The sequence below is a fragment of the Coptis chinensis genome, chromosome 3 (genome assembly GCF_015680905.1).
Source record: "Coptis chinensis isolate HL-2020 chromosome 3, ASM1568090v1, whole genome shotgun sequence".
NCBI lineage: Eukaryota > Viridiplantae > Streptophyta > Magnoliopsida > Ranunculales > Ranunculaceae > Coptis > Coptis chinensis.
Genome location: NC_141458.1, coordinates 30,940,551 through 31,012,639, shown reverse-complemented (window position 1 = coordinate 31,012,639; position 72,089 = coordinate 30,940,551). Strand labels below are relative to the sequence as shown.

At 39.6% G+C, this 72,089-nt stretch overlaps 1 protein-coding gene, 1 long non-coding RNA gene and 2 pseudogenes across 2 annotated transcripts; all 4 read right to left on the bottom strand.

Moving 5' to 3' along the window:
- Positions 1–23,444: 23,444 nt before the first annotated feature.
- Positions 23,445–32,084, bottom strand: LOC147509143 (heat shock protein 90-2-like; annotated as a pseudogene).
- Positions 26,723–28,527, bottom strand: LOC147509144 (uncharacterized). Its single transcript, XM_086599615.1, has 4 exons — positions 28,416–28,527; positions 28,234–28,326; positions 27,851–28,110; positions 26,723–27,091 (listed from the first exon to the last, which is right to left on the bottom strand). Exons 1-4 carry the CDS (start codon positions 28,525–28,527, stop codon positions 26,735–26,737), a joined length of 822 nt encoding a protein of 273 aa, XP_086455741.1. The 3' UTR covers positions 26,723–26,734.
- Positions 27,228–27,666, bottom strand: LOC147509145 (uncharacterized). The gene is made up of 3 exons (XR_015216511.1): positions 27,560–27,666; positions 27,402–27,494; positions 27,228–27,292 (listed from the first exon to the last, which is right to left on the bottom strand). It is a non-coding gene; the product is annotated as an uncharacterized LOC147509145 (long non-coding RNA).
- A 3,918-nt stretch (positions 32,085–36,002) lies between the features above and the next one.
- LOC147509142 (immune-associated nucleotide-binding protein 9 pseudogene) lies at positions 36,003–55,033 on the bottom strand (annotated as a pseudogene).
- Positions 55,034–72,089: the final 17,056 nt, after the last annotated feature.

The following is a 72,089-nucleotide window of genomic DNA, read 5'->3' as shown; positions in this document are numbered from 1 at the left end:
ATTTATGGAAATTCCTTTGACGATTGCCTATCCAACCTTTCTAAAGTATTAACGCATTGCGAAGAGAAAAATCTGGTACTTAATTGGGAGAAGTGTCATTTCATGGTTACCAAGGGACTTGTTCTAGGTCATATTGTTTCGAAATATGGGATAGAGGTTGATAAAGCTAAAATTGTTAAAATTGCTTTGCTACCTTTCCCACAAATAGTTTGTGATATCCCTGCCTTTTTAGGCCACGCTGGGTTTTACAGGCGATTCATTCAGGATTTTTCTAAAGTTGCTCGACCCTTAACCAATCTCTTGCTTAAGGATGCGGTATTCGACTTCAATTTCAATTGCAAACAAGCTTTTGATACTCTAAAAACCGCCCTGACTACCGCTCCTATCATTCAACCCCCTGATTGGTCTCAACATTCGAGCTGATGTGTGATGCTAGCGACTTTGCTATTGACGCCGTACTAGGCTAACGACGTGATGACAAACCCGATGTCATTTACTATGCTAGTAAAACTCTTAATGACGCTCAACGTAATTACACAATAACTGAGAAAGAGTTCCTAGATGTTGTCTATGCTTTGGATAAGTTTTGCCCTTACCTAGTTGGATCATCCACCATCGTATATACTGACCATGCCGCACTTCGGTACTTACTCATGAAAAAAGACGCGAAACAACGATTGTTCCGCTGGATCCTTCTTTTGCAAGAATTCACCCTGGAAATCAAAGACAAGAAAGGAACCGAAAATATCGTGGCCGACCATTTATCAAGGCTGGTTGGTGACATTGATAGTGATTTTGAAGCCATCCCAGACGAATATTTGTACTCCATTTTCTCCTCTCCATGGTACGCGGATATCGTTAATTACCTAGTTACTGAGGAAGTTCCTTCCTCTTGGTCACGTCCTGATCTTAAAAAGTTCTTATCCATTGTAAAATTTTATTTTTGGGATGACCCCTACCTCTTTAAGTATTGTTCCGACCAACTCATTCGTCGCTACATTCCCAACTGGGAGCACACCGACGTATTATCTTTTTGCCATGAACAATCTTGCGGCGGCCATTTCAGTGGGAAGAAAACTGCAGCCAAGGTGTTACAATATGGTTTTTACTGGCCTACCCTTTTTTGTGATGCACACGAACATTGTATAGCTTGCATTCGTTGTCAGCACTTAGGTCGAATTACCATACGCAATATGATGCCCCTAAATCCTATCTTAATTGTGGAATTTTTTTATATTTGGGGCATTGATTTTATGGGACCCTTCCCTATTTCTCAAGGTTTTCTCTACATTCTAGTCGCTGTAGACTATGTGTCCAAATGGATTGAGGCACTAGCATGTCGCTCAAATGACCATAAGACTGTCGTGAAATTTGTAAAAGAAAACATTTTCTCTCATTTTGATGGGGGTATACATTTTTATAATAATTTTTTTGTGTTTTTAATGAAGAAATATGGAGTTACTCACAAAGTTGCTACTCCATATCACCCACAAACGAGTGGCCAAGTGGAAGTCTCCAACAGAGAGATAAAGTTCATTATGGAGAAAACTGTCAATCCATCAAGAAAAGATTGGTCTCTCCGCTTATCGGATGTCTTGTGGGCATACCGAACAACATTTAAGACACCTATAGGGATATGTCCTTACCGCATTGTTTTTGGAAAACCTTGTCATCTACCAGTTGAACTTGAACATTGTGCCCTTTGGGCCATCAAAAGCCTCAATTACAATATCAACGCGGCAGGCGAGAAGCAAAAACTGCAATTAAATGAGCTTGAGGAGATTCGGAGTGATGCTTATGATCTCTCGAAATCCTACAAAGCTAATATGAAAAGAGTGCACGACAAGCACATTTTGCGTAAAGATTTCAAAATTGGCCAAAATGTTTTACTGTACAACTCCAGATTACACATTTTTCCTGGTAAATTGAAAACACGATGGTCTGGTCCTTTCATTGTGTCAGCTGTGACTCATTATGGGGCAATCTCTTTGCTTAATCCACAAGATAACAGCGAATTTCAAATAAATGGACAATGCCTCAAACATTACCACGAGTTACGCTCCCCAACTGTTGAATATTCTCTTCTCTAAGATCCGGTCTACATAGACTAGATGTTTCGTTTGGCCTACTCAATCTTGTTTCTGTAGAGGGTACGCCATTTTGGTAGTTGGGCCATCTTCTATTTTTATGATCTCAAAAGTTCTTTGAAGTGTGTGGTTGCAAGCACCGGAACCGTAGTCCACAAAAACTCTATTTCAAAACTGAGTATAAATGTCTTCTGCAACACGAGCAAACATTCCTACTGGTAAATGATGGATACCAAAAATTTCACCTCCTTCATTCTCTTCCCTTTTCTACTTTTTGCCTCGCGAACTTCAGCTAATCATTTGGTGTAAGTCTTACTCATCACGAATAGGTAATGGTCGTAGTACTTTTGCTCATAAACAACGTGCACGAAGGATGTGGTGGTGTATGCATTGTCAAACACCTTTTTGTCTAGGTCTTGACTTCCTATCCGATACTAACCAGTATAAGGTATACTTTTGTCTGACACCAGCTGCATATGATAAACTTTGTCGCCGTGCTGTTTCTCCCACGGGTTGGGAATCGTCTTGAGGATCTGACGTTAAAAGACTTGCAAACGTCTTGAGAATTTGATGTTAAAAGACTCGATTCGTCTTGAGGATCTGACGTTAAAAGACTCACCTTGTAGATATGTATATATTGTTGCCTTTTAAAAATTCCCCTTGCATTAAGTTGTGCACATAGAGATTTGTGTTCAACCTCAGATGTTGCATACTTGGAACACATACGGGCAATGGATTCCACCAGACCAACCCCTATAATTGGTTACTTTGAGTTCCTTTTGGGGCGGTTTGAGGATAGCCGTATGTAATAAGGGTAATTTTATTAGACCGTAGCGCACATGGTCCAGGATGGTACCGTCCTGCCCCTAGCCCCATAATACATAGAGGTAAAGCTACAGTCTGACTGGATTAGGTTCGCTCCAGAGCCGACATGACAGTTGCCTATGAATTTAGATGGTGGCTCTTCTAGACATCTAGTATTCTTCACGCATATCTCCCTTGTATATAAATAAAAACTCTGTTTATAAATAAAACACCCCTCCTTTTCAAAAACTGTTGTGACCTTTGAGAATGACTCATATAATTGGATGGAATTTTTTGTGCTGATCATTTCGATAGCTCATTCATCCAATTCAGAGTCCGAACGAGTCGTGGGTGAGCGTTTAGATTTTTTTAGGCCTAAATTGGGCTTTAGGCTTGATTTGGGCTTGAGAAATTTTTTGGGCCCAACCAAATCTCGTTATTCTCGGCCCATTTAAACCTGAGACACCCATCCCATGTGTCACAATTTCATTTTTCTTCTTCCCCAAAAATCCGGATCTTGTTCCCTCTCGATTTAGTCTCGCACGAGACAGGCCCACATTAAAACCAAGTCTTGCGCGCGACTCCTACAGCTCAGAAACCAATTCCCTTCTGTCAGCAACTCCAAATTCTTCCCCTCATCTCAAATCAATATCTATCCTCTTCCTATGATAAAAAATGGCCGGAAACATGCGGATTTCGGTGGAGATTATTTTTGGAGAACTATTTGAAAATGGGATGTTTGCTCCATTCTTCGATTCGGAAATACACTCTAGAGGATGGGAGTATTTGTTGTATGCCAATGGCGGGTTCCATTCAAAGGATTTGGTGATAAAATTTTACGACAATGGGAGCTTTAATGGTGACCATTTTTGGGTCTCTGTCGACGATGTGCGCCGCGAAGGCACACCCGCTTTGATCTCCGGGATCACGGGCATTCCTTTGGTTGACCACGTGCTGACTCAGCAGCAGTCCGTGTATCCACAAACTTACGACCTAATGCTCGACACGCTAATCGAGGGCGAGTACAATATGGATGGGAAATGCGCGTATCAGCGTTCGGTGCGACAGAACTAGCTGGCCGTGACTCAATGGTTGGGACAGAACGTCATTGGCAACTCGAAGACATCAGACATCAACAAGACATTCCTCCACCTACTCTGGATCCTCTAGGAGTGCAAGGGTAACTTTTGCATAGTTACCTTTCTTTTTGATATCATTACGCATGCCACCCTCAGGTCAGCCCCTCTTGCCGTTCTTGTAACGCAAGTTATGATTAATTTGGGTTTCCTGTCTGCCACCCCGTTACTCCCTATGCCACTATATGAGAATATGCTTGTTTTCAAGAAATGCATACTGGCCCCCTGGGAACCCACATCACCAATGGTAGCTGAACATGCTAACGTAGGCCCATCTCACCCATCCTTTTTTGATGAGACTGCTATGAGTAAGATGAGCCATTCTATGGATGCCTTACATGCTATGAACAGTGGCATGAGAGACATGTACACTTACCAGGTATCGATGAAACATACCTTAGGCGAGTTAAGGACGGATATGACCACTCACCACGAGTTGCTGACAGACAGCATGGGCGAATTTCAGTAGGAAATGCGAGCTTCCATGAATGCATTTCAGGAACATATGACTACTCGCCAGAACTAGTTCTAGCGAATGCTCATGGCGAACTTGCATCAATTTCAAGCTCAGGTGATAGATACTCTAGGTGATATCCAGGAGCAGTTAGCCTCCATGGGAGCTCGTACTGCACGCCGTCGCAGGACTCCTGGTTCTTCTTCTGCAGCCCTTGAGGATTCTCAGTAGCAAGTTTCTTTTCCTGGTCTTGTATATTATTTATGTCGGATATTTTATTTACGTGTTTGCATTTTATTTTCCAACCTTGGATGTCTGTTATTTCCTACATTTTCCAAAATTTTCTGCCTTGTCAAATAGTATATTAGTTATCTCCAATATTATATTATATAGGTAGAAACATATATAATAATATATATATAATAGATATATATATATATTTGACATCACACTTAACGACAAATTTTACCGTCAACTAAGGTTTTGCAAAACGGTCAGAAAACGGTCATTAAAACGCACAAAAAACGGTCATGAAATCGCATCCAAAAACGGTCAGAAAACGGCTCAATTTTCTTTCTATAAATAAGTTCAACACATCCTTCACATTCACTCTCATCTTCTTCCCTCTACACTTCTTATTCTAAATATCGTTTTTCAGTTCGCTCCAAATTTCAAGCTTCATGGATGCACTAGAAAAGTTTGAGCAGCTGCAAATTGAATATGCTACTCAAGTTTTCATGCTCGTTTGTTTTATTATAGTAATGTTGTTAATGTGGCATATAGTCCTATATAATATTTAGGTTTGTATTTTATTCCCCGTGTCATTATGATGTGTTTCCACACCTTTGTATGTTCTTACATCTTATTGTGATATTATATTTATATCTTCCTTGTCCTTCTACTTACGCTAGAAAAAAAAAAAAACATAAGGGCACTCCTTGTAGTCGCATGCCCCATTTTTCTCATCCACACTACATCCATTTTTGCGCCATGTTTCAGAAGATACACGTGGTCTAACTATCCTGTGACACCTCGATTCATATTTTCTGCATCTTCGGATTGGTGCCTATTTATAACAAGGATAGACACCTCTAAAATCCAACTTCCTTTTTTCCACTAAATTTTCTTCACCACTCCATCTTTAATGGCCCTCACTCGAATTTTCGTGCCCGAGCAAAATTTTATGGAAAGTTTCCAAAACGGTATTTTTCATCCATTTTTTGACACAGAAATTTTACGTCGAGGATGGTAACCTCTATTACATCATAAGAAGGCATTTTATTCCAGAGAATTGGTCTTGTTGTTCTATAAATATGGTTATTTCCAAAACGGGCAATTCTTTGTCCATGCAAACGGATGCGAGCGTGAATTGACTATGGAAATCATCTCCGAGGTACTTCAAATTCCCATTACGAACCAAGGGGTACACCTTCAAGATTCACCATTCGACAATATCAGGCATCTAATGTTTGCAATTATCTTTTACGACGAATACAACCGGAAAAACCGTATTGTTTATCAGCGATCCTTGCAAAGAAGCCAATTATCTGTGATCCAATGGCTAGCTCATAATGTGCTCGGCACATCTAAGATTTCCGAAATAAAAAAACCCCTCCTCCACCTACTCTGGGTCTTGCAGACTAACTGCAATGATTTTTGCATTATTAAATTTCTCTGGAACGCGATCGCACGTGCCAGGAAAAAGGCAGCTCCTTTGCTAACCATTGTGACACTTATCATGATGCGTTGGGGTTTTCCTATTACTGCTCCTAATACACCTCTCAGAACAGCTAACATTCTCACCATTCACTCAGTTTGTAGGAACGGTTTCTGGAATCCCGACGTTGCAAAGAACCATGTCGATGCAGAAACCGACGAAGCTTGTTCCGCTGACAACATCTTCACTGAAAATACATTATGCAATGTATTTAAACCTATGGAAGGCCTTTGTTTAATTCACCAAGGACTGATGACATTATACAAACGTCAGAACATTATCATCACTAGTATTCTTGAATTTCACGACCTGCGGACAATACAAGAAGAGGAACAAGCACAATTCTTGCACAGCCACAACCAGTTCTTGGCAAATCACACTCTCATAATGGAGAACCACGCCGAGATTTACCAGACACAGAGCAAAATGTTGCAATGGGCTGTTGCACGGATTGACGACATCGAGAATCTTATAAATGGATTTCTCTCACAAAAGGATCCTCGCCGTTACTTGGGCCCATGGCACAATTTAGAATTTGCAATTTTATGTTCTTTGTCATTTTCTTTTTAGTTGTTAATATAGTGCAATTTTCCTATGGTTATAAATGTAATTTGTTTTTACTTAGTCATTTACATCGTATTCTCATTTTTGTTTATCTTTGTCTACAGGTGGTATCTTTCTTCACACGTCTTCTACAATGGCATCTCCAAAGATGATTCCAGAACAATCTTTCCATTCGTTGCTAAATTCTCCTGCATATGGACATCTATTCAGATATTTCATCACGCGAGTTAGTTGGAACTCTCTTATTTTATACCCGGAGCAGACATACTCTCCAGGTTTAGCAACTTATTTTTACGATTATATGTAGGATCTACCTGCTGTACGTGGTTTCGTGTTGAATGGATTTACAATCTGTATTGGTAACACCCGACACCTTTTTTAGGAGCCAGCAGTTGCTATGGCTTTGAACCTTCCTCCCCTTCAGCCAGACATCCCCATTCAATACATGATACAAAACAACTTGCATAACTATTCTTGGGAAGATTTCGCTGCCCGTTATGGCGATGGCCTAGCCGAAGTCATTGAACGTGCAGAAGCTGGTCGATGGCCAGACATCACTATTCCACTAGCCAGTATGACCATGAATGTTGGGACTGCCATGTTATTTATTCTTTTGAACATCATAGGGGATTGGCATTTTTCCACTGCCTCAAAATCAACTTGTAAGACGTTCCATGCCCTGGCCCAGCAACATACCGCCTTTGACATCATATACCTAGTAATTGAGAACCTTAAGAGGTCTCTCTCTTTTAGGCAGCACTATGTCACTTTGATAGTTACAGCATGCAGGATAATGAGGATGCACTTCCCACAGTTTGCAGCCACCTTTCATGACTGGGTAAAGGTATACTCGATGTGTCCAACAAACAAGATAATTCATTCTTTGCAATTTTGGGTATGGCGGTGCCCTGCAAGGTATCTAAAGAAAGTTCGTTGCTTCCCTAATGACGATAAAATGATAGCTCATCTGGACACTTCAAGGAAGAGGAAGTGGAGCTAAGTCTAGAAGGCTATGATAGATTGGCGTGATGCAAAGGAATGACATTTCTACAAAGACGAAGCAAGGATGGACCATCCCCTAATTCGTAATTGGGGCAATGTGAGTTGATGTACATATTTGTTTTACGTTTCGATATGAAAAATAAATAACCTAATAGTGTGCTTTCACTTTTATGATGTATAATATATAGTGTGTTACAATAAATTTCTGTAGAAGATGTCAGCTATATTTTTGCTCAAAGCCTCTCACGTATATTCTTTATTCCTCTTAACACTTTGAGGACATAGCGTCCGACTGTTTGGGGGTGGCGAGAACCTTTCGCAAAAATTAAGCATTCATAGTTGTATATAGTTTTATTTATGTCTAAATAAGTGTATTTAGTGACAAATTCTCGTTTCCTTTCTGTGATGAAAAATATTTAGAAATCTCACCCTAGAATTTGAATTAGGACTTGTTCTTAAAAACTTAAGTTAATATGCATGCAATAGTTTTTATATCTTTTCATGAGCATTCATGCACTGACTATCATTAAATGTACATAGCAGTAAGTTTCTGGGACCCACGGTTATACAACTTAATTTCCATATCCTGTAAGAATCTAACAAAAAAACTTCAAAATGTGTGATATGTGAGTAATGACACAGAGGAGTAGTTTTTCCGAATAGAGAAGTTCACACGTCTACTTACTTGATCACTACCCAAATCCTAGGCGAGAATTTAGGCCTTCTTTGGATCGATATAGCAAAAAATTCACACTTGTAAAAAACTTTTACAGCTAGTCGCCCCATTGAACCTTTCATTAGCCCTTTCTATTTCACCAAAAATTCATTACCCATCTATTAACCACAAATAAATAAGCCTACCTGGATGATGAGTATGAGAAATAGGATGAAGTGCGGAAAAATGAAGAGAAAAACTTGTTACAAATCAAAATCAGTTACCTGCTTCAGAAGAAAAGAAAAAGAAACATAGAAATATGTTTCCAAAAATCAAAAGAAATATCAAAGTTAGAATTTCCCCAAAATCAAATCAAAAGGGCATACAAAAGCTTAAAAAAGCCAAGTATGGAAACCCATGTTAGAACCAGGAAAGAAAATAAGGATTTCTCTAGTATAAATATCTCGAAGACCTTATTCTCTCATACTTATCATTATTTGAATTTTCCATTCCAATTTCTTCTACACTACCACCTAAGCCCCATAAAACCTAATAAAGACATCTAGCTCAATTAGGAGTAGGGTGGTGTGATAATAAGTAGTAGATGTGAATTCTCAACCTCGGCTCCTCTAACTGTCATTGAGTATGTGAGGAAACGTGTGCCCACTGCACACTGGAGTTAGCAAAACTTAAGTGGAAAAATAAGAGAGAAATTGTGTTTTGACACATACCTGTGAGAACCTACTTAAGGACGCTATCCAAAGGATCCAGAAACAGCCCTGCTCATACATTTCATTATAAAGATCACTGCATGCATGCTTATATGTAAGTGTTTCGATTATTGTATATATATTAACTTGAATTTCGGAAGAATTAATTCTTGTTTCCCCCGCTAGTTTTTTTTTTTGTTAAAGGTAATTGATTAATAAAGAATAAGGATTACAAAAGTGTCAGATACATATTAAGAACTGCTTACAGAAGGCTACATCATAGATGTATCATTCCTAAAAACATCGATTGCTCTAGTGGACAAAGCGGAAATAAGTGGTGTAGTGATTCTCTAGATTCTTCATGAAGAGTGGTCTACTATCCCACCATTTCCTTTCACCTTGAACCAAGTTAGCCCCATGTTTAGAATAGCTATCGGCTCCAAGGTTGGTCTCTCTCCAAGTGACTGTGACATTGATCCATTCTGCCTGTTCCTTCATAGATTGCCACCTTTCCCGGACTCTCCAATGTAATTTATTCTCCTGAAAAGCTTGGACTACCGATTTCGAATCACTCTCCACCCATATATACTTCCATCCCATTTCCAGCGCCTTGTGTACAGCTTCCACAATAGCCACTGTTTCTGCCACTGTTTCCCCCGCTAGTGAGATGTATAGATATCTAAGATCAATTAAGGAAATGGGCCTTTGTTACTGAGTCGTTGTAGTATAAATGAAGTTTGTGAGTATCTTCTCTGGAAAACTCTCACGAAGCTATAACTCGTCCACTAGGGAATTCCTAGTGGTTCAAGGCCTTGTTGTATACGGTCAATGCAACCACACTTTGCGAAATAAGATTTAGCTTAGGACAACACATCTTTGGCCACTATCATTTTAATGTCTCTTTTTTGGACAAGCAAAGTGCTGTTTGGGGGTGGTGTGATAAGCACCCAAAACTATAATATTAAACCCCGAGAGACATAGCATTTTGGTCAATTATGTGTTTAATAATCATGAAATAATTATATTTTCATACTTTTGCAGGTTTCCGCAGTTAACATGAATATGATAATAAAACATGCATCGAAGTACGAGAATACTGGAATTCTTGAAGTCTTCCCACTCAGCCCCAGTGAAGCCCAACAAAGCCTGACTAGAGCCGAAGTTTCCAAAGGAACAAAACCAGTGCAGAACGGGTCCACATGTAAAGAAGCAGCAAACTTCCGAAGCTCACATCTTTCAAACCTGGATGCCGACTTCGGATAGTGAACTACCAGAGCAATTAGGGCGACGAACTTTACGCAAAGACAGAAAGTTGTAAAAATGCCAAAATCAGTACCGCCACTGGACACACCATGTGGACCCACTCTGTGGGCACAAAAGGCATGACGAGTCAGCATAGGCAGGTGGCAAGTGATGATCACAATTTGGTGCCACCTTGCAAAAGGAGAAGACACGTACCAATTCAATGTTTTGAATTGAATTGGGCAAAAGGACAAAACAAAACATAAAGTTTGGTTTGATATGGGACAAGAAGACAAAAATCAAATTAAAACAGTTCGAGACAAAACTTTGTATTTCAAAGTTTTGAAGGATTCAATTTAACAAAAGGACGAAATAGATTAAAAGGCTTGACGAGGGAGACCAGCCTATATATATTGAGGGGGGTCTTCAATATTTCTTCTTCAGCTTTTACGCTTTAGCTGTTGCTCATTAGTTAGTTTAGTTTTAGCAGATAGTTTAGCTTTCCATTATGCAATTTCATTCTGTCAATTTCTCCTTCTAGTAGCTTAGCAGCTTCAGTACTGTAAGTCTTCTTTCTTAATAAAAGTCATTTCTTTTCAAGTTTAATTCATGTTATGCATTTACTTATTTATTGTATACAACAAGTTTAATTATTTCTCCAATGACCATGAGCTAATCCCCCCCTCCCCTCCCCCCTTAGGGGGAGGGTTATGCTGCTCGTGTAAGAATCTGGATTGACACTTTAATGTTCTAAAATCACTGCTTAAGAATTAGGTGTAGATTATACATCCGGTCCCAAAATGATTGAGACTGTACAAATTTGGAGTGGTGATGCTCCAAAACAGTCTCGCGAGAGACCCAAAATGTCTCGCGCGCGACTCTCTGGTGTCAGACAGCTCTCCAATTTGTCCAGTTGATGTAGAATCGAACCAGGAGCTGAAATGATATTCCAGAGATGAAATATTAGTTCAACTCCTTATGCTAGTAAGATGCGCTCAAAGATGTGTGTATTGCGCTAGGGATCGATACTCGACATCGCCTCGGGTCTGTCTATGAACTCGAGACGGATTAAAGCTGTAGTGATGTGGTATTATAAACTGTTGAAAATGATTCTTGCATGAGTACGATTAACCCTCTCCCTATTTCTCTATCTTTGTTTATTTACGTCAAAATCACCGTTATTTATTTACATTACTTGCATTACCGTTAATTTACTTAAACCAACTAAATAACCTAAAATCCTACTCACCAAAAGTTGTAAATCCAGTTGTAAACCTTGCCAAGCCCTAAGGTTTGGACGATCCCTTATTTGACCTATCCTACCAAACCCACGTGAGTAAGGTAACTTGACTAAATGAACGACTAACGGACTTTGGACTTTGGACTTTGGTCCTCGGACTTTGGACTGTGGACTTCGGACTTAAGTATAAAACCCAAACTGGAAATTATCTGATTATCAGGGACATATATTGTCATCAATATATTTGCAACACGTGTCAATGCCATTGATCATATCTTGAGACTAACTTAGTGGATCGTTACAATTGGTCATCTCAAGAGTCATGAGTTACCAAATGGTTACAAAATGAACATTAATACGTGCATCAATGCAATACTAAATGTTATTAACCAATGGAGTACCAAAGGGAGGAGAGAATTCTATATAATTCCTTTCCACTCTCAAACAAGGGGAAGGAGATGGGATGCTTCTTCTCCACTCTCCATCTTCTACATTCCCCATCGACCATTTGATCACAGAATCCAAACAACGAACTAAATTTGATTTGATTCTGGCTCCCCCCGAGAGAGCTAGATACGTAGGCAATTCGTTCGGAACGAACTCAGTCAAATCCATATCAAACCTTATTCTTCCCCAATTATCCGATAATTGTAAGGTCTGACCAAATTATACCTTTACATTGGCGCCGTTTGCAGGTCGAAGTTCTTTAGAAAACTACATTTTTCTTTTGTTATTCTCAAGCCCACGAAGCATGGTGATGGTTGTTCTGAATAGATCAATCAGAAAGCTTGCCTTGCCTACGGAATTAATCAATACATGAAAGATAAGTTTTTCCACTATCTAACATGTGTGGTATAATACTATATATTTTCTTAACTGGTCCCTTCAAATGATCAGATGGGTTATTTATGTTCAAGTTCACTATGTATGGTTCACTTATGAATTCACGTAACATATGGCTGGTTCATTCCTTTGGTTTGTGTAAGTATCCTCTGTTCTGCACTACAGTACACGTGTCCATATACCAGGTCGTACCAATCCATCAGCTCGTACCTATCCATCAGAGCGTACCAACGACCCAGACTCAGGTCGTCCCTAGCATCAGTTACAGGCATTTATGGAAGCAAACCATCTAGCGTAATCCTGGAGCTTAGTCAACATACCAATCAATAAGACATTTACTTTGTAACAGTAGGAGTAATGTCAAATCATCAAGATAGAACAAAATATGGATCTATACTTGATAATGGTCTGGAGCAAATAAGGAAGGTCAGCTCAAACATCTATAAATAGAGAGAGATGAACTGCGTAAGGCTTGATTCAGGTTTACCCCAAGAAACTTGATACGTAGGCAACTCTTATCCCAAGAAGAGTGCAGCCATTCCTTATCACACAAATCATCCGGTCGTTGTCCAGTAAACACCAAACCTCTATATTGGCGCCGTCTGCCGGTTCGTTTGCTTAAGAAAAGAACACACACTCTTTCTCAAGCCCACGAAGCTGGTCAGAAAAACCACCATGGACCCTTCACTTCAGATGTTAGCAGAACAGATGAAGGCGCTCCAGGAGGCCTTCATCACATTACAGTAAGAAAACCAAATGATGCGCGAACAAGCCACCTCCAATGCCAACAACGACACTCCAGACGCAGTGTAGAACAACGTCGTCACAGCTCTCACTACCACCACCAATCAAAGGTTAGAAGACTTCACACAAAGGTTGGAAAAGTCGAACGACAAGACAAGCGCGATCTAAATCTCTCAGAAGATACTCCAGACGTATAAGGCGTCACCATTCACAACTGAGATTAGTCACAAGCAACCTCCTTCAGAGTTCATCCAACCAAAGTTACTGCTGTACGACAGTAGCTTGTGTCCAGGCCAGCAGTTAGCTCGTTTCAGCAAGACTTTCACACTCTACAGCGCTCCAGAGTACGACTACCTGAAGTGCAAGCTCTTTCCAGCCAGCCTGAAGGACGAAGCTTTAGAATGGTTCTACACGCTCACTCCTGACTCAATCAGCAACTTTGACAAGCTAGCTGAGACGTTCGCCGCAGAGTTCGTCCACAATAGGAAGAAACAAGCCGACCTGGACTCCTTGTTTCAACTAAAGTAAGCACATGGCGAGACGATCCCCGAGTTCCTAGGACGTTTCAAGAAGGACCTCCTCTCAATGGAGCCAGGCTTAAATGATAGCTTTGCAACTTCTGAATTCACCAACGCTCTCCTGGATGACTCTGACCTAGCAGGATCTCTGATGCGCAACAAGCCAGAACGCTTAGACGACCTGTACCACAGAATTGACAAGTACATCAAGTACGAAAAATGGCTGGCCCAGTGCAAGGGCAAAGAAGTTCTCACAGTAAACAACAAGCGAGAACCCAAAGAAAACAAACATTACGTGGGCAGCAACAACAACATCAACAACAACAAGGGCTCCAACTCCCACAAACCCTCTTACACAAAAAGGGAATTCTCTAACTTCTCCAGGACATCAAGCCAGATCCTGAAGAAGATTTATACAGCACCATACTTCAAACCCAACATCAACAAGGTGATCGCCATACCAGAACGTCCATACTGCCATTTTCACAAGCTCCACCACCATGACACCAATGAATGTTGGAGCCTTAAACAATACCTCCAAGACTTAGTCGAGGAGGGCAAATTGAAAGAGTTCCTGCTAGAAAGCGACCTCAGGTATAAACTGGATGCCAAACACCACGAAAGCGAAGCGCAACCCGCAAAAACCACAAACGACCGCAACAAAGTAGGAGCGAGAAACGGTCAGACGATCTAAATCTCCAGGTTGGTCGAGACACAACAGGAGACAACACTACTCCGACAATGACGAGGAAAAGGTAATTAACATGATTACTGATACCTCCAACGACGAAACCTCAGGTCGGGAAAAGCGCAGAAGGGTAGGAGCGTTTCAGGAGATCTACCATCTCTTCCACAAAGCTGAATTCATCACTCCTACCAGCTCTCAGTCAACGACCTCTATAACATTCACGAAGGACGATCTAGACAAGGTGTGTCTACCCTATAATGATGCCCTGGTAGTGCACGTCAAAATCAACAGGTGGACAATCAAAAGAGTCCTCATCGATCCAGGAAGCTCTTGCGACATATTTTTCTATCAAACATACAAGGATATGCACCTGCCAGACTCGGTGATGATAAAATCAAATGCATCGCTCTATGGGTTTAACAGAGATCACACAGATGCCATTGGAGATGTTATCCTACCAGTCTCCATTGGAGAAAAGGAAGACATGGTCAAAACTTTAATACATTTCAGTGTGATCGATGTCAAGTCGTCCTACACTGCCATTCTAGGACGCCGATGGATTCACAAGATCCAAGCAATTCCATCAACCCTACACCAGGTCTTGCGATTCTCCGGACCCCGAGGCATCATGGAGCTCAGAAGCAACCAACTAGAAGCTCATCGATATAATCAAGTTAGCACAATAACCACACCAAAGCCTCAGGTTGTCGATAGCAAGGACGTCCTAAAGAAGCAAGATCCTCAAGCTTCCAGCCCTCCACCAGCAGCAGCAGACAAGCTCAAAGGGAAAGACGTACAAATAGAACCTGGAGAAAAAGTCAATTTGGGCAAAAATGATGACCCAAAGTTTGTCTATGTCGGGGCTGATTTAGACCCCAAGCTCAAGGAGCAACTTGTCAAATTTTTATCTCTCAATAAAGATGTTTTTGCTTGGTCGTATATTGATATGCCTGGAATCGACCCACAGATCGCTTGCCACAAATTAAATGTCAATCCAAATGTAAAGCCTACCAAACAATGACCTCGCAAACTGGCTCTCAAATTTCAAAAAGCCATCAATGAAGAGATAGAAAATCTCAAAAATGTGGGATTCATCATAGAAGTCGAGTACCCGGCCTGACTAGCTAACATCGTAGCCGTTCACAAGAAGAACGGCCAGGTACGACTCTGCATAGACTTCACCAACGTCAACAAGCACTGCCCCAAGGACAGCTTCCCCCTGCCAAGAATCAACATATTGGTAGATCAAACTTGCGGCCATGAACTCCTTTCGTTCATGGATGCATACAGTGGGTACAATCAAATACCACTTGCAGAGGAAGACCAGGAAAAGACGTCCTTCATAACCGAACAAGGAACGTTCTATTACAACGTCCTACCATTCGGCTTGAAGAACGTAGGCGTGACCTACCAAAGACTAGTCACAAAGATGTTCAAAGACTTGCAGGGTGACACTATGGAAGTCTACATAGATGACATGGTAGTCAAAAGTGAAAAGGCTAAAGATCATATTTCTCACTTACAAGAAGCCTTTGGAAGACTACGCCAAAACAAAATGAAGCTCAACCCAGCAAAATGCGTATTTGGGGTAGCTTTAGGGAAATTCCTAGGATACCTTGTCTCACAAAGGCGCATCGAAGCAAACCCAGAACAGATATGAGCTCTCCTTGAGATGCTAGAACCGACCTCCAAGCAACAAATCTACAAGTTATCTGGCATGGTCTCAGTCCTCAACAGATTCATCTCACGTGCAGACCGTTCCTGCAAATACTGAAGAAGGGAGCAGCATTCACATGGACAGACGAATGCCAAAAAGCTTTCAATGACCTAAAAACTTACCTATCAACTCCTCCTATCCTGTCTAAACCAACAGAAGGAGAGACACTAGGGCTTTACCTTGCGACTACCGACTTTGCTATCAGCTCGTTTCTCTTTCGCAAACACGAAGGAATCGAAAAGCCAGTCTACTTCACCGACAAGACATTGGCCAACTCAGAAAAACATTACTCCCCAATGGAGAAAACAATGTTAGCTTTGCTGTACTCAGCTCGGAAGTTCCGACCTTACTTCCAGGCTCACAGCATCAAGGTCATCACAAATGTACCAATTAAATAGGTCTTGAGTTCAAACAACAAAATAGCCTGCATGGCCAAATGGGCTGAAGAACTCGGAGAACATCACATCGACTTCGTTCCTAGAATGTCTCACAAAGGTCAGGTTATTGCTGATTTCTTGGTGGATTTCCCCGTTGAAGATGTCAATTGGGAACCCGAGCCAATTACTTCATTTCACCAACCATCCACCCCAGACACATGGCACCTCTATGTAGATGGAGCATGCAACAACATCGTTAGTGGACTAGGGACTATGTTAACTTCACCAGATGGAACACAGCTACAAAAGTCAATCAAGATCGACTTTGCAACATCCAATAATGAAGCGGAGTACGAAACATTAATCACAGGCCTTCGCATGGCACAACAGCTACAAGTCTAGAAGATCAAAGCTCACAGTGACTTACAGCTAATCGTCAAGCAACTCACCAAAGAGTATGTAACAAACAGAGCAAACCTGGCCAAATACGCCCAGGTTGTTAATGACATCATTAGCTCGTTCAAAACATTCTCCTTAGAACACATTCCTTGAGAGGACAACAGACATATAGACAGCCTGGCTTTCCTAGCCTTGAAGACCCAAGAGACATGTCCAACCACAGTCTACATTGACATCCTGGAGAGGCCTATATACCAGCAAGAAAGTGTCAACAACCTCACAAACTTTCAGCCCTTATCCGAAGAAGAGATCACTCAATCTTGGATGGGCCCATTTCTGCAATTTATCCTACATAGGGAGCTCCCAACAAAAGCAAAGAACGCTCGTGCCATAAAATTCCGAGCTCCCAGATACACCGTAATCAACGGACAATTGTTCTGCAAATCCGCAGGAGGACCTTACCTAAGGTGCATAACTCCACGTGAAAGCCAACTTATCTTTGACGAGATTCACAAAGGGAAATGTGGCAACCATGTAGGAGCAAGATCTCTGGCTCACAAAGCAATCGCCCAAGGATATTATTGGCTAGGCATGCACATCGAGGCAAAGACATACGTTCTCAAATGCCACCAATGTCAAATATTTGGACACAACCATCTGAGTCTAGCAAGAGAGTTTATCAACATAGCCAGCCCATGGCCCTTTCATATGTGAGGGCTAGACATCATGGGACCATTCATCGTACAAAAGAAAATAGGACTCAAATATGTCCTAGCAGCCACAGATTACTTTATCAAATAGGTTGAAATAGTCCCACTAGTCCAAGTCAAAGAAGTCCACATCATCAACTTCATATGGACCAATATCATCACAAGATTTGGTCTACCCAACACCCTTGTCATAGACAACGGAACTCAATTTGCTGGGTCACAAGTCAAGGCATTTCTATAAAATTGGCACATCATTCAAGCATTTTCTACACCTAGATATGCACAAAGCAATGGTTAAGCAGAGGCTACCAACAAAGCAATCAAGGAAAATCTCCAAAAGAAGTTGGAGAGCAAGAAAAGTCAATGGCCTGAACAACTTGAGAACATTCTATGGGCATATAGAACAACAGCCCAAGCTAGTACCAATGAATCTCTTTTCACACTTTGCTTCAGAACAGAAGTAGTCATACCATCAGAACTCACAATCATAACCACACGTTCTGACATTGTCGAATCAGGAGAAAATGACTCCATCTTAGCAAAAGAAGTCGATCTACTAGAAGAATGAAGAAAAATAGCTACAATATCCCTAGCTTGGTACCACCAAACAATCCAACGATCTTACAACAAGAACGTCGTCCTAAGATTTTTTCAAGTTGGCGACCTAGTTCTCAAAAAGACACTAGCTCCAACTAAGCTTGACCCAACATGGGAAGGCCCCTACATCGTTAACAAAGTCGTTGGAAATGGAGCATACTGGATCAAAACTCAGCTCGGTGATGTGCTTCCCCGACCTTAGAACACAGCTCTCCTCAAGCATTTTTATCAATAAGTTTTCTCCAGACGTATTAGTCAATATGAATAAAATTTCATCAACATTTTACGTACACATGTCATATTTTACATTTCATGAGTACCATGCAACTTGCACTACGCTATCCGACATAGGACATCACAATGTCAGGTCGTATACCAAAGACGGAGTTAAAAACGACTCAACTACAATTACCACGCAGTGGTTACTTATCAATCAATCCAACCCAAGGTCCCCCGAAAGGACCTTAAATCAACTTAACACCAACGCCAGGGTTAAACATAATTCAACTGTAAATTCCACTAAATTATCAGTCAATTTCAAACATATGGGACCTCCAAAAGGACCCAAAACTAACTTAAGACCTTTTCAAAAGGATTAAGCCTGGTTCAACTATAACTACCAATCAAAGGCTAGTTATCAGTCAATAGGAGTTCCCCCAAAAGGAAGGCACAAAAGGCGACCTAGGTGACAGCTACGATCATCTAAAAAAGGCGCCAAACAATTACGACCTTCAGATATTAGACAATCTACCATAGTCCAATGACAAGTCAACAAGACTACCACTATACAGCATAGGTCGTCATACAACAAATCAAACAACAATAAAAACAATCACATCCACAAAAAATTCAAAGACAATATCAAGGCAGAACAAGTAAATAATTTAAATACTTTACTACGTACAAAATTTGATTGGATACTAGAGGCCCCTAGGTTATCTTAAGAAAACGACCTCAGCACCCCCATCATAAAAAGTCAAAGTTATCAATATCAGTTATTAGTATTAACCACAGCAAGTGAGAAAACATAGTTCATCATCATTCAAACATATCAATAACAAAGAGAGAAAAGGCACAGTCAGAGGACACAGAAAAGATTCTGCACATTCAAAGGCTCCAGTGGGCCACCCTTTTCACCAATAGGGCCCCCAGCTAAATCGGCACTCATATTCACAACTTTTGTGGAGACCTCTTCAGTTGGCTGAACGGCTGGAGCAGCACCAAGGTCGGAGGGTAGATCAGGCAGTCTACTAGCATCTACAATAGTACTTTCCATAGCTACTATTGCAGCCCCACTTTCAACCGACCTCTTCAGGGTTTTATACTTACGTTCTAGCTCCAGAAACTCATCCACTAGAACGTAAGTATCACCACTTTCTACCAAGTTGACCAGGTAGTTATATTCCTTTTGAGCCCTTTCAGCAACGACCTGCGCATTCTTGCACTCACCAATCCAGTTCTGTACCTCCACCTTTGAAGCATCAAGAGATGGTTGTAACAAGGCCACCTTCCCAACAAGATCTTCGACCTGCGACCTCAGCCCAGACATTTCAGCTCATTCCACCTCTTGAACAGCGAGCAACTTGTCATAGGCCTCCTTGGCAGCATCCAACTCCTTCTTGTATAGGTTGGAGATAAGGACCATCTCTTTCAGCTTCCTATACATAGCAAGGACCTGACAACAAACAAAGTAAATCACAAAGCAGTAAAAGTGAAAAACAAGACAATGCTCAAGTCGGAGAGGCACTTACAAAGCACAGGGAGCGATCCATGTCTTTAATGTTCACCCCCAAGTCCTTCCCAGTCTCCAGCTGGTGCCTATCTCCATCCAGGGTAACGCTCTCCAGCAACCCTCCAGTAACCAAATAGTTATTGAAACTACAGTCCCCATTCTTCACAAACTTCCTCAACCCACTCATGGGGTCTTCATAAGTAGCAAGCCTATCCAGAACGGCATCAGTACTCTTGTCACTTGGGGCTGTACTCCCCGACCCCTTCAACTTTTGAGCAACTAGCTCATTCTCACTTGCCTTCTTCTTACCCCGGGTATCAGCAACCCCTACATCAACATCAATCTCCTTTAGATCCATCCTTTTCAATGGAGCCCGACCTATAGAAGAGCGACCTCCACCAGTACTAGATCATTCCTCAGACTCAGTTTGGGACTTCTTCGACCCTTCTGTCTCAACCACTTCAGAACGCCTTTTCAAATTAGGCCTTTGGAACCGAGTGGGAGCATCACCACTACCACTAGCAGTCCCACCACCATGACTAGAACGTTCACCATCACCTACTTCAGAGCATTTGGATGCAGAATGTTCAACATCACCCACTTCAGAGCGTTTGGATGTAGAATGTTCAACATCACCCAATTCAGAGTGTTTGGATGCAGAATGTTCAACATCACCCAATTCAGAGCGTTTGGATGTGGAACGGCTTTCTGCAGTCCCTCCAGACGTCCTCACTGAAGCAGAACGGCTATCAACAGCTCCTCTAGCCGGTCTCACTCTAGAAATAGGTCGTACTTTCTGGCTCTCCCTCTCCATCTCACCGTCTAAGCTAGAATCAGAGATGTCAAAAACGAGCTTACGAGCCCTTTTCTTTTGCTCCACCTTTTTCCGATTGATCTTCTCCCCTCCACGCTTTTTAAAGTAGTGGGCAACCTCCCCCAAGATAGCTCGTTTCTCCTCCCAACTCAAACAAGCAAACTTCTCTACAACGTCAAGCTGAGGACGACCTCGAATGGAAACCTCTACACAAAAGGAAACAAAAACATCAGAATGTACAACATATCAAATACAATACTTGCATACGACCTAGAAAATAACTACCTACCATCCCACTTTACAGAGTGGGTACTCAGCTCACACTAGGGGTGGGCAATGGGCCGGGTCGGGCTAGCCCGGCCCTAAACATTTAAAAGCCCTTTAGATATTAAGGCTGGGTCGGCCCGGCCCTAAAGTTAGTATAGGGTCGGGTCGGTCCGGGTCACAAGTCTAAATCTCAATCCCTGACCCTACCCTAAGCCCTCTTTAAAGGCTTTAGGGCTGGGTTTTAGGGTCGGGTTTTAGGGTCGGGCCTATATATTTTCTTCATTTTACAAATGCCATTTTTCAGACAAAAGTTGTTTTTTTGGTTTCTGTGTTACAAATGTCTGCTCTATATTTCGCTTTAATGGTGTGGACGGAAACCTTTAGTTTTAGACTTGGCTTGGATGTGAATAAAAATATAATTTATAAGAAGTAAGTGGAAAAATAAATTGAGAATAATAAGTTCTAGACTTTGATTTGATGATCAAAGGAATAAAGTCTTATTTTTTTATTAGGCTAGTGCTCATTGTTCTTCATGGCTGCTATATAGGTTGACAAGTTTTTGTTATATAAGACAAGTTATTGGAAGTACTCTTGGGTGTAAGTGATAAATTACAAAGGACAATGTTATTTTAATTTAAAATATTTAACAAAGAGTTGGACAATTATGGTACGTGTATTTATAGTGAAAATGTAAAACTATAACTAGGGTTTGGTTAGGGCTGAATTAGGGTCGGGCCTATGTTTTAGAACCTTAGCCCTAGCCCTGCCCTAGAAGGCCTTAGGGTCAGGTCGGCCCTGCCCTAAACTCTGTGAGGGCTTTAGTTGTGAGGGCTTTATAGGGCTTAGGATCGGGTCGGTCAGGGCCGGGTTAGGGTCGTTAGGGCCAAATTCCCACCCCTAGCTCACACCCAGAGGGGGTGTAATTACCCACAACCAACAAAGGCCTACGCCCCCAGTCTTCCTTACTCACCCCCACAATTATAGCCGACTTCCCTCTTACAACCTGCAAACTAAAATTCAGTGCAACCGATCTCTTTACAGAGAAATGCTCCAACACATCTCCTAAGCGGATATTATAACCCAGCTTATTCAACAAATCCAACACATGGAAAACCTTCTAACTATTCCCTACGAACTGACATGGGGCTTTTCCATAATAGTTCAAAACCTCAACAGTAAGATGGGAAAGCGGCAACCTCATCCCAGCCTTCAACTGCCCATAACAAACCACCACTCACTACAACAAATGAGACTTTTTGCGACGTTTATAAGCGTAGCAATAGAAACCCAAAGCGTTGCAAAAGCTTATTAGCAACGGTTTATAAAGCGTTGATGTGTAGTTGCAATTGATGCCGACGCAGATGATAACCAACGACGAATAAAAGCGTAGCAAAAAGAATATGCTTCAACTACGTATTGAAGCGTTGCTAATGTAATGAAAGCGTTGCTGATTATTTTCTTTTCTTATTTTGATGATTTGTATTAATTAATTTTTCCCGACGCTTTTAAGGGTTGCAAAAGGTTCCATATTTGCAACGTTTTCGTAACCGTTGTTAATTGTCTATTTTGGCTACGGTTTACAAGCGTTGGTGATGGGTTCCTATTTGCTACGCTTTAGTACCGTTGGTGAATAACTATTTTTTGTACTATTTGCATACGCTGATATTATTCTTTAAATAGTATTAGCAACGCTTGTAAGGGTTGTAAAAGGACTATTTGCATGTAAAATGAGTTATGTATTTACAACACTTTTCAAAAGCGTAGCAATTACACTTTTATATTTGCAACCATTTGCATGTGTTGGAGAGATCTTTTCTCCGGATATGATTTCCTAATTTACAATTTTCATACAGGGCCTAAAGAAAACTTTACACACTCAAAAACATTTAACTAACAAAATATTTAATTTCATAAGCTCTAAATGTAGAAAAGTGTCACAATATCCAAAATAATTTCCACATAGCCTCGCTAGTATGTTTACAATAATCACATATCCTTCCTAAGCTTGCAAAAAAAAATATATCATTCAAAATTCTGGGGATAAGTATTGCATTTATGATCGTCTTCGATCCTTTTCAACCCCAACAGTCCATCTTTGCAAAGTACTCACGAAGTTGAACCATTCTGCAATTCCAAAAAAGAAAATTAGTTATATATGAGGGCACCAAGAAATGGCAAGTAGAGTTTAAGTGACAAAATATACGCTTAAAAATGATTTTCAATTCCACACAACTAATAACCAATAACCAATATTCTATTTAGTCATTTCGAGAAAAACTCGCTAAGAACCTGTGTTGATTTCTAACTATGAAACTAGCTTCCAAAGTTTTTTTTTTTTTCACTAAGCAGACCATCCAAAATCACTGACATTGAGACTATTGTTTCAACACTCCAACAGAAAGAAAGAAAACTACCAAATATCCAAAAAATACTAAATGTCAAGTACAAGAATGAGATAGGTGAAGACTTAATCAACTTCCTCCATCTTGCTTCCCTCGGCATCAACATCCTCCAATGGTGGCATGTTAGTGTCGGCTTCAAGATCGGTATTTGTCCTCGTCAATGCTCGGACCCAACTTAAGCATCCCGTGAATCCGGTTGCGAAAAGTATTGGGCTCATCAAAACCCAACCCGTAAGTGAGAAGGGCGGTTTCAAACGAGCAATAGAACCAAATCTTTAATCGACTTGTCATTCTTATCGAAGCATCGACCCCTCTTCCTCGACTCTTCCATGATAGAGTTTTCGGGGTTGATCTCCATGGTCTTCTTACTAGACATGTAGCCAGCCATGCTTGAATCCCCTCGAAAGTGCACGAGCCTTCATGATCCTCTCCATGTTAGCTGTCCACCATACTCACCAAATGACCAAACAGCGAGGGAGAATCCATAACACGGTCGAGACAATCACCTTCTCGACCTTGTCACCTAGAACATCCTTGATCACCTTGCAGAGACCCTCAAACTTTTCCTTCAGTTCCTCTTTCTTCTTTTTCTCGTCCTCACTCTCATCTAGCTTCAGACCCTCCTTTGTGGCAGAGACAAGCTTTTTGCCTTCAAATTCCTTCAACTGACCCACAACATACTCATCAATAGCATCAACCATGTACAAGACCTCAATACCCTTCTTCTTGAGCTTCTCAAGGAAAGGAGAGTTCTCCACAGCCTTCTTGCTTTCACCAGTGATGTAATAGATGTCATTCTAGCCTTCCTTCATCCTAGTCACATAATCTTTCAAACTAGTCAACTCATCACCACTCTTGGTCGAGTGATACCTGAGTTTGTATGGTTCCAAAGTTTCCAAAGTTTGTATGGTTCCAATTAATATTTCTAGAATGGTGCAAAATATACCCAACCGCCAATTATCAAAAAAAAAGTCCTAGGCCACTGCAGACCATTCTTTCTTGAGTTCTCGACACGCCATTAAGCTAAGTATGTATATTACTTCCTTCAAAAGCCAAAAAACAGCACCACACCATCCACAAAATTATCTTTTAGTCCTACGTACTTACACATCAATCAAGCATATACAACTACGTACTCACCAACCACCACAGACCCTTATCTCACATAAAGGTTATGGTGAATTGAGGTAGAGTAGACCGATGATCCTCAGAGTCATTTGGCCGGCTATTGAAAGAAAAAAAGCTGTTTCCAGTTTTCTTGGTTCCGCTATTTACTAAAATGAATCGAGGAGAGGCTCGACCGAAAGGAGAGAAGCCGGTTAACACCCTTAACGGAAGGGGCTGGGGAAGAATTACCCAACGGGGTTTTGAGTTGGACTGACCGATGTTCAAATCTCACTGACACTGAACACCAACCCAATCGAATGCCCCTCCCGTTCTCTGCCATGGCGGATCGATCGCCGCCAGCTAGGTCAGATTGGAGCAACATTGTATGAGAACATATTACCCATCTTCGGGGACAGGGGGCGGAACGACAATTCTTCATGTTTTCCTCAGACAGGGAAAGGCATTCTACAGCCCCCATCCTGCTTTTCTAGCGAAAGGAAATCCATTGACAACACGACTTCGCTCTGCTCATCCTAGTGAACTTTGGCTATGCCTTTCTAGCTTCATCAGCTGATCCTGTGTTGTATTGGCTTCAGTGGCATCCACTGCCTTTGTTCCTTCTTCAGCAGCGTCCAGAAGGGCCACCAAACCTCACCTAGAGGACCGGGATCTTGTCCGGCCCTGGGAAGGCACTTGGTTGGAACACAAGGCATCTAGCCCCGAGCTAACCTTGCTCGAGGGTCGATGTTCGGTAATAACCGACATATACTGACCATCACAGTCAGAACCGCAGGCAACGCCGAGTGGAAGTCCTGGCAATAGGCAAACTTAAAATTTTATATGTCGAGGCTTAGCACCAGGTAAACTCTTGAACTTTGTATATACTTTTATGTATAATTCTGTGAGTTTGTGTCTTCATGAATTGCTTGAGGCTGTAAGACTGAGTGTTACCTAGCTAAGAGGCTAGGACTGAGTGTTACCTAGCTAAAAGAAAAAGAAGTGAAGTTAGAAAGCCGTATGATAGGTGGTAACTATCTTGAACGGTTCGGGGTAATCGGTGCTCTCGATCGGGGAAGAATCTTTGGCTCTACCAAAGAAAAAAGGGTAACCAATGTGATCATGACATTGTAGATTCTTGCGATGGTGCTCACTGAACTAGCTCGACTAAGTGTTACACCCCCTTTATCCATTCTTTCTTTAGTCTTTAGGGAGCAAACTACGGTACACTACCTGAGAAAGAAGATACTTCGGGGGCGAAGACTTGTTGGGTGTAGTGACTTAGATAGAATTCCGTGACCGTCCACGATGGAATGTAGTTCCATCGGGGCTACGCTTTGCTTTTGGCGCCTTGATGGAACTAACATCTAAGCGCTTCTACGTTCGGGGGTTGTTCGGCCCCGGCGTAGGAGCGCACTTCTGCTTTTCTCTTGCTTGGGACCGAGAGAAAGAAAGGACGGGGGACCATGCATGGCACTTCTCGACCACGCCCGGGGACGGTTGAACGAGCGACTCATGAATGCTTTGCCGGTCGGATGAGCCAATAACTTCGAACGTGTTCGGTGTTTTTGAGCAAGAATCACAGCGTTACCTAACCTTCACCATGATAAGGACTCCAAATTCTTATGGCAGAGCACCAGAGATTTATCATCAATATGATGATGGGAATGGAAACTAGAAGCATGACCGTGGTCTTCATGGTCCGAGATAATACTTACATCGATATTGATAGCGTAAGCATGAGACTTTTGGTAGTACCGATGAACCGATGGCCGCTGGCGATGGAATCGGGACGGAAGACTCGTAGTATCTCTCTAGATCCGGCAAAAGCGAAAAGACCCCCGTGAACGGAATTCAATAAGGGTGACCGCGAGCCCACTCGGCCTCCTGCAGGGCATCCCCGCGGGTGCGAAATGGAGCTGCCATAGCTTATGGCTAGAGCAATGGGAGGGGGCTACAGAGAAACAAGATAAGGATAATGAGTGCTCGCCGCCGGCGAACGGGCTGCAGGAGCAGCGGGCAAGTGCTTGGTAGGCCAACAGCCCCAGATGAACTGGGTGGGGCACTTTCGACAAAAGGAGGGCACACTACACCGAAAGCAAGTACGAAATTGGCCCCGCTCCGCTTTCTTAAAAGCTAGGACCACTATTAGACCTCAATATACTTTCATAGCGTAGACAAAGATAAAGATCACCACACTTGTATGTAAATTCATACCACAGAAAAACGGGCCCCAATGTGCGCCATGAGAAACTCCAATTTAGCTTCAGAAGCCGTTTTCCAATTCTGTAGCTCCTCAACCCTACCCTTATTTTCGTGCAAGCGAGTTGTGAGCTCTTGCACTTGTCTCTCATACTCCTCAGCCTGTCTCTCAGCTGCCTCAGCTCTCCTCCTAAGGTCTTCAACCTCTGGATTATTGTAACTGGAGGATGACAGTGGATCCATGGCGTGTCCAAGACCCATGACATAACCAGGTTTTGTACCTAAGACTTTGTCAGCAATTTCATCTTCAGTCATAGAGGTAGAGCCTTCTTGTAGGGACTGAGTCTGCATCTCCAGCATTTTATCCTATGATTTGAAATATGGCACACGTATTAAATGAATATGCTCTTTATAAAACTAGAATTGCACACAAATAAGAAAAACCAAACTTGGTCATTACATAATTTTCTTGAGCCATTAAGGCCGACCGACCACTTTTTGCGGGTTATAGTACATCATGCGATAAAATTCAATCCTTCCGGGCTCTTGTTGAGTCTCTGCATTAACCTGTAACAAGCTTAGAAAGATACATCAATATGTTGATACAAAATCTTAAAGTAGAAAAAGTAACAGATGAAAAGAAGGCTACTAAAAAATAATAAACAATTTATACTACCTTATCTGCTCGGTGATTTAGAAAGGACCTCGAACCACCACGGTGATTAACCTTCTTCTGCCCACGATTTGCCTTGTTTTTTGTGCTGAGTTTCTACCATAGGAAATATTTAGTTATAAATACAATAAAAGATAATTACAAAAAATCATATAAATTACTTTGAATTTTTCTGTTTCAAACCAATCACAAAGCAATTCCCAATCCCCTTGCGCGACCATCCCCTCATATGGCTTCCGTCTACGTTGGTAATTTGGGAGACCCTTGTAATATTTGTGCAGCCTACACCTGTACTCTTTGAGGCGCTGTCCTAGATACTTATTAACAACCCTTTCTACATGCGGCAGATGGATATCAATGTCAAAGCTCTTTTGCAAACAAGTTATGCATGCAATACAATGTTAAAATAAATAAATAAAGAAACAATATAACTAGTAATGATATTTTATTACCATTATATGTTCGTGCATCGTATTAACTTTTGACTTGAACTCCTTCTTCACCGTTCTCCAGTTCTGAACTGCTAGAGGTGCATACTTGCGGCAAATTATGCCAATTTCATAAGCAAATTGTTCACTCCAACTCCCTACAGGTTTTGACCTCCCTGGTGGAATCTTAATTCTCGGTTTCGGACGTATCCTTGCTTTATGATTGATTAGAGTTGTGTTCATTGCTTTACCTCTTTTTTTAGTGGGGAGTAATGGTGTCGAAGCTGTTTATAAGCAAAAAAAAAAAAAAAAAAAACTCAGTCTGCCGCAAAAAGCTAAAAGTTTTACTTCTTATTTGCTTTACCTCTTCCATTTGTGCTGTTTGTATGGAAAAAAAATTGTCTTACCAGCACCAGACCCGCTAGACGATCCTACAGAAACATTGGGCCTAGACTGAGGCAGTGTACTAGAACTTGCAGTACGACCACCAGATTCCATGACTACAAAAAAATATACATGGAGAGAAAAGTTGGAAGTCTTTAACTCAATATAACCTATAATTTAGATGGACTAAAAATTGATATCATACCACCAAGAGAAGCATTTGCTGATTGGGAGCTTGGCATAGACTGAGGCTGAGGCTGAGGGTGAGGCTGAGGCTGTGCATTAGAGCTTCTAGTGGTTCTTCTACCTGGGCCCATGACTGTAAAAGAAATATATACTTACCAAAGAGAAAATTAATGTAAATCATTTTTCAAGTGTAAATAGCTGCATTCAATTCTCCCAAGTGTGGCCTGACACTAAAACTGAAAAAAACAAAAAACCAAATACAAACAAGTAGATAGGAAGTAGCTACTGACATTACTAACAAGGAATTCAAAACATAGAGAACACTTTAGAGAACACTTTAGAGAACACATTTAAACTTAATCTATGTCAGTATCATCATCACTTGATATGACTTTCTCTTCTTCAGAACTACAATAGTTTATGAGCGTATCATCTTCTTCATCAGATTCGTCATCAACAATGAAATGATCATCCATCTGGGTTCTATTTATATTGGTCAAGACCACATCCGCATCAACTTCAGTTGGGATCAAATCATCCCTATTCAAAAGTACAGGTGCAAGTTCTTCCGTTTGAATATTATCATTGTTACTTTCTTCAAGTGTTTGATCGTGTTGGACAATGCCATCCACTGCATCCTGCTCCTTTTCTTGAAATGCGACGCCATGCCTTGCTACAATCTCTTCCTCTCTCTCAGCAACGTCATACACATTTCTAGGCTTTATCTTCTGGACAACTTGCCAACTACCACGCAGTTTAGTATCACTCACATAAAAGACTTGACCTGCTTGGGTAGCTAGCACAAATCGGTCGTCTTTGTACCAAGTTCGTGAGACATTAACACTAGTAACATGGCCATCTGTTTGTATTCCACTCCTTCCGTTGCCGACATCCCACCAATCACACTGGAAAAGATAAACTTTCTTGGAAGATAAATAGTTTAAGACTATGACATCAGTTAAAACACCATAGAAATCAATCTCTTTTGATTGGTGACACCCCTCGACAACAACACCACTATTTTGTGTTCGAAGATTCACTTCTCTATCCTTCGTGTGAAATCTGATCCCATTCACAATGCATCCACTATATCGAATTGCACGAGGATCAAGCCCACAAGCTAATGAATATAACTCATCAGTAGCTTCTGGGGAATTCTGAGATCGCAATTCATGCATCTATCAACAAAATGAACAACAATCAATAGAAAATATAATAATAATGAAAAACAGCAAGGGGTATTTCCTGTGAAAACTTGTCGCTTCAAACCATTCAGAAAATATAGTTCCCGCCTCTCTTCCAAATTATGTGGACTTTGCCTAATAAGCTCTGCCCTATGTTCACTACATATAGAAAATGTTGTATATATAAGAAAACATGATAATAATGTGTATATATTGTGTCTTACTGAAAGCTGTACTTACTCAAGGTATGGTAATACTTCTTCAGAATTATTTAACACGTAATAACGGGCCTTGTCATAATCTTTTAAGCTTAGGCTGATAACTTTAAAAGCCCCCAATGGTCGCACATTCTGTGAGAAAACAAGCAGCCCCGTGGGTTGTTTCTCTTGGCCACCATCAAAATTCCGTTCTTCACGGTTGAAGCGTGTTTCAATATTTTGGAGATACATGGAACAGAAAGTGAGGCACTCGTTATCGATGTATGCTTCCGCAATTGAACCTTCTGGACGCGCCTTGTTTCGGACATACTGTTTTAAAGTGTGTAAAAACCTGTTTAACAAATTATATTAATTGAAAGCAAAACAAAGTATATATTAAAAGTTACAAATGATATACATGTTACCTTTCAATGGGATACATCCACCGATATCATGATGTGTCCGCCAAGCAAAGGTGCCTCGTGTGGTAAGTGAACGACCAAGTGAACCATTACATCAAAAATGCCGGTGGAAATATTTGTTCGAAGTTTACAAAGTATCATGGCAATATCCTTCTCCATATTCTCGAGCACTTCTAACCTCAGTGTCTTGCAACACAACTCTTGGAAAAACACACCCAACTCAATCAATGCAATTGCTACATCACTACACAAGAAACCACGTACTGCAGCTGGAAGAAGACGTTGTAAAAGCACATGGTAGTCATGGCTTTTCATTCCTGATACTTTACCCTCATTGGCATTCACACATCGAGATATATTTGATGCATAAGCATCTGAAATTTCACATTGATTTCAGCCATTCGCAGAATGCCTTTTTATCGGTAGATGACATTGTATAGGATGCAGCCGGCATGATATACTTATTACCATTCGGAATTAGATGCAACTCCTTTCTAATACCCAATTCAGCCAAATCTAGTCGAGCTTTAAAAGAATCTTTTGTTTTACCATCAATATTCAACAATGTTCCCAACACATTCTCACAAACGTTCTTTTCAACATGCATCACATCAACATTATGACGCAACTCAAGGGATGGCCAATATGGTAAATAAAAAAATACACTCTTCTTTGTCCAATTTAACTCAAACTCGGTACGCTTCCTTTTCTTGTTAATCGGATTCTTTCCAAGTTTTTGTTCCTCGACCAAATCAACTTGTGATAACACATCAGCCCCATCCAAATCCTTTGGTTTTGGTCTGTTTTCAACCTTCCCGTCGAATAGATTTTTTTACCACGCCTTAGCCAAGAATGTCGGGTGGCAAGAAACGACGATGGGCCATATAGCATAATTTGTGGCCATTTTTAAATACATAGAGACCGTGTCTTTGTTACAATTTGGGCAGGCCATTTTGCCTTTAGTGCTCCAACCGCACAAGTTCCGAATGCAGAAAGTCATTTATGGTCCACAATAACGCAAAGATGCAACTTAAATGTTTGCTTGGTCACAACATCGTATGTCTCCACGCCATTGTCCCACAAATCTCTCAATTCATCTACTAGAGGCTGTAAATATACATCAATGTCATTTCCTAGGGATTTGGGACCAGGAATAAGAAGCGACATGAAAAGGAAAGGATCTTTCATACATTTCCAAGGAGGCAAATTATAAGGCACAAGCATTACCGGCCACATGCTATAAGAGGTACTCATGTCACCAAAAGGGTTGAACCCATCACTTGCAAGGCCGAGGCGGACATTGCGAGGATCATTGGAAAACCACTCATACTCCTTGTCGAAATCTTTCCATGTTTTAGAATCTGCTCGGTGCTTGAATACATTCTCTTCCGGGACTCGTTTTTCTTTGTGCCACCTCATATCTACAGCAGTCATCCTTGACTTAAACAACCTTTGAAGCCTTGGTTTAAGTGGGAAATAGCGCAAAACCTTATGTGGTATTTTCTTACACTTGCCTTCAGAAGCTTTATACCTTGGTTCACCACATACTGGACAACTTTGAAGATCTTTGTATTTGTCCCAAAAAGAGCACAATCGTATTTGCATGCATGTATAGCAATATACCCAAGTCCTAGTTCTCGCATTAATGTCTTAGCCTCGTGATAGGACTTTGGCAGCGTCTCACCCGCAGGCAATGCAGCTTTAATCAATTCAAGAATCATATCAAATGATTTGTTACTCCAACGATTAATCACCTTCAGATGGAACAACTTCATGAGATAATCTAATTTGGAAAACTTTTGGCAACCTGGATACAAAAGCTGTCGCGCTTCACTCAAAAGTTTATCAAACAAATTCGGATCGTCACCATTACCCCCATCGCCATTACCCCTATTAAGACCAGAAGAGGTATCTGCATGTTATGTTGTGGCAGTATAATTATCTCCACCCCCATATTGCATGTCTGGCACAGAATTATCCATAGGAGTCGGTCCTCTTAAATCGTGAAGCAAGTCTTCCAACCCATCAAAACGAACTCCTTCATCACTACCAACATCATCATAATCATCATCGTCATCAGCAAGGTGCTCTTCATAACCTTCACCATGATGGAGCCAACAAGTGTAATGCTTGTCCATTCCATGTTCAAGCAAATGATCTCTTACTTCACTGATTTGCTTGTAGTACCTATTATTGCAGATTTTACAAGGGCAAAGAGTCCTACCAGCGCTGTCTGCATGATCAGTAGCAACCACAATGAATGCCTCAACGCCTTCAATAAATTGAGTGTCAAACCGATCCGCAGATTTATCCAACTCTTGTCCATATTTACGTGCAATTGCTATACATTGTAAGTGAAAACAATATGTTAATAGCAAGATACACACATGTAAGTGGCTTCTCTCAAGAACCTTGAATTGAAAAAGACTACTTGTAAGGGTACTAAGGAGCTGCACCCTTCCTACATCGACCCACATTGAACAAAATCAATTTGAATTCAAAAGGTGTTCGTGATCCAAAACTAGCTAACCAAAACTCAACCAAACAAGCCAAAGGGTTCAAACAGACCAACAAATCATACAAAGTATTTATAAGCTTATCCCATTATCACGTGTTAACCATATCCAAAACTAGCTAAACAAAACTCAACCAAACAAGTCGAAGGGTTCAAACAGACCAACAAATCATACAAAATATTTATAAGCTTATCCCATTATCACGTGTTAGCCATATAGATGATACTATCAGACGTTATCAAGTTTGATGGTGCTAAGAATATAATAATCCTAGATCAATTGACATTCATGAGTTTGTCGCAAAAAGAATGCTCAGTCTTATTGTAAACATGGTAAAAAGGAAGAAAAAAAATTATAAAGTGGACCAAACTTAAGTTCAAAATCAAATACTTAGATTACTTCTACACTTGCAAAATGGACAAAAAAAGTAGCAATGTCAAATTACAAATCTAGTTTTTGTCCACCAATTTAAACAATATTTTAAAATAAAACACTAACATTCACTTCTTATTATTGCTATATATTCCAATTTATCGATACAATATGCACATACAATTATACACTCAAAAAAGGTTGTCAATAAAGTATGCACTAAATTTCCTGATTAAGTGCCTATAATTTTTCTATAATACTAGGCTGAACCCAACTATAATTACACTAAGAATTATAGAGAATTAATAGAAAATTTAGTCAAAATCATAACTGCAATTATTTAAACTTTTCACATTTTCAACACCTAGTCATGTTAGATAAACAAGAGAACTAAAAGCATGGGCCGAATAGATGCAAAGCTACCATCTCAAAGTGCTTCATGTGAGAATGAGCAATCTTAGTATTCTAAATTTGTATCTTAAAGCTCATCTAGAATAGTATTTACAATTTGTATCTTAAAGCTCATCTTGAATGCTATGTCTTATAGGTGAAGGCTCAATTTGTATCAAATATTTGAAACCTGATACATAATGGGTGCATCAGAAAAGGTATATATTACTAATTTAATGAAAATATCTTGTAGCCCCTTTGACATATATCAAACAGACTAAATTTATAAAATTGAACACTTAAAGTAACAAACGAAGAATACAAGACGATGATCCAGATTTCAAAGCTTAAACAATTTAAGTTTATTTGCAATCTAGTTGGATCACCTACTTGAACTTTTTTTTTTCTATAGAGAATCTCTTACTTGAACCATTCGTAGTATATAGTACGCAAGTTATACAAAGACCCAAGTCGAAAATACCATGAGACCATTTCATCACCCCAATGAGTACATTTTTTTTTCTTCTTTTATATTCTAGTATCTAATCCAGTTCTAAAATAAGGGTGTGAGGGACACATGAACAGGAAAGAGGGCATACATATTCAATTAGAACAAACGCAGAGTTGGAAAAGATGTTGGGCATTCTAATTGACCAAGCCAGCACACTACTACCAACATTCAAGGGTGCACGAACTCAAGTTAATCACCGCACTACATTTTTTTTTTCTAATGATAACAATTGTTCCTTCTTCACCTTCTTCTTCTTCTCCATTCACCTCTGTTTCTTCGCACTCATTCTTTGCTTTTCTCGAAACCCAACCACTTAACTATTCTCAAACTCCAAACCCATCTTAGTAATCTCCGTATTTTTATCTACATTGTTATATACAAAGAGTTATATACATAACACATACATGCTTATACATACTAGTGTAGTACAATGGAGTTGAAAAAGTTTCTAAGGTCACTTGGTTTATCAGAACAGTTTATAACTATAAAAAGTAGAGTGTTTTCTGGTTTTGGTTTAGGAGTTATAGCTTCTGTTCTTTTGTTAACTGTTTTGTTTCTTAACCATCCTTTAAAGGCTTCTCTTTTATACCCTGTTGTTCAAGGCTTTAGTAGTACTAAATCTCCTCTTGTTTCTTGGCCATTCCAGTTTTCAAGTAGGAATAAAACTGCCCAAGAAGGAATTTTCAAAGAAGTGAGTAAAAATTCTAGCTTTACTGCTTTTAATGATGGGAATTTAGTTTCAAACAAGTCCCAGAGTGAGAATTTTACTGGAAATGAGAAAAATATAACAGTAATGGTTGTGGATAAAACTTATCAAGGGAATTTATCTAGAGAAGTAAATAGTCCAAATAGTAGTTTTGTTGATAGGAATAAGGAAAAGAATGTAGCAGATAGGGGAGAGAGTGGGAGAAGTAATAATGGAACAAAAGAGAGTGTGATAGAAAGTGGGCATGTGCAGAATTTGACAAAGGAACATATATTAACAAGTTCTTTTAATGATTCTGGGATTACAAGCATAAATCTAATGATGCTTATCTGACTTTATCTCAAAATACAGATTAGATGACTGATAATGGCATATTAATTAGAACGAGACAGAGACAGCCACGCGCGCATTAGATTGTTAGAAGATTTGAGGTATCATGAATTGAATTTTCGGTTTTGTAAACATCTTAAGGCTTAAAATATCAAATTTTCCACTCTTGAGACTTGATATTGCAATGTGTTACCAATACATCAATATATGTGTGAATGGTCTAACCATATATATCCATGGACACAGAAAAAAAATTGAAAAAAAATATAAGAACAATTCCTTATCAAATAAAATATGGGCATGGGATTTCAAGCTCAGACTACACCACTTATACTTTAAATAAAAGGAAAGAACAATTGACTCTACGTGAGGGTCGTGGACGGCAGGATTCAAACCTGCGCGGGCAAAGGCTACATGACTTCTAGTTATGATCGATAAACCACTCATAGTTAGTGAAAGCCACTTTCATAAAGATTTATTCATTAGCTATATGTATTTTACTAACTTCATCGAATCAACCGTGTTGGTACCTTTCATCACTCATTAGACATCAACGTTTAAAGTATGAGCAAAGTGCAAACTAATATACACTTCATAGGTACAAAGATAAGTGTCCAACAGGCCAATTATCTAGATTTTTTTTTTTTTTAAAAAAAGGACCGACTTGGTCCATACATAAAATCATTTGTGAAAATATTAAGTATAGAGGTCAAACTTGCAAAACACTTTCTAGCATAGGATACTTGACCGAAAGCAAATCAAGTAATCACTCCAAAGGTTTTCCCCACTAAAATGTATTGGGCGGACAAATATAAATAAATCACAATATAGCACATCCTCCGCTTACGGCTTGCTTGCGCGCAAAGATCTCGGTCTCCTTTTAAGCTCTCCCAAACTCTCTCTAAGTGCACGGATTTCATCATTAGATTTCATTTGTGCCGCTAGTGCAAACTTTTCGCCTTCAAACGTCGGCCGCTCTTACGCCAATTGTTGTTCAAGCCTTTGTGTGGTTTCCTTAACCTTGAGCTCAACCATGTCAGTTATGTGTTTCAGCTGATCTTTATATGACTCGTACATATGCTCCTTTAACTCCGAAATTTCCTGTTTAGAGTAACCCGCTAAAGACTCAACCTGCTCTCGTTGATCGCGCAGCTTCACAGCTCCATTCTTTAGTTTATCAAAGAACTCATCTGTATACGGCTTCCCACCATTTTCAGCTATGACCTTGTTTACAAGGGATAGCAGTTCTTTAAGCTGTTCATCCTTCTTACTTTCATCCCTGGCCTTGTTATCGAAAAGCACAACATGATTTTTGCACAACTTAAGAATTTCCTGTAAAGGTTTAGGGCACTCACGACCCAGATAATCTTCCAGGGTCTCGTCATTATCCTCAAGTTCATCACCACCAGTAAAAACAACAATCATGTAATCCACAATTTTCTCTCCAAAAAAGTTTTTCAGAGTTTGAATTGCAGCTTCTTCTTCCAGTGAAAAACGAGTCCTAACAGAAAAAACAGCAAGAACTGCATGGATCCCATCCTTAGCTGATAGAACGCTCTTTTACACACGTTTATTGGTTTCAGTTACTTATTTTCTTAAGTCCGAGGTCCACAGTCCAAAGTCCGAGGTCCACAGTCCAAAGTCCAAAGTCCAACGTCCGTTGTTGTCGTGACGCGTTTTAGTCAAGTTACCTTACTCACGGGATTGGTAGGATAGGTCGAGTAAGGGATCGTCCAAACCTTAGGGCACGGATAGGTTCACAACTGGAGTTACAACTTTAGGTGAGTAGGATTTTTAGGTTTCTTTTAGTTGGTTTTAATTAAAATAACGGTAATGCAAATAATATAAATTACTACAACGATTATATGTAGGTAAATAAAAGTAGAGAAACAGGGAGAGAGTTAATCATGCTCATGCAAGAATCATTTTTCAACAGTTTTTATTACTAAATCACTACATCTCTAGTTCGCCTCGCTTTGAGGAGACGACGCCGAGTATTGATCCCTAGTGCATGCCCACATCTCTAGGTCGCATTTCACTAGCATAAGGAGTTTCGATAATACCTCATCTCGGTATATTATTTTTCTGCTCTCGCACGCAGTTCACATCACCGGACGAATTGGAGAGTCATCGACACTGCAGAGTCGCGCGACATTTTAGATTCGCGCCGAGACTGTCCCCGAGCATCGAGCACTCCAACTTTGTACGATCTCGATCATTTTGGGACCGGATGTTAATTCTATGTCTAATTCCTAAGTAGTGATTCTAAAATATTAACGAAGTCAATCCGATTTTTTTACGAAGCAAAGATAACCCTCCCCGGGGGATTAGCTCATCATCATAGGAGGAATAATAAAACTTGTGTATACATTAAGTAAATAATTGCGGGACGTAAATTAAACAAGGAAAGAAATAACTTATTAAGGTAAAATAACTTATCAGATTAAGTCAATAAAACAAACAAAATAGCGGAAGGTAAGTAATCAAGAAAGAAATTTAACGTAAGCTAAAGCATTAATATGTCGGAAGACCTTCTAATGAAGGCTAAGCCTTCATATATATAGGCAATACAAAAAGTGACCCGAATATTTAAGATTTTGTTCTTTTGCTAATTGAATGGTTCGAAACCAAACTTTGTTTTCAACGGTTTTAAGTTTTTGTCCTTTTGCCATTTTAATGTTTTGTTTTTTAGCTTATGTTAATTCAAACCACCAGGTTTGAATTGATACGTGTTTCTTTCTTGACAGATGGTATCAATTTGAAACCATCAATTGCCACCTGCCTATGCTGACTCATCATGCCTTCTGGGCCCGCAGAGTGTGTCCACTTAGTGTGTCCAGTGGCGGCGCCGAAATTGGCGTTTTTACTACTTTTGTCCTTGCGCAGAGTACGTCGCCCGGGTCGCCATAGCAGCTTCACTAGCCAACGTCGGCACCTAGAATTACCCGATTTGAGCTTCGGAAATTTCCTGCCTCTTTATATGTGGGCCCTTCCTCTCAGACCGGTCTCGTTCTTTTTGGAAACTTCGCTCTAGTCGCTTTTTTGTTGGGCTTTACGGAGATTGAGCGGGAATTCCAAATATTCCCGTATTCTTGTACTTGGCAGCTTCACTAGCCAACGTCGGCACCTAGATTTATCCGATTTGAGCTTCGGAAGTTCCGTGCTTCTTCATATGTGGGCCGCCCCCGCGACCGGTTCTCGTTCTTTTGAAACTTCGGCTTCACGGGTCGAGTGGGAAACTCCAAATATTCCCAGTATTCCTGTATTTTTGATGCATGTTTTATCGCTATCTTCATTTTAATTGCGAAACCCGCAAAAGTATGCGAAAATATAATTATTACATGATTATTAAACACATAATTGACCAAAATGCTATGTCTCTCGGGTTTAATATTACAGTTTTGGGTGCTTATCACACCACCCCTCAAACAAAGACTTTGCTTGTCCTCAAGCAAAGAAGAGACATTAAAACGATAAGTGATCAAAAATGTGTTGTCCTAAGCTAAATCTTTCATTCGCAGAGTCGCGGTTGCATTGACCATATGCAACAAGGCCTTGAACCACTAGGAATTCCCTAGTGGACGAAGTTATAGCCTCGCGGAGAGTTTTCCGAGAAGATACTCACAAACTTCATTTATACTACAACGACTCAAGAACAAAGGCTTGTTTCTTTAATTAATCTCGTGTATCTAGACATCTCACTAGCAAGGGAAACAAGGATTTAATTCTTTCAAATTCAAGTTAATATACATACAATAATCAAACATCTACGTATGAGCATGCATGCAAAGGATCTAAATAATGAAATGTACGAAAGCAGGGCCGTTTCGATCCTTTGGATAACGCCCTTAAGTAGGTTTTCACGGTATGTGTCGAAACACAATTTCTCTTTATTTTTCCACTCAAGCTTTGCTATCTCCAAGCAGTCAAAATACAAGCACACGCTTCCTCACATACTCAATGACAAATGAGGAGCCGAGGTCGAGAAGTCACAACTACTACTTATTATCACACTATCCTATTCCTAATTGAGCTAGAGGTCTTTATTAGGTGTTATGGGGCTTAGGTGGTAGTGTAAAAAGAAACCGGAATGGAAAATTCAAAAAATGATAAGTATGAGAGAATAAGGTCTTCTAGATATTTATACTAGAGAAATCCTTTTTTTTTTTTTTCTTGCTTCTAACATGGTTTCCACACTTGGATTTTTCAAGCTTTTGTATTCCCTTTTGATTTGATCTTTGGGGAAATTCTAACCTTGATATTTCTTTTGATTTTGGAAACATATTTCTATTTTCTTTTTCTTTTTTTCAAACAGTAACCGATTTTGATTTGTGACAAGGTTTTTCTCTTCATTTTTCTCAAGACTTCATCCTATTTCTCATACTCATCATCTAGGTAGGCTTATTTATTTGTGGTTACTAGATGGGTAATGATTTTATTGGTGAAGTAGAAAGGATTAATGAAAGGTTCAAATGGGCTTAATTAGCGGTAAAAAAAAATTTTACAGTGCGAATTTTTGGCTATATCGATCCAAAGAAGGCCTAAATTCTCGCCTAGGATTTGGGTAGTGATCAAGTAAGTAGACGTGTGAACTTCTATTCGAAGAACTACTCCTCCTCGGTCATTACTCATATATCATACATTTGAGGCTTTTTTGGTTAGATTCTTACAGAATATGGAAACTAAGTTGTCTAACCTTGGGTCCCGTAAACTTATCGGGCCAGATACATTTAATGATAGTCGTGCATGAATGCTCATGAAAAGATGTAAAAACTATTGCATAATGATTAAATTAAGTTTCTAAGAACAAGTCCTAATTCGATGCTAGGGTGAGATTTCTAAATATTTTTCATCATAGAAAGAGAAACGAGAATTTGTCACTAAATACGCTTTATTTAGATATTAAGTAAACTATATACAACTATGCATGCCTAATTTTTGCAAAAGGTTCTCACCACCCCCAAACAAATGGACACTTTGGTCCCTCAAAGTGTTTAAGAGGAAGAAAGAGTATACCCGGTGAGGCTTTGAGCAAAAAAATAAAGTCGACATCGCCCACGAAATTTATTGTAACACACTATATATTATACATCATAAAAGTAGAAGCACACCGTTAGAGTAGCACAATCACACTAGGGGTCACTTATTTATTTCACATCAAAACATAAAACAAATATGTACATGCATCAACTCACATTGCCCCAAAATTGAACCGGGGATAGTCCTTCCTTGCCTCGCCCCTCAGAGAAATGCCATTCCTTTGCATCCCGCCAATCTATCATAGCTTTCCGTGACTTCACTCCACTTCCTTTTCTTTGCATTATCTAGATGAGCTATCATTTTATCATCATTAGGGGAACGAACGAACTTTCTTGATACCCTTGCATGTCCATGTCCGAAATCGCAAGGAACGAATTATCTTGTTTGTTGGACACATAGAGTCGACCTTTTTACCCAGCCTTTGAAAGGTGGCTGCAAACTCGTGGAAGTATGTCCTCACTATCCGCATGTCAGAATCGGGTGCGGTGATATAGTCTTGCCGAAAAGACCTAGCCTTCTTAAGATTCTCAATTACTAGTTCTCAGAATGTCGGCGGTGGTACGCTATCGGGCCAATGCATGGAATGTCTTACACGCTTCCTTTGATGCCGTGGAAAAATGCCAATCTCCCATGATATTCGTAAGAATAAATAACATGGCGCTTCCTACATTCATGGTCATACCGGCTAGTGGAATAGTGAATTCTCGCCATCGCCGCCTTCGCACGCTTCTTTGACGCGGGCAAGGCCATCGCCATAGCGGCAAGCAAAATCCTCCCTAGAGTAGTCATTAAGGTCATTCTCTATCATGTATTGATGGGGAGGTCCGGCTGGAGAGGAGGAAGGTCTAGAGCCATAGCCACCGCTGGCTCATAAAAAGCGGTCGGTCGTGTTTCCAATACGAGTGTAAATCCATTCAAAGGGAAACCCCGACAGTGGTAGATCTTCCATGTTATTATAAAAATAAACCGCCAAACCTGGGGAGTATGTCCGCCCCGTGTAAATGAGAGAGTTCCACCCAACTTGAGTGATGTAGTCCCCGAAAAAAGATGTCCATATGCCGGAGAATTCAACAATGAATGGAAGGATTGTTCGAATCATCTTTGAGCTTCCATTGTGTGAAAAATGTGACCTGATTAAACAAATATTAGAGCATGATGAGAATAATTACGAGAAACAATTTACCATACCTAAAATTAAAAACTAAAAAGAAAATGATAAATAATATAAAATTTCAAAATTTAAATGGTTTCATTGGCCCAAGTAACGGCTAGGATCCCGCTTGTGGAAGGGATCCGCTTATAAGATTTTCTATGCCGTTAATCCGCGGCAAATGTTCCGTTGCAACATTTTGCTTTCTCGCTTTGGTAAATCTTGGCGTGGTTCTCCATTATGAGAGTGTGATTTGCCAAGAACCGGTTGTGGCGGCAAAAATTGTGCTTTGTTCCTCTTCGCTTATTGTCCGCAGTCCCGAAATTCAAGAAGGCCGGGTGATAATAATGTTCGACGCTTTGAATAATGTCATCACCCTTGTTGAATTAAGCGAAGCCCTTCCATTGATTAAATACGCTGCATAATGCATTTTCAGTAAAAATGTTATCGGTGGAACAATCGCCGCTTTGGTCCCCGCATCGACATGGTTCTTTGCAACGCCGGGTTCCGTAATCCGCTCCTACATACCGAAAGTGAATGGTAAGAATGTTAGCCGCTCAAGAGGTGTATGAGGAGAACTGCTAGAAAAACCCCAATTTATCATGATAAGTGTTACAATGGTTGGTAAAGGAGCTGCTTTTTCCTAGCACGCAAATCGCATTCCGCAGAAATTTAATAATGCAAAAGTCATTGCAGTTAGTCCGCAACACCCGTGAGTAAATGGAGGAGTGGTTTTGTTATTTCGAAGTCTTAGATGTGCCTAGGACATTATGAGCTACCCATTGATCACAGATAATTGGTTCTTTTGTAAGGATCGCCGATAAACAATACGGTTCTTCCGGGTTGTATTCGCCGCGAAGGATAGTTGCAAACATCGATGCCGGATATTATCGAAAAGGTGAATCCTCGGAAGGTGTACTCCTTGGTTTGTAATAGGAATTTGAAGTACCTCGAGATGATTTCCATAGTCAATTCACGCCAAGATCCATTAGCACGGACAAAGAATTGTCCGCTTTGGAAATAACCGCTTTTATAAAATAACAAGACTAATTCTCCGAATAAAATGTTTGCTTATGGTGTAAAAGAGGGGTACCATCCTCTACGTAATATTTCAAAGTCAAAGAAAGGATGAAAAGACCATTTTGAAAAATTTTCCATAAAATTTTGCTCGTGCAATCTAAACTTCTAGTGAGGGCCATTAAAGATGGAGTGGTGAAAAATTATTTTGGAAACAGGGAAGTTAAATTTTTGAGGTGTCTATCCTTGGTATAAATAGGCACCCATCCGAAAAATGTAAAAGATAATGACGAGGTGTCACAGGGGTAGTTAGACCACGGTATCTTCTAAGATATGCTAAAAAGTGGATGAAGTGTGGATAAGAAGAATGGGGCATATGACAAGGAGTGCCCCTTTTTTTTATTTTTTTTTTTTATTATTTTATTATTATTATTATTATTATTATTATTATTATTTTTTTTTTTTTTAAACGTAAACGTAGAAGGACAAGGAAAACGAGATATATTATCACAATAGGATGTAAGAACGCATAAATGGTATGGAAACACAACATAATGATAATGATGACTTAACTACAAACCTAAATATTAGATAGAACTATATGCCACATTAACAACATGACTATAATAAAACAACCGAAAGCATGAAAACTTGAGTAGCATATTCAAGCCGTTGTCGCCAAACTTTTCTAGTGCATCCATGAATCTTGAGCTTGGAGTGATCCAAAAACGGATTGTAGAATAAGAAGTGTAGAGGGAAGAATATAAGTGAAATATGGAGGAAGAGTTGAACTTATTTATAGAAAGAAAATTGCCGCTTTTTCCTCGACCGTTTTCTAGATGTGGTCATGACCGCTTTTCGACCGCTTTTTAGATGTGGTTCATGACCGCTTTTCGAATCGCTTTTATAGATGCTGCTTTCATTATTGGTTTCAACGCGTGTTAGTTACGTTAAAATTTGTTGTTTAAGTATGACATATGAAATATATTTATATATATATATATGTATATAATTTATTACTACTAATATATGTTCCTACCTATATACTATAATATTAGATATAGCTAATATGTCAAAATAAAAATATTTTAGGAACTATCTCTATTAAGCTAGAAAGTACAAACACGTAAATAAAATGTCCGATATAATATTATACAAGACCGAATAAATAAAACTAGCTACCGATGATCCTCCTCGTGTCAGAAAGCGTAATCCTCGGGGCCGCGAAGAAGAACCGTGAGTCCCCGACGCCGCGGCAAAGACGAGCCCCCCGCGGATGCTAACCGCCCCGATATCACCAAGAGTATCCATCACCGAAAGCTCGAAATCGATGCTCGCTCGCCATGAACATTCAATAAACCGGTTCCGGGCGAAAAGCATACCGGCCCCCGAAATGTAGTCATGGAGGCTTTCATCTCCTCGCTGAATTCACCCATGCCGTCATCATCGATCGACTCGGGCGAAGTGGTCATATCTGTCCTTAACTCGCCTAAGGTACGCCTCATCGATACACCGGGCGAAAGTGTACATGTCTCTCGCACCACCGCTCACCGCACGTAGGGCCTCTATGGGTTGGGTGATCTTACTCATGGCAGTCTCATCAAAGTATGGTGGGTGAGAGGATCCTACGCTTAGCGTGTTTTGGCTGCCCTAGGTGCCGTGGGTTCCCAAGGGTCTTGTATGCATTTCTTAAACACCAAAGATATTCTCATATTGTGGTATAGGGAGTAGTGGGGTGGCGCAAAAAATCCCGTGATTAATCATGACTTGCGCTACTAGAAACGGCAAGGGGGCGTAACCTAAGAGTGGCATGTGTGATAATATCAAAAAGAAAGGTAACGATGCGTAGAAGTTACCCTTTCGCCTCCCTGGAGGATCCAAAGAAGGTGGAGGAAGGTCTTGTTGATGTCGGAAGGCTTCGAGGTGCCAATGACGCTCAGTCCCCACCATTGAAGTTATCGCTAGCTGGTTTCGCCGCGACCGAAATACCGATACGCCGCGATTTTCCATCGATGTTGTACTCTCCCTCGATAAGCGTGTCGAGCATTAGGTCGTAAGTCCGTGGGTACACGGATCGATCGCCGAAGTCAAATCCGGGGTCGACCAGTTGGAATGCCCGCGATCCCGGAGCAACACCGTGTGACTTCGCGGTCGCACACCCTCGACGGTGATCCAAAAATGGTCGCCATTAAAGCTTCCATTGTCGTAGAAATTTCATCACCAAATCCTTAGAATAAAGCCCTCCATTGGCATATAACAAACTCTCCCATCCTCTAGAGTGAATTTCGTGGATCAAAGAATGGAGCAAACATCCCGCTTTCAAACAAATTTCCAAAATTTTTCCACACAAATCCGTCGCTTCCAGCCATTGTTGATCTAAGAGGGAGGATGGCTATGGATTATTGATGAGGGGAGAATTGTGATGATCCGACGGAAGGAAATTTTGATCGAGCTGTGAGGGTCTCTCGCCACGAGACCCGGTTTTAGTGTGGGCCTATCTCGCGGCGACCGATGCGAGAGGGGCAAGATCCGGTTTTTAGGGAGACGAATCGTGGAATAGTGACGCTGCGTTATCGGGTTGGTTGGGTTTAAATGGGCCGAAAATCGATATTTGGGTTGGGCCAAAATTTTCGGCTCCCAAATCAAGCCTAAAGCCCGATTTAAACCTAAAAATCTAAATGCGCACTCCATGACTCGCTTGGGTCTCGAATTGGATCTAATGAGATATCGAAAATGATCGGCACGAAAAATTCTATCCAATTGTATGAGTCATTCTTGAAAGTCACAATTTTTTTTTTTTTTTTTTTGTAAGGGTTTTATTTACATACAAGGGAGATATAATGCGTGAAAACACTGAATGTCCGTGGAGTCACCATCTTAAATCGTAGACAACTATCATGTCGGCTCGAGATTAACCCAATCCAGCCGACCGTGGCTTCACCTCTATGTATTATGGGGTTAGGGGCGGATCGGTACCATCCCGACCCGGCGCGCTACGGTCTAATAAAATTGCCCTTTTTACATACGGCTATCCTCAAACCGCCCCAAGTGACTCAAAGTAACCAATTCTAGGGTTGGTCTGGTGGAATCCATTGCCCGTTTGTGTTCCAAGTATGCAACATCCGAGGTTTGACACGAATCCCTTGTGCAAAACTTAATGCAAAGGGAAGAGGTAACAAAATAAACATATTTACAAGGTGAGTCTTTTAACGCCGATCCTCAAGACGAATTGAGTCTTTTAACGCCGATTCTCAAGACAAATCGAAGTCTTTTATTGTCGATTCTCAAGACGAATCCCATCCCAGTAGGAGAAACGGCGCCGCGCGATTTAAGATTATCCCGCTGCAGCTGGTGTTAGACAAAAGTATACCTTAAAACCGCTAGTATCGGATAGGAAGTCGAGCGCCTAGACGTATGGGTGTTTGGCAATGCATACACCAGCCCATCCTTCGCAAGACGCCGCTTACTTAAAAGCAAAAGAACTACGACCATTCCCTATTCGTGATGAGTGAGACTTACACCAAATGATTAGCTGAAGTTCGCGAGGTAGAGAGTAGAAAAGGGAAGAAAAGGAAGGAGGTGAAATTTTAGGTACCCATCGCTTATCGAAAAGCACGCTTGCTCGTGGTTGCGTATCACATTTATAATCCGCTCAGAAAAGAGTTTCCGGACTAAGGTTCCGCCAGCAACCACACACTTCAAAGAACTTTGAGATCATAAGATAGAAGATGGCCCGGCTACCAAAATGGCGTGCACTCTATAGAAACAAGATTGAGTACGCCAAACGAAAACATCTAGTCGCTGTATAATGGGTTCAAGAAAGAAGAGTCCGCTCAACATCCGGGTGAGCGTAATTTGTGGTAATGTTTTAGGCGCTGTCCATTGACTTGAAATTCACTCGTTATCTTTTGATTAAGCAAAGAGATTGCCCCATAATGTTTCACAGCCGACCTGACAAATGAAAGGACCGCACCATCGTGTTTTCAATTTACCGAAAGATGTGTAATCTGAGTTGTACAATAAAAAACTTTTTGCCAATATTGAAATCCTTACGCAAAATGTGCTTGTCGTGCACTCTTTTCATATTAGCTTTGTAGGATTTCGAGAGATCATAAGCATCACTCCGAATCTCCTCAAGCTCATTTAATTGCAGTTTTCGCTTCTCACCTGCCTCGATGATATTGTAATTGAGGCTTTTGATGGCCCAAAAGGCACGATGCTCAAGTTCAACTGGCAGATGACAAGGTTTTCCAAAAACAATGCGGTAAGGAGACATCCCTATAGGTGTCTTAAATGTTGTTCGGTATGCCCACAAGGCATCCGATAAGCGGAGAGACCAAATTTCTTGATGGGTTGACGCTTTCTCCGCAATAGACTTTATCTCTCTCGTTGGAGACTTCCACTTGGCCACTTGTTTGTGGGTGGTATGGAGTAGCAACCTTGTGAGTAACTCCATATTTCTTCATTAAAACCCAAAAATTTTGTTACAAAATGTGTACCCCCATCACGATGATAGCTTTGGGAACACCAAAACGAGAAAAAAATGTTTTCTTTACAAATCTCACGATACCCTTATGGTCATTCGAAATTACATGCGAAAGTGCCTCAATCCATTTGGACACATAGTCTACAAATGACTAAAATGTATAGAAAACCTTGAGAAATAGGGAAGGGTCCCATAAAATCAATGCCCCAAACATCAAAAATTTCCACAATCAAGATAGGACTTAGGGGCATCATATTTCGCTTGGTAATTCGACCTAGGTGTTGACAAACGAATGCAAGCTACGCAATGTTCATGTGCATCGCGAAAAAGGGTAGGCCAAGAAAACCACATTGTAACACTTTGGCCGCAGTTTTCCCATCAAAATGCCCTCCGCAAGATTGTTCATGGCAAAAGGATAATACGCCGGTGTGTTCCCACCGGAATGCAAATGACGAAATGAGTTGGTCGGAACAATACTTGAAGAGGTAGGGTTCATCCCAAAATAATATTTTACAAAGCTGGATAAGAACTTTTATGATCGACGTGACCAAAAGGAGGGGACTTCCTCAAGAATCAGGTAGTTAACGATATCCGCATACCATGGAGATGAAAAATAGAGTACAAGTATTCGTCGGGAAGGAATCACCGATAGCTTCGAATCACTATCGATGTCACCAACCAGCCTTGATAAATGGTCGGCTACTTACATTTTCGTTCCTTTCTTTGTCTTTGATTTCCGTGGTGAATTCTTGTAAGAGAAGGATCCAGCGGAACAATCGTTGTTTTAAGGCCCTTTTCGCGAGTAAGTACCGAATCATGGCATGGTCAAGATATACTATGGTCGATGTTCCAACTAGGTAGGGCTAAAACTTATCCAAAGCATAGACAACAGCTAGGAACTCTTTCTCGGTTGTGGTATAATTACGCTGAGCGTCGTTAAGAGTTTTACTAAGCGTAATAAATGACAACGGGTTTGTCGTCGCGTCCGCTGGCCTAGCACGCACCAATAGCAAAGTCGCTTAGCGCCACACATCGCCAATGGTTGAGACCAATCGGGGGTTGAATAATAGGAGCGGTAGTCGAGCGTTTTAGTGTATCAAAAGCTTGTTTGCAATTGAAATTGAAGTCGAATCGCATCCTTAAGCAGAGATTGGTTAAGGGTCGAAAGCAACTTTAGAGAAATCCCGAATGAATCTCCTCAGAAACCCAAATAAGGGCCTAAAAAGGCACGGATATCCCGAATCGCGTGCGGGAAGGGTAGCTAAGAAATTTTAACAATTTTAGCTTTATCAACCTCTATCCCGCCTTTTGAAACAATATGACCTAGAACAAGTCCTTTGGTAACCATGAAATGACACTTCTCCCAATTGAGTACCAGATTTTTCTCCTCGCAACGCCAAGCTAAGACTTTGGCAAGGTTGGATAAACAATCGTTAAAGGAATTTCCGTAAATGGAAAAGTCGCCCATGAAGACTTCCATATAACGCTCCACCATATCACTAAAAATGTGAAGCATGCAAAGTTGAAAGTGCCCGGGCATTACAAAGACCAAAAGGCATTCGTCTCAGAAGCAAAGGTTCCAAAGGGACACGGAAAGTTGTCTTTTTCTTGATCGGGGGATCGATGACAATTTGGAAGTATCCGAATAGCCATCAAGAAAACAAGTAGTAAGCATGACCGCTAAACGCTTCTAGCATCCGGGTCAATGAATGGGGAGAGGAAAATGATCTTTACGGGTTCTCGCATTAAGTTTGCAATAGTCAATGCAAATTCTCCATTTCAAAGGAATGCGAAAGTGGAGATGCATTCACCATTTTCATTTTGCACAACCTGAATGCCGGACTTTTTGGGAACAACGTGGGACAGACTAACCCACCACTATCCGAGATAGGTATATATGATACCCGCATCAAGTAAACGAGAACTTCCTCTCTCACTACTTCCTTCATAGCGGGATTAAGGCGGCGCTGTGGTTCTCGTGGATGTCTTTGTGCCGTCATCAAGATGTATAACGATGCGCGCATATGCTAGGGTCTATTCCCTTGATATCATCTAAGGACCATCCGATAGCGGAGCGGTGTTCACGAATGACATGAATCAAACGCGGTCTCTTCGTCAGAGTCAAGTGAGCAGAAATTATTATAGGGTGACTACCATCGGGATCGAGATGTAATGCATTTCAAATCAGGGGTAGAGGTTTTAAACCGAGTTGGAGGATTGGGGATCAAGGATTCGCGAGGATCATCTCTTCAATGGAAAAGAGCTTAATCCGGTTCTTCCGAATTAGTTTGCACCGACGATTAGGGTCAATATAGTGGTAATCGACTCTAATAATGCATGGACATCCCTTATGTATGAAGTCATCGCCAAACTCCGATTATCAAAAGAAAGAAACCGTGTATCTCGTCTGGGGAAAAGAGTTTATCAAATAATCATGTTCCGCACTATCAACCAAAGCTAATCTCGCCCATTATAGGATCGGAAATTGTTTCATTATTTTGAATACGCTGAAGTTCGACAGAAAGGTTCCCGAAAAGACAATGTCATTGAACCATCCCGACAATTTATGAGAGCGTTAGCAGTTGCAAAGGAAAGGACGCCCCAAGATGATAGGGATGGAGTCACAAGCTACTTCAAAGATCTAGAATGACAAAATCAACCGGATAGTAAAAAATCTTGGACCTTTACTATAACGCTCTCTACTATGCCTTTTGGGTATTTGATGGAGCCGATCCGCGAAGCTGCGAGTCATATTGGTAGGTTTCAATTCATGAAGACCTAACCGCTAAATAAGTAGTAGGAAGTAGGTTAACACCGCACCTAGGTCTAAAAGCGCAAGCGGTATATTTGTCGCCCAACGCATGGTGGTACCGCTGGTCGACACGGTCCTTGTACTTTACCACACCATTGGTGGTAGGTAATCGAGGGAAACCGCCGCTGAGGAACGCTTTGTTGAGGGACATTCGTGACGCCGCTTGGTGGTACACATGTCCTTCAAAAACTTGGCATGCTTTGGCAAATGCTTTAGCGATCTAGGAAAGGTAAGTTTATGGTCAAATTTTTGAAGGTTTCACGGATCTCATCAAAATGTTCGCCGTGGTTTGTTCTTTACCAAACGGGCGGGAACGGAGCTTTGGGGACGAAATCGCCGTATAGGGATCGCTATCTTTTCCCTAGGACGAGGTGTAGATTTTGAAGGTACAACTTCGTCCGCTATAGGTTGGCGAGGTAGGAGTTGGAAGGACGCGGTCGTGACTTCCGTCGATTCCTCGTCCGCATAATGATATATTATTGTCGATGGTTCGCCGTAACTAAGAGTGGTAATGGCATTTACCTCACCTCGGCTTTGATCACTAGGTCCCGTGCATTGTTGAGTTCAAAGGCAGTGTTTGTAGGCTTTAGGGGTTGAACCTTGGCCAGGGAACACGCCTTTTGACTTTTATCCCGAGCTAACAGACCGAAGAGACCGCTTGGATAGAAGCTAGGATTTGATTCCTGTTGATTCATGTATGTCGAAAGTTTCAGCCGCTTTATCGGGCCGTGGATTGTACCAAAGGGAGCGGCAGAACTAGTTCACGGTTATTATTCACGGGTTGATTTTGGTAGCCATATCCTTGACTAGCGGAACAAGGTTGCGGTTGTTTTGGTATCCCATATTTGCGCTGTTGGGAAAATTACTTTGCCCTTTGCTGAAATTGTGGAGGATTCCCTTGACGATAGGAATTGTAGTTCGCGGGTGGTCGATAGAACGCTGTTGCCACCGAGGAGCTTGTTGTTGGACGGGGGTGCCCAAGCTAAATTCGGATGTTGTCGCCAAGGTGCATTAGGAATGTTGAAAGCACAAGCCTCTTCGTAAGGTTGGGGAGGACACTTTCGTGATACCAAAGACAATAAGAATCGGCGTTCAAGACTTAAGCAAAGAGGGCATGGGGAAGCGTTGGCAGCCATGACCGCTTGGGTTTTTGTTCATTTACTTGTACCGAAAGAGCATCGACCTTTTGTTTAAGGTCCTCGATTAGAGTTTTTAATTCGGATCGGGTTTGACCTCAACATAGACGTAACTTTGGTAGGAGTGTCTTTAGAAGATCTAGAAGAATCGTTTCCCCAATGGGTGCTTCGTGAGGCCTGCTTCTCAAGAAAAGTGTATGCTTCAAGAATACCCTTGTCCATGAAACAACCGCCGCTCATGATATCTAATGTTTCCTTTTGATGGTCGAGAGACCATTAAAGAATGAACGGACTAATACAAATGTCGAAGTTGATGATGGGGACATTCGAGAAGTAGATCAAGAAATCGCTCCACGCTTCGAAAAGGATTCCCGGGGTGCCGGGCGAAAAGAATTGAATCTTTTGAAGCATTTCTGTAGTTTTCTTCGAGTATAAAACTTTATCATGAATGCTTGAACAAGTTTGGCCCATGTGTCAATGGATTGGCGGGCGCTTTGTCCGGGCGAGCCAAACCGAAGCTTTATCGCCTAAGGTGAAGGGAAACAACCTAAGCAAGACTTGTTCGTTATAACGGTCGGATGGCGAAAAGTGGTGACTACTTGTTGCATCCGGACGAAGATGATTGTATGGTTTTTCATGGTCTAAACCATGGTAAACAGGTAACAAACCGAAAATGTTTGGCGGAATACTGAAAAATCACCTACAATCGCGATCGAAGTTTAATGCGAGAAGCGTGTCCTTCCCCAGAAGGCGATATAGAAACCGAAAGGGTTTCTCGACTGTGAGATTTTCTTCAGCCATAATTAAAGGGGATAATGGAAACGGAGATGTTTGACAAGGTTGATTTACGGAGGAGGAACTATGCCTAGGAGATAACATAAACAGTTGTTTTTTGTATTTTCGACGATGATATGTAAGTTCTAATTCCTTATGTTTACCAGACCGTAGTCTCATACAAATATGAATTTTAATTTAGTGCTCATAAGGAACGAATAATGACTGGAGTTTTTTAGAAGTTAGGAAGGAGGAAGTTGAAGCACGTCTTCCCCGAAATGCTGCTAACCTCGAAAGCGAGGAAGCTAGGATAATCGCGGTGAATATTCCAAAGAGCCGTGTTACCCGAGAGAATCGAGGGAGGTTGTTCGTGCTAGCACGCTCCTTTAATTAGGCAACCTCAATTTTTTTCAAGTTTCCTAGGCAATCGATGGAATAGGATGATGATTTATGATGGTGTATTATGCGGGTGTTATTAAGATGATTTAGATGAAATTTTTAATTACTATGATTTTTTTTTAATTTTTATTTTTTAATTTTTTAAATTTTAATTTTTTTTTTTTTTTTTTTTTTTTTTTTTTAATTTAATGATTAGTGTATTATGGAGACTTGATTACTAAATATGCAATTAAAAAACGATAGATGCCAAAATAGAAACTAACTAACATATACTAGTTTACGCAGAAAAGTCTACCCATGCAAATCTATATTACCTATATGCGTAACTATGTGTAAGTTATATACGTGAGTTAGGGAATGTCAAGAACTAACTCATGCAATTTAATACCGCGATGTGAATTGATGTAACATACACATACAAAAATATTCTAAGCAAGTGGTTTGGTGCTACGATATATCAAAATATATATACGAATCATATTAATTGTGGTTACGTGAATATGTGATGACGAACCACCTTTACATGCACGTAGTTCTCATTCCAACATACAAATATACGAGGTAAAACAGGTTATAGCAAATAATATCCTCGACAAAGTTTGAGGAGTTTAAGAGTTTGAAACTCAAGGCCCCCGCGATTCCTCGTGATAGCGATCGACTACTCCCCAAGCTTATGCTTACTAGAAAAAACAGACCAAAGAGCCCAAAAGAGTAATCGAAAAGGAAAGTGGCTCAGACTGAAAACCGGAGTGTTGATACTCCGTGTTAGTTTCAAGGTGCTTACTAATTCAGCCTCGTCCGAGACTCTTTTGTCCGTTTAGTACTTCAAAATCCTACGGAGTACTTAGACTGCGGCTAATGAAAATAAACAAACTTGGCTCACGCTATTTGTTAGTAGAAAAAAAATTACGGTAAAGAGTTAGTATTGTAAATGTAAATGAAAATTAAAAAGATGATGAGGTAAGGGAGGGTTTTTTATGGATGTATTCCAGCTTATTACGTTAAGTCCAGAGTCCTTCGGCGTGCGGCCATTTTGATAAAACGCTTTTTTACACACGCTTTATTGGTTTCAAGCATTTATTTTCTTAAGTCCGAGGTCCACAAATCCAAAGTCCGGTCCATACACAAGTCCAAAGTCCAAAGTCCAACGTCCGTATTGTCGTATGTTTTAGTCAAGTTACCTTACTCACGCTGGGATTGGTAGGATAGGTCGAGTAAGGGATCGCCCAAACCTTAGGCACCGGATAGGTTCACAACCGGAGTTACAACTTTAGGTGAGTAGGATTTTTAGGTTTCTTTTAGTTGGTTTTAATTAAAATAACGGTAATGCAAATAATATAAATTACTACTACGATTATATGTAGGTAAATAAAAGTAGAGAAACAGGGAGAGAGTTAATCATGCTCATGCAAGAATCATTTTTCAACAGCTTTTATTACTAAATCACTACATCTCTAGTTCGCCTCGCTTCGAGACGACGCCGAAAGTATTGATCCCTAGTGCATGCCCACATCTCTAGGTCGATTTCACTAGCATAAGGAGTTTCGATAATACCTCATCTCTCGTATATTATTTCTGCTCCCGCACAGTTCACATCACCGGACGAATTGAGAGTCAGTTCGACACTGCAGAAGTCGCTACAGACATTTTGGGTCATCGCTACGACCGTCCCCGAGCATCGACTCTAACTTTGTACGCCTCACCATTTTTTGGGACCGGATGTTAATTCTATGTCTAATTCCTAAGTAGTGATTCTAAAATATTAACGAAGTCAATCCGATTTTTACCACGAAGCAAAGATAACCCTCCCGGTGGGGATTAGCTCATCATCATAGAGGAATAATAAAACTTGTCAGATACATTAAGTAAATAATTGCGACGTAAATTAAACAAGGAAAGAAATAACCGTTATTAAGGTAAAATAACTTATCGTATTAAGTCACAAAACAAAATAGCGGAAGGTAAGTATCAAGAAAGAAATTTAACGTAAGCTAAAGCATTAATATGTCGAAGACCTTCTAATGAAGGCGAAACCTTCATATATATATAAAGCAATACAAAAGTGACCCGTGAATATTTAAGATTTTGTTCTTTTGCTAATTGAATGGTTCAAACCAAACTTTGTTTTCAACGGTTTTAAGTTTTGTCCTTTTGCCATTTTAATGTTTTGTTTTTAGTTTATGTTAATTCAAACCACCGGTTTGAATTGATACGCGTCTTCTTTTGACAGACAGATGGTATCAATTTGAAACCATCAATTGCCACCGCCTATGCCGACTCATCATGCCTTCCGGGCCCGCAGAGTGTGTCCACTTAGTGTGTCCAGGCATGCTACTAAATTGGCGCTTTTACTACTTTTGTCCTTGCAGAGTACGCCGCCTCGTCGCCATAGCAGCTTCACTAGCCAACGTCGGCACCTAGAATTACCCGATTTGAGCTTCGGAAATTTCCTGCCTCTTTATATGTGGGCCCTTCCTGCACTGGTTCTGTTCTTTTGGAAACTTCGGCTCTAGTCGCTTTTTGTTGGGCTTTATTTGAGATTGAGCGGGAATTCCAAATATTCCCGTATTTCTTGTACTTGGCAGCTTCACTAGCCGACGTCGGCACCTAGATTTATCCGATTTGAGCTTCGGAAGTTCCGTGCTTCTTCATATGTGGGCCCGTCCCGCACTGGTTCTGTTCTTTTGGAAACTTCGGCTTCACGGGGTCGAGTGGGAAACTCCAAATATTCCCGTATTCCTGTACTTTGATGCATGTTTTATCGCTATCTTCATTTTAATTGCGGAAACCTGCAAAAGTACGAAAATATAATTATTACATGATTATTAAACACATAATTGACCAAAATGCTATGTCTCTCGAGGTTTAATATTACAGTTTTGGGTGCTTATCATTAGCCAAACGAATACAATTCACAATCTCTTTGCCCACAATGTCAGATCCCACAGAAAAATCAAAGAGACCTGGAGTATCAATAACATTCAATATTTGACCATCTCTTAAAATAGACCTCTGTAATTCACAAGTACTTGTAACACCAGATGAACTGGCCCGTGACTTAAAAGACTTCCTTCCAAGAATGCTATTCCCTGTAGCACTTTTCCCATTACCAGTACGTCCTACTAAAACCAAAGTACATACATCACTAGATGGAGCAGTCAACTCCCAATCATCATCTATTGTACTTCCACCCATCTTATAAAAATCAATTCTTTATCTCTATGTATTGAGATCGCGAGTGAGCGTGTGGTTTTTTTCAATTATCTGGATTTATCCTCCACAAAAAGCAACTTTTTTTACTCTGGATTTTTAAAACCCAAAAATAAATTCTAGCGTGATTAGAACAAAACCCCAAAAAATACCTTTTTAGCTTTTCCGCTAAAGAACTGTTTCAGCGAATTTTTCAGTTGCAACAAAGCCTTAACTTTTCTACCTAAAGTATCTAAACAAAGTAGTATTCAGTAGACAAAGAGAGCAATTGAAGTATAAACTTGAAAGTTTTGATTTTTAGAGTATTAAAGAAGAAAAAACCCAAAATTAACCAAACCCCATCTAAACAAACTCCATTAAAACAAACCCCACATTATAGCAAAATGAAGCAAACAATTCACATTAGAAAGGTCTAAATTTTCACTACCCTTCATAGATCATATAACCAACACTAAGAGAACAAAAAAAAATCAAAAATTTAAACACCCCAAACCCAAAACTGAAAACACACGAAGCATAATTTGCAATATACCAAACCCCAGACTATAACAAAACCCAAAATTAGTAACAATTTAAGTCATAATCAAATAATTAAAATACCTGCCAATAGGAATTCCGAGATAAAAACTTAAGAAATTATGAGATACCCGAGCAACAATATGGAAATTTGGATACCTGCTGTCACACCCCGAATTTCGAAAGAATTTGGAAAAACATTATTTGTCCCCGACTCTTCGATCTCCGAGGTGTGACGCACTCTCCACTTCCAAAAACCCATAAACAGTTTAAATATGCGGATAATTAAAAACCAATAAAAATTTCTATTATACAAAAGTCCTATTCATTTCAAAAATTCTCAAATACTGATTACTTACAAATCTCCTTTCAACAACTCTTTAATTAAAATTACAAATGAAAATACAAATAATATTGCCTCAACTGAAAAACCTATATCACCTTAAGGAAAACAAAACACATCCCGAGATGTAATGCTAACGAAACCACAAGCAAAGAAACCAATCTTCTTCATCACTAAACCTGTCAAAACTTATCAACTATGTTCATTGAATGAATACACCCGGTAAAGCAAACATGCAATCGGTTCAAGATTATAAAAATGCTTTGGTGTGAGTAGCTCTAAAATACAACATATAATTATACATATATATACACAATCCCTACGGCAGTTAGTTCCTCCACCGAGGTTTTAACTTTCCAACTACTAATACAACATCCTTAAGATAAATAATCTAGGCAGTGTAGTTCCTCCAATCGAGGCTTTAACTTCCAACAACTAATACAACATACCATACGCATAATAACAAGGCATTTAGTTCCTCCACGAGGCGCCTTAGGTTCTAACTAAACTACTAACCAGCCAAACATATACAATCATCTATCTAGAGATATATCATTTACCAACATATTACCATAATTATATTATTAAGGATTTCTTTGCGTGTCCCTAAAATTCACGTCAGATCTATGTCTTACCTAGTTTCCCCGGCTACCACAATCACTACCTACCCAACAACATGTACATCCACATGCCTCCCCTTACATAATGAGTCACTTCGTATGCGTAACTACCCCGAAATGGGATGCCGCGACACCGTAAATCCTCACACGGAAGCCAAATCTATGTAAGTACTGCCACTATTCAGCATAAAATATCACGCGTCATCGTTCTATTTTGCGAACGGAATAATCAAGCCACTATTCGGCTACGCCAGGAGGGCCATTCAGCTTTACTGAAACGCCAGAAGGGCCAATCACATCTTACGCCTGAAGGCCATTCAGCTTAACTGAAATGCCAGAAGGGCCAATCACATGAGTTGTGGTAGCTAGGTTCTAGGATTTTCGTTACGTAGTTTATTCAAATGTCATCCATTAATGACTCATAATCATTTCTACTATATCACGTGCAGGTCAATTACCTTATTGCACTAAGCCACAATATTTAGAAATATCTCAATTATATCTCATAACCACTTTCATTCTTTCACGTGCCAATATATTATTGCACTACACCACACTCCCGTGGGCAAATATTCACCAATACTATACTACCTCATAGTAGCATCTCACATATATAATAATGGAGCGTTTATATAAATTTCTCCAAAATATTGCATTAATATAAATATCCCAGCATATTATATCATGTCACAATTACTTCAAACGTAACGCATACATTTTATAAAGCAGATTAGAATATAATGTCTCCTAACATCTCAATATCGCCACGTGTCAAAATACACAACATCATCATCAAATCTTTCTTAGATACTCGACAACCAAATATATACAAGCTTCCACAAAGATTTTATTACTACATATGTCCCTATAATATACAACATAAAACGTAGCACAATTAGACAGTCAAAAGTCCACAATCAAAGCCCAATATGTATATGCTTTACATACTACTCACGTCAAATCTAAATTAGATAATGACCATCCAAGTTATATAATATCGACAATGTTTTATTACTATATTTGTCCATACAAATCAAATATGTGAAAAACTGGAAAAGTCAACATTCCACAGTCAACGGTCAAAGTCAACGGTCAAAGTCAACAATCAAAGGTCAACAGTCAAAGTCAACAGGTCATGGTCAAAGTCAAACTGTCCTGGTCAAAGTCAACATGTCATGGTCAAAGTCAAAGTCAACAGGTCATGGTCAAAGTCAAACTGTCGTTTCCATGTTCGACAAACAAAAGGTCATAGCCATGGTTCATGGCTAAGGTCAAAGTGCATGGCTCATGCTCTCGTGACTAAAGGTAATGGTTCGGACCTAACCGCCAAGCCCAAAACCTTAGAACCCGAAAAGTCTAAAACCAACTTATTAATTCTAACCCAAAATGGGATCTATATTAAATTATATGGATGGCCCAAGCAATATTAGAAACGGGCCCAAAAACAGTTAAGTGGTTCGGTCCAAAAATTAAACTGAAATCGGCCCCAAAAACTTAATTTAAACTGGGCCCAAACTAAACTTAATTAAAATGGTCCAAAGCTTAAAAGATTAATATCGGCCCAAAACAGAAAAATTGGATTTCGGCCCAAAAACTGTAAACTGAACTGGTCCACAAAACAAAGGCTAAAAAGAATTGGTCCAACACAAAACCGATGTGGGTCCTACCCGATTAAAATACCACCCAAAACCAACAACTAATTAATGGTCCTACCCAACTAACCAACCCAAAGCCCAACCATCTAAACCGCCCAAGCCCAAACCGTCCACGCTCATCTTCTCCAACCGCCACCACCGCCACCCAATTTTTTCCGCCACCCACTCCCATTCCATTAAGTCGGTTAGACTCCCCATCCAAACCCAACCAACTTTAATGAAAACAACAAGCCCAAATCGTCCAATCCAAACATCACAAAACTAGATCTAGGAATTTCTTGCCGCCATTAATGGTCGGGCTTCAAGCTTCCAAACAAGATTCACGCCTCCTCACTACCCCCATACCTCAAACCGCCAACCCACAATACCAAAAACACAGTTCAAACAACGAAAATCACAAATAAAACCCAACCCCTCAATTATCCGCAAGAATGGCGTTCGAGCGCCATTAACTTCTTAATGAGCTTCCAAATGCTCTATGCTAACCACCAATCTTAATCACGGCTATATCACGAAGTTCAACCCCCATCAATTCAACCCAAAAAGCCCAACCGCCGGGCGCCATTAAGCCTCGACTTCGAAGCTTCGAAAACCCGACATCAACCAACGAAGTTCAAACAAATAAAAACATCATAGTTCAACCCACAAGAAATCAAAAAAGAGTATAAAACAGAGAGAAAACAAGGAAAATGACGATTTCTCTAATGGGGCTTTAACCGCCGCCCATAAAAGCTTGGACGGTTAAATCTCAATTTCGATTTCCGAAGTTTTAACAACACCTACGTAAGCGCCGAATAATGAACAAGAAAATTTAGTGAAAACATAGGACAATAAAACGGTTTACAGATTCGGTGAAATAGCAAAATAGCTACTCACCTATATGAACGAAATTTCTAAATTTTTCCGAAGTCCGAGCCGTCGTGCTCCACCTCCGTGAAATCCAAATTTTCATCTCGCCTCCATTTTCATTATTTTATTATTCTCTCAACCCTATTTTCCGAAAATGTGTGTTTATATACTTGGGTCCTAAACCCAAGCCTAACACTCAACTTCGGGCCCCGAAACCAGTGCCCACGGTCTCAAATCGTCCAAATAATTTTGAAAATAAATAATTAAATTAATTAATTAAATAGATAAAAATATTTTTTTAAAATCACGCTATTACTGCTAATGTGAAGATGAGAATAAATATTCTCAATTGGAGAGAGAGAGAGAGGAGAGATATATATAGAGCGAGAGAGAGAGAGAGACTTACTGGTGGTGTGAGACAGACAGGAAATCGCAAGTTGCAACCTTTTTTTTTGCATTTGGTTTTTGTATCGGCGGCGCCAGACAAACTGATGAAGTTTTGGTTGTGTGTTGATTTATTTTTCAACTTTCCTTAAAACATAAGCCCGTGAAATATCTGAAAATTTTGGCGCATTTAGTGAAAATTTTGGCCAAATAACTAAAATGGGGGGAAAAAAAACGACAACATTTATCAGCGCGCACTTACCCTAAAGAAGACCAGCGACGTATACGGAAGCGTGGCCGATGTAATAGAAAGCGTAGCCGATGTTATAGCTGTTGCTACCCTTTATAGGGTTGCTGATAAATATTATCATTATCGACGCTTAAAAACGTAGCTATTGAACTTTAACAAAATATAAACTATTTTCTTTACAAAATAAAACATGGAATATCTTTACCAACTGTTAAAAGCGTAGCAATTAGTGCCCTACAATGTACACTACCAAAATTTATTTGCTACCCTTAAATTCGTCGCAGATGCTGTATATCAACAACAGTTTGAAAGCGTCGGTAATAATATGGTCGCAAAAGGTCCCATCTCTTGTAGTGACTCCTCCATCCTGAGGGACATAGTCATCGTTATACAACCTCCTCTCTCCACCTAGGTCGTATATGGCCAGGTCGGCATTCACCCAACCGAACTCCTCCTTCAGATCAGCATAAAGCGATCTAGGCCCCACCTCCTCAACCATCGTCTCCAGTGAAGAAGATGATGAAGCCCTATCTCCACTACGAACCCTAACTTCAACATCATCTCCACTCAAAGTTCTCTCTCTCCACTGATCAACCTCAACTTTCTCACTCAAACTATCACTGGTAGTAGACATTACGAGTTCAAAAATAAACAAAAGATCAAATTTTGCAAGATCAAAAGACGCACCTGATACCAAAGATTGGATTTTTTTTTTCTTTTCTTTCTTTCTTTCTTTCTTTCTTTTGCTCTTCTTTTTCCTAGATTGACAAAATAAGGAAGTGAAACACCTTAACATGTCAAAACCCCTCAGCTGCCAAAACCTCAAGAGAATACAAAACGTTCCATGTTCCCACATAACACAATCATTACTCGCCCACAAATCGCCGTGATTTTGGGCCCACGAATCCAGCCCAACAGTTCCAACACATTTTTCAAAAGCCAATTAAACCTACCAGTTGTCCGACACGTGTTTTAAAACTTTATTTTACCCTTCCCTTTTTTACATCACACTGTCCAAAGAACGGATAAAATAAAGGGGGTTGTGTAAGTACCCTCTGTTCTGCACTACAATACACGTGTCCACATAACAGGTCGTACCAATCCATCAGCTCATATCTATCCATCAGAGCGTACCAACGACCCAGACTCAGGTCGTCCCCAGCATCAGTTACAACCATTTATAGAAGCAAATCATCTAGCACAATCTTGGAGCTCAGTTAACATACCAATCAATAAGACATTTACTTTGTAACAGCAAGAGTAATGTCAAATCATCAAGATAGCACAAAATATGGATCTACACTTGATAACGACCTAGAGCAAATAAGGAAGGTCAGCTCAAACATCTATAAATAGAGAGAGAGATGAACTACGTAAGGCTAGATTCAGGTTTACCCCTAGAAACTTGATACGCAGGAAACTCTTATCCCAAGAAGAGTGCAGCCATTCCCTATCACAAAAATCATAATGTCGTTGTTCAGTAAACACCAAACCTCTACAATTTGAATTACTATCATTATTCGCACATCAGGTCATGAATTAAACTGACTTGGATGAGTACCAACACAGTCTGGAGCAAACAAATTGCCTATAAACTTTATCAATATTTAAGGAGATTATTTTATTTATACTCATTCATGGTTCATTATTCACCCTTCATTAGATGCCTCAAAGTATTATCTATGATTTCAATTAGTACATAACATTCTAGAGTTGCCAAATTATATTTATTTGTATCTCCAGTATTTATACGTGCATGCAATACCATTTCATATTGATAGTTGAACATGCCATGCTAGACTTTTCAATTGAATCGTTCACTCCAGTTGGAAAGTCTCTTCCATTCCTTACACACGAAAGAGCAATGTAAGTCGTTAAAGTCCTGAGCTGGGGGCTTCATGCCTCGCTAATTTGTTATCCCGCTACCACATAAACTCCAGTACTTGAGCGACCAGATCGGCTACAGTCTGCACTTGACGTTAAACACAATCAAATAACAGCTAATACACATGCATCATTTGATACCCATGTTGCCATTATTTCTTTTATTCCATAAAATCATCGTCCAATATAATATCTTAAGAGTTTTTGCATATCAGACCGTTGAAAATATTATACTTAAAAGTTTCTTGATGTTAGCTCTCTCTATTTAATTGTGAAATAGAGTTGCTTGGTATTTGCCATCTCAATCTCAATTAATATTTATAACAGCTGCCTATCACATTCAAGTCTTGCTTTGGCATGAGCGTTACACTATGCTTTGTACTTTTTTAGCTTAAATAAGTACAAATTCATATATGTTAATTACACACACCACCCATGAGCATTACACTATGCTATGTATTCCCAATTCTTGAGATCCAGTCCAAGTTTGAGAACAGGTACGAGAGAAAGATCTTGAGCGACCTGATCTCCAGCGACCAAATCAAGCCAATACTAACAACCCGCACAAAGACTATATCAATGTGTTAAAGACAAAATTTAGTTAAACTAACTATTTATGCGTAAACACAAATAATCAATTAACTAAATAAGTGCTTAATCAATATATATTCCTACTCTCAATTCATTATGCAATATATAAAGAGTATGGATTCGTTCTACTCATAAACCATCAACACATAAATAGAATTCAACTAATCAAACAAAAAGAACAATGATGAGAGTAATGATTAAATAAGTAATTAACTTTATTGATCTAATTTAACAATAGTCTAATATTCAAAATGAATTAAATTAACAATATTTAAAACTAAGATTATGAATAACTAATTATCAATTTAAGACAAACTAAATGAAATGAACTAAGTAATGGATTCCAAAAACTAAAATTACTATTCTAACTAATTTATTGATAATTCACTAGATAAACAATAAATTATTGGTTCTACAAACTGAATCTATGAAAAATAACTAGATAAAACTAACTATTTGGATCTAGCCTAAGTAAAGCTAAGTAAAAAAAACTAACTATTGGATTCTCACTAACTAAAAACTAAGTATCTTAAGAGCTAAGTTTTTCTCTCTTCAAATAGAGGAGACAAGATCCACAAATTCATGCATGAGCTGAGGAGCCATGTTTTGGGCCGAAAAATTGAGCCCAAAATCTCATTACTTTAGTCCATAAAAGGGTTTTTCAGCTAGAAATGACTTCAACAGACTTTTCGTCCACCTCTACTCCTCTGATTGGGTCAAGGCTTAGACCATTAGAAAGCTCTTTTCGAGTTGGTCGTTTTGATGTAAGGTAGGCCCAATTCTGAGGTCTGAGACCAAAGATACAGCCTTTGGAACTTTAGCTCACTTTTGTACGCTATTTCTGCCCGCGTTGACTTTGACTTTTCAGCTTTGACCGGGCTTTAAAAATGCTTTTTCTCCTTGAATATTGGCCTTTAATCATAGAACTTCTTAGCAACCAACCTTTGTTTCTTTATCTCGCAAAAGGGACGCATTTCTACACGTATTCGACTATAATACCTGAAATACATAAGAACACGATAACAGTACTAACTCTTACCTATTAATTACATAATTGGTCTAAAAGTAATATTGTTAAGGGGTTAAAACTATAATTTTGGGCTCTTATCAAACCACCCCCAAACAACATTTTGCTTGTCCACAAGCAAATATGAAAAATTAGAATAAGTGACCAAAAATGGAGTTCTAACTAATCTCGTTTCGCCGAGTGCGATTGCATTGACCATATACAACAAGGCTTTAAACCACTAAGAATTCCCTAGTGGACGAGTTATAGCCTCGTGAGAGTTTTCCAGTGAAGGTACTCACAAACTTCATTTATACTACAACGACTAAGAAATAAAACTGTTGTTCCTTATTTATTTTACAAATATCTATACATCTTACTAGTAATGAATACAGAATAATCAAGTCGAAACCTAAGCTAATATATGAATAATAATCAAATCATCTTAAGATAAACAATTACACAATAAACTATGATATGAAGTGCAATGGCAGGTCCGTTTCTAAAACTTTTGGGTAGCGTGCCTAAGTAGGTTTTCACAAGGAATGTGTCAAAACACATAACACTCTGATTTTTCCACTCAAGTTTGCTAACTCCAGTGTGCAATGGGCACACGTTTCCTTATAATCTTAATGATAATCCAAGGAAGCCGAGGTCGATCAAACACATCTACCAAATACTATCACACCAACCTATTCCTAATTGAGCTAGATGTCTTTATTAGGTGATACAGGGCGTAAGTGTTGGTTAAAGAAGGAAGGAAATGGATATTCAAAAAGACAAGTTTGAGAAAATAGGGTCTTCATATTATGTAACTAGATAAAACCTTGTTATTTTGCTTCTACATTTTGTTTCCATCCTTAGCCTTTTTATTTTGGCTTTTTGACTTATTTTATTCTATTTTTGGAGCTTTTATTTTTATTTTATTTTCTTTGGATGGAAACTTCTTTTCTTTTTCTTTTCTGAAGCAACTAACTAATTTTTGTTTACACAGGTTTTTCTCTTCTCTTTTCTTCACTCATCCTATTTCTCATACTTATCCAGATAGGTAGGCTGATTTTATTTTTTTTATTTTGTTTTATTGGGTAAATGATTTGTGGTTTGTGAAAAGGCTAATGAAAGGCTCAGTGGGGCGACTAGCGGATAATAAATTTCATATAGGTGTGAATTTCTGGCTATATCGATCCAAAGAGGGCCTAAATTCTCGCTTAGGATATGGTGTAGTGATCAAGCAAGTGGATGTGTGATTTCTCTACTCGGATTTGACTTCTCCCTTGTGTCATCACTCAGATATTTCACTCTTATGAGGCTTTTAGGCTAGATGCTCACATGATATGTATTAAGTACTCTAACCTAGGTCTTAGAAAAATACTGCCAAGTACAATCAAATATGCTCATGCAAGATGTTCGTAAAAAGATGCAATGACTATTACCTACGTATTAATCTATATTTCAAAAATTAAATCCTAATTCAAGTACTACGTGAGATTTCTAGACTAATATCATCATGGAGAAGGGAACAATACTATTATCACTAAGTGCCTAGTATAAAAAATAATTATGATTTTTAATTTTTTATAAAGAAAAGTGCGTAATTTACATTCTAAAAGTGCCTAATTTTTGCAAATGTTTCTATTCCACCCCCAAACAATCGAACGCTTTGTCCTCAAAGTGTAAAGAGATAAGGAAAGAATTTACCATAGAAACATGACAAAAATTGGCAGTACCTGTAACAGAAATATTATAAAAGATGATATGATAACATGAAGCATAATTAAACTGTTACGTACTAACTAAATTGGAGTAAACATGACAGACAATGGGTGGCAAAACGTTTTGAAATGAAATACCAAAATACGCCACCCCCAAACAAAATTGGAAAACTCTTTTTAAGTTTGAAGATTTTTGTTTGGCCTATACTCCAGAAAAGTGGTATTGTACAAAAAGTTGGTCTTTTAAAGTCAGATTCCCTAAACTTAATGAGATATATATGTATTAACATGCAGTTTATCAGATATCAATAATCTAAATAATTGTAGATCTTTTCATAAATAGTTAACATGGAAAGCACCATCAAACAAAATTAAGCACCAAGATTTCATATGACGTGGTTTAGTGGAATGGGAGTGAATTCTAATGGATCTAGAACCTAATAGAGCATACAATTTCTTCTTTGTCTTCCTATGAAAGGGATGCCAAGTGAATGAACATGAGAAAATGGATGGTTGTGGAAGATACGTGGGATGTGGATAATTTTGGGAAGGAAGGAGTGGAAAAAATGAAAAAGTGTCAGGTGGCTTGTCATTGGGTGTTAGTTCTTCACCAGATGGGTTTAGAAAGTTATAAAGCATAGGAAAAACAAGAAGGTCAAGTACAAACTTAATGGTTCTTTGAAAAGGTAGAGGGTGAAGAACATTTGTGATGGAAGGTGAATAAGTGATATGAGGATGTGAGGTGGGTGAATGGTGCTCAACTAGTGTTCTTAGTTATATATCATCAGAGGCCTTGAAATATGCAAGACATTCCTCAATAGGTGGGTAAAAAGAATCACTGGGATAGAGGGTGAAAAATTCTTCTTCCGTCATGGCGTCAAGAGATGAATAGATGTCAATAGGAGAGGACTCGCGAGGTGGCAAAGAAGGGTTGCAAAAGAGTCGAAAGAAATCTTCCTCGATGTTATCTATGTCTAGGGAGTAGAAATTGTGATCCTTGTCTTCTTCCATAAGAGGGGTATCTACTAGTGTGGGGACTAAAGCGTCAGCTGCACTAATGTGAGGTACAAAACTCTCAATGGACTTCACTTCTCCTTCTACAGGCAAACCTAGTTGTCCCTGCTTTTCTCTAAACATGTTAACTTCCACAGAAAGATTTCCAAAAGAAAGAGTCATTGAGCTATCCCGACAATTAATTTGGGCATTAGCGGTTGCCAAGAAAGGACGCCCTAAGATGATGGGAATGGAATCATGAGCAACTTCTGTGTCGAGAATAACAAAGTCGCCTGGAGAGTAAAAATCTAGAACTTTAACGAGAATGTTTTCAACTACACCCTTGGGATACTTAATAGAACGATCGGCTAACTGCAAAGTCATTTTGGTTGGTTGAAGTTTTGTTAGACCTAGTTGTTTATATAAATAAAAAGGGAGTAAGTTAGTACTCGCTCCCAGGTCTAATAAAGTAGTTGTTATGAAGGTATCACCTAAGGTGCATTGTACAGTAGGACGACCAGGGTCCTTGTACTTAACAATTCCATTATGTTCAGATAAAGAGAGATATTGTTCATTTAAGAAGGCTTCATTAGGTATGTTGGTTTTCCTCTTCTTAGTGCACAAATTTTTTAGAAACTTAGTATGTCCAGGTAGACTTTTTATAGCATCTAGAAAAGGTAGATTTATAGTCAGATTTTTAAAGACTTCCCTAATCTCATCAAAATTCTCGTCCTTTTTAGACCCAACTAGTCTCTGGGAATATGGTGGTTTATCTCTATATTTAGCATAAGGTTCAAAACTATTATTAGTCTTTGCATTATTTTTAGCCATTTTCCATCTAGGTGTCCATATTGGAACCTCTATAGGTGTAGGATCATCAATTCCTATGGTGGTATTTAGTAAGTTTGTACCTCTTTGTTGTGGTGGGACTGGATATCTACAGTTGTAGGGTCTTCAGTTTCTATGACAGTATTCGGTATGGTTTCATTTTCAGCTTCCATTTGCGGGTGATCTGTAAGCATAGTCACTTTGTTATCAACTACTCTCCCTGAACGAAGGGTAGTGACTGCCTATAGGTTCCCTTGGTTTATATTACCATTACAGTGAATACTGTTTATTTCGAAGGTGGTGTTTGTTGACTTAGGATTAGGCAAATCGCTTGACTGAAACACCGCTTTTGGTTATTATTTTGGTTAGGAGACATGTCAATAACCTTTTGTCACAAAGACTGCATCATTTGCATCGTTTGTTTCATCATATTAGAGTTTTGATCATGTTGATCTTTCATCAAGTTGGAGTTTTGTTGCATAATTTGATTTTGTTTTTCCAACAAGGTCACCACTACTTTGTCTGTAGATGGTTGAACTGGAATTAAGGCTTGTTAAGCGTTCATGTCTTGATGTTGATAGTTCTGGGTCACGGGCACGAAAGCTCTATTCTGGTCACTTAAGTTTCCTTGTCCTTGAGGTTGAGTTAACTGGTTGAAGTTTGATGGTTGTGGTGGTGGTTGTGCATAGGCAAGAGGACAATAGAAGTCGGAATGTTCAAGACTAAAATAGACATTACAACGAGTAGATTTAATGTTCATGACAGGAGTGGGTTGTTATTTAACAGAGATGGCATCTACCTTTTTAGTGAGAACATCGATAAGAGTTTTAAGCTTGGGATCAGGTTTAACCTCAGAAGAAGGAGTAGAACGGGAAGAGTCGTTACCTCCCCAATTGTTGTTCCTCTTAGATTATTCTTCTAAGAATTTATAAGCTTCCAAGGCTCCTTTAGTAAGAAAACTACCCCCAGTCATGATATCTAGAACCTCTTTATGATAATGTGAAAGCCATTTGAAGAAAGCACGAACAAGCGTGTCTTTTGCAAGGTTATGATGCGGATATTCTATGAGAAGATCAGTGAAACGGTTTCAGGCCTCTGAAAAGGATTCATGAGGGTTCTGGTGGAAGAAATAAATCTTTTAAAGAATTTCATCGGTCTTCAGTGGTGGGTAAAATTGTTCCATGAACAATTGAACAAGATTAGCCCATGAGTCCACAGAATTTGGCGTTTGGGCAGTTAACCATTGTCGGCTAGGGTGAATGAAAACACCCTAAGTTTAACTTGATCCAGACTTACGCTAGGATGATGGAATGTAGTGAGAACTTGTTCTATCGTACACATGTGTTGATAAGGCTTCTCGTGAGCTAAACCATGGAAAACCGGTAACAAGTTAAATATATTCGGGGGAATTCGAAAATCCCCCACTAGGTCTGCAAGAATGATGCACGACTTAGGGGCATCATTTAATGCTTTATAAAAATCAGAAAGAGGTGTCTCTGGTTCTTTAGCCATTGATGCAGGTGTAGTGTGTGAAATTCTAGAAAGGCCTGTGATATTGCGTTTACAAAAAAAAACAAGCCTGATTATACTAGAATTGAAACTCATATGACAGAAGAGGCGAGGAGTGTAAGAAGGAGTACCTGAATGCCTCCTTGCTACGCTTATGAATAACGTCTTGTATACGCGAGCTCAGTCTATTTAACAAGTTAGAAATATTGAATAACTTGAAGAAATGGAAGTTTGTACTAACCTGTGAAGATCGGGCTGTTCAGAAGAGGGTGAGGGTGACAGGGTTATATACTAAAAGCATTACTTTTGTAATAACTCTAATTATTTATATTTTGAATGAGAATCATATGGGCAAATGTTATGCATATTATATATGTTATTAGTTATATGCATGTGTCTAATACTTTATGTTGTAAATGATATGGTGTGTGGTGACACACAGAAGATCATATCATCATTACCTTATAAAGTATAAGTAAACGTTCACAACCTAGATGGATTTGGACAAACCATTGGTACGGTTGTAGTATAATCTGGTATTAGTCTATCTTGACTATAGGATTACACTAGTACACTTTGTGTGTATTGGACAGGACCAAGTGAGGTTGTTTCTCTTTATACTGACTATATAAGAGAACAAACGCCTCTGTTATTATGGATGCTTGTCCTCTTAATTTGGATATAATAACGGGCACTTACGTGCATTGTACATTGCTTTAAATCATCAATGAGTAAGATTCATTTGTGAATTAACAAACTCGATGGATTGGGTAATGACACTGTATGTAAGGTGTGCTGTTGATTATAGAAGGAATCCGTGTCCCGCAAGAAGTAGGGCTGATGATGTCCTCTTAAGGAGCTCATAAGGATTGTCATGTAAACCCTGCAGGTGGATTTGATCCAACATGACAATGAGGTTGAGTGGTATTACTCAAGGACATAAGAAGTTAATTAATGTAGTTGTTAGTAACTTGACTTAATCAAAGGGCATTCGATATTTTAAACACAGGGAGATCAACGAGCATATAATATGGAGCCCATAAATGCTGACACGTAATTTGGGATTAGGGCGGTAGTGCAACAATGACCTTTAGTGGAATAAGCCATTTGTTGATAGACTTGGGTCGTGTGTTCTGGGCGAACATGGGAAGCCCAAGCCCGTCAGGAGGCCCAACCCTAATTTCTCCTCATGGTCCCTGTTGTAGCCTATAAAAACAAACCCTTCTCTCCTGGTCGAATTCACTATTCATTGGTTGAAAAAGAGAGGCAAGAAAAGTAGATTCATTTCTAGCTTTGTGAGTGAGATAGGCCAAGAGAGAAAGAAGGGGATTGGTAGATCGTTGCGTACACAACGCCCAATCTATTGATAGGAATACAACAGAAGATCACGAGGTTGTTGATTTCATAGCTATTGGATTCTCAGAGTTATCTTAGCCGATCTCAAGGTATGTTTTCCAATCCAAAATCGTGAGAACCATTAATTCCACTGCGCAAGGTTTTCACAGTTTGTAGAAATTTACATTCTAAAATAACAGTTCTTACAGAAGGGTGCACTCAGAATGTGCCTGTGAAGGGCGCAGGTTGCGCTCGTGCTTGAGGCAATTTCCAATGAGTTGAGTGCGGGGGCGGGGGGGGGGGGAACGCTCAAAATTTTCCTATGAAGGGCGTAGGTCGCGCTCGTGCCAGAGGCGATTTCCAGTGAGTTGAGCGTGGGGGGCCGCTCAGAATTTGCCTGACACGGGCGCAGGTCGCGCTCTTGCCTTTGGCAATGTCCAGTAAGTTTATTGTGCTCCAAAAAAATTGAAATTTTTACAGTAGTTTTTTAAGATGTCTATCAAGTAGCCTGTAAAATGTTAGATCAATCGGAGCTATGAAAGTCCTTCTACTGCCTTTCAAAGTTTGTGAAACAGTTGTCGGACACAATACAAACAACCGAATGGTTAACCAATCAAAACAGAGCAAAAAATTGCCAAATGTTTACTGGAGACTTTTGACAGAACCTACGTGTTTTTGTAATATTTTTAGAGCAATTGGCGTTCTACAAACCCTCCTTATCGGCTAGTGTTTCAGAAATTAAGTGTTTGCAAAACTGCAGAAACACACTGAAAACAATCCACTAGTTAGGTGGTCAAAACAAATAAAAAACTCATCAAATTTTTACTGAAAACTCTTGACTTATGATAGATACTCCTGTAAAAATTTTAAAGTTTTTAGAACTGCGTAAGTAACCCTACTTGTCTGTTTTTCAAAAACTTACGGTTTGAAAACTGAAATGCAGCACTTTAAAGATCGTATTAGTTCACTAGGAAACAATTAGAATAAATCAATAACACCTTAAGGATTACGCCTGTAACTTTTCAGAATTTTTCGAAGTTTACAAATACCTTTACTGCATTGTTTTCCTCTGTGAATCTGCAGCCCCTATACCTAAAACAGTGAGCAGTACCGAAAATACAAGAAATAAGAATGAAAAATTAAAATGGTGGGTGGGTTGAGAATGGGGGATAGCCCCTTGGATTTAAGCAATTGAATTCTTGTCCTGAAAGAGTTTAAGATGGCAGCGACGCCATTTGTTAAAGACAAAATTTAGTTAAACTAACTATCTATGCGTAAACACAAATAATCAATTAACTAAATAAGTGTTTAATCAATATATATTCCTACTCTCAATTCATTATACAATATATAAAGAGTACGGATTCGTTCCACTCATAAACCATCAAGACATAAATAGAATTCAACTAATCAAACAAAACGAACAATGATGAGAGTAATGATTAAATAAGTAATTAACTTTATTGATCTAATTTAACAATAGTCTAATATTCAAAATGAATTAAATGAACAATATTTAAAACTAAGATTATGAAATGAACTAAGTAATGGATTCCAAAAACTAAAATTACTATTCTAACTAATTTATTGATAATTCACTAGATAAATAATAAATTATTGGTTCTACAAACTGAATCTATGAAAAATAACTAGATAAAACTAACTATTTGGATCTAGCCTAAGTAAAGCTAAGTAAAAAGAACTAACTATTGGATTCTCACTAACTAAAACCTAAGTATCTTAAGAGCTAAGTCTTTCTCTCTTCAAATAGAGGATACAAAATCCACAAATTCGTGCATGGGTTGAGGAGCCATATTTTGGGCCGAAAAATCGAGCCCAAAACCTCATTACTTCAGTCCGTAAAGGGGTTTTCAGCTGAAAATGAATTCAATAGCATTTTTGTCCACTTATACTCCTCTGATTGGATCAAGACTTATACCATTAGGAAGCTCTTTTCGAGACGGTCTTTTTGACGTAAGGTAGAGTCAATTCCGAGGTCTAAGTTCAAAGATACGCCCTTCGGAAGTTCAGCTGGCTTTTGTGCACTATTTCTACCCGTGTTGACTTTGATTTTTCAGCTTTGATCGGGCTTTAAACAGGTTTTTTCTCCTTGAATCTTGGCCTTTAATCATAGAACTTCTTAGCAACCAACCTTTGTTTCTTTATCTCGCAAAAAGGACGCATTTCTGCACGTATTCGACTCCAATGCTTGAAATACATAAGAACACGATAACAGTACTAACTTTTAGTTATTAATCACATAATTGGTCTAAAAGTAATATTGTTAAGGGGTTAAAACTACAGTTTTGGGCTCTTATCACAATGCAACAGTGATCTCACTTCTCTTTTCAAGATGACGACTCAACGCAAGCCCAAATGTATTCCTGGGGCAGCCATAATTTCCTCCTTGAATGTCTTGAGCTTCAGAATTTCAAGCCAAAAATCAACAAGGTGGACATACACCTACCAAACAAGTCGCCTCTTATTCGACGTAGTCTTACCATAACACAAAATCAAATATATTTCGTTGACGAAGACAATGAATTGTCCTATGAAAAATCATTTA

Coding starts and splice junctions, on each gene's coding strand:
- LOC147509144 (XM_086599615.1), bottom strand. CDS start 28,527: ATGGGCCCAGGTAGAAGAACCACTAGAAGCTCTAATGCACAGCCTCAG. Junction 28,327..28,415: donor AGCAAATGCTTCTCTTGGTG/GTATGATATCAA, acceptor ATTTTTTTGTAG/TCATGGAATCTGGTGGTCGT. Junction 28,111..28,233: donor GTCTAGCGGGTCTGGTGCTG/GTAAGACAATTT, acceptor GCTTATAAACAG/CTTCGACACCATTACTCCCC.